At 36.4% G+C, this 72,089-nt stretch overlaps 1 protein-coding gene and 1 non-coding gene across 2 annotated transcripts; one reads left to right on the top strand and one right to left on the bottom strand.

Moving 5' to 3' along the window:
* Positions 1–2,337: 2,337 nt before the first annotated feature.
* Positions 2,338–2,445, bottom strand: LOC145580481 (small nucleolar RNA R71). The gene has a single exon (XR_014099512.1). It is a non-coding gene; the product is annotated as a small nucleolar RNA R71 (small nucleolar RNA).
* Positions 2,446–21,854: 19,409 nt separating this feature from the next.
* On the top strand, positions 21,855–41,641 carry LOC145580181 (lecithin-cholesterol acyltransferase-like 4). The gene is made up of 11 exons (XM_081637574.1): positions 21,855–22,236; positions 25,106–25,197; positions 27,775–27,893; positions 29,625–29,760; positions 29,846–29,897; positions 36,151–36,251; positions 39,133–39,315; positions 39,414–39,571; positions 39,711–39,765; positions 40,672–40,725; positions 40,993–41,641. Exons 1-11 carry the CDS (start codon positions 21,993–21,995, stop codon positions 41,320–41,322), a joined length of 1,524 nt encoding a protein of 507 aa, XP_081493700.1. The 5' UTR covers positions 21,855–21,992; the 3' UTR covers positions 41,323–41,641.
* The last annotated feature ends 30,448 nt before the right edge of the window (positions 41,642–72,089 follow it).

Here is a 72,089-nt window from a genome sequence, read left to right as displayed (position 1 = left end):
TCGACCCGAACTTACCCCTATACTAGGGTTGGGTTTAATTATAAATTTGGTTTGATTGGGGGAGTCTTAGAACACAACGACCTAGGTTTTCCTCCCGTCAAAATGGCGCCGTTGCCGGGGAATGTCATGGTTATTTGCTATTGTTGATTGAGTCTATTACATTTTATTTGAAAAATACAAAAATATTTTCTTTCTTTTAGGCTACCACTAGTGGAAAAAACGCCATCCGTAACGGGCAAAAAGGGCCCATCCGTAACGGGCAGTGTCCGTTACGTATGCGGCCATTAGGATGGCCATTACTATTCGTAACGAGCGTTGTCCGTTATGAATAACCGGTTATTTGTAACGGACATATAAAGTGTCCGTTACGGATAATGGGTTATTCGTAACGGGCGTTTCAGGTGCCCGTTACAAATAAGTCCTTTTTTGAAATAAAATAAGTCCTTATTCGTAACGGACAAATAAAATGCCCGTTACGAATAACCGGTTATTCGTAACGCACATGTAAAGTGTCCGTTACGGATAATGGGTTATTCGTAACAGGCGTTTTAGGTGCCCGTTACGAATAAGTCATTTTTTTAACTAAAATAAGTCCTTATTCGTAACGGGCAATAAAAACGCCTGTTACGAATAACCCATTATCCGTAACGGACACTTTCTCTGCCCGTTACAAATAAGGTTTTATGGTGTATAATTAAGTACTTATTTGTAACGGGCAATAAAAACGCCCGTTACGGATAAGTGCTTATTTGTAACTGACAAATCTCCTGCCCGTTACAAATAGTCATTAAATTAAATTTTTTTTTATTAAATTTCGGCAACATGTATTTATATATAATTAATATATTTTAATTAAAACCTGTTATAATAAACCTGTTCCTATAGATAAACAATTATACCGACTTTCGTAAAAATTAATACGACATAATATAAAAATTCTAGTATAATATTACAAATAAGAACTTGTATAAATTTATCCAACACATACAATGAACACTAATAATATTACTAATGTTCTACCTAAGCAAATAGTTATGCATTCAATAAATACTTTGTCCTAAAGTAGTGCGCCCATTGTTCTCGAACCACATTCAACTCGTCAACATCATACGAGGCTTTCCTTGGACAATAATCCTAAAAAAAAAAAAAAAAAAAAAAAAAAAAAAAAAAAAAAAAACCATATAAATGAGGTTACATAATAAAAACAATCCATAATAAAAACAATCATTTGAATAAATGTGATGGTCCAAATTATAGAATTAAAACTCAAAATATAGAAATAAAACACACAACATCCATAATTAACTTATATTTTGGTTTCTATGAATAGAAATCAATGAAATAGCACCATTTACTCACTTTTGGGAGCATATAATGCCAAAAAGGCTTCAAAACTGCCTAAGGGGCTTCTATCTTTCCCATCTTTCATGTATTTGATCAAGAAATAAAACACACAACATCCATAATTAACTTATATTTTGGTTTCTATGAATTGAAATCAATGAAATAGCACCATTTACTCACTTTTGGGAGCATATAAAGCCAAAAAGGCTTCAAAACTGCGTAAGGGGCTTCTATCTTTCCCATCTTTCATGTATTTGATCAAAATATAGAAATAAAACACACAACATCCATAATTAACTTATATTTTGGTTTCCTTTGAGATTCGTATGCGTAGGGAACGAGATCGAAATTTAGTGCTATTTGATCCGGAAATTGAGAGGACCATAACAAAGATAAGGGTTGCTAATCGTTCCTTAAGCTCAAGTCCCTCAAGAGAGGAAGACCGTCATGAAGAAGAAGAAGAAGAAGAAGAAGAAGAAGAAGAAGAAGAAGAAGAAGAAGAAGAAGAAGAAGAATAAGAATGAGAAAGCATGGGTTCTAATTCGAGAGTAGCATTTAAGGATTAGGAACTCCGGGAGCCTATAGGTTTGAAAGTGGAATTTGCTAAAAAAAATCATTTGCTTCGTTCTTTTGTATGAGTGACGCAAATAAGGCGACGCAAATGTACGTTTTTCTACTAGTGATTGCTCCCCCCACGACACCGGAAAATGACTTTGAGATAAGACCGGCGATGATTACATTGATTGAGAGGCGTCAATTTAGTAAAGCCAAGCATGAAAGTCTCCTCAACCATCTTAAGAAGTTTGAGAAGTATTGCAATACCATCAAGGTGAATGGGGTTACTCAAGAGTTCATTTGACTTAAACTTTTCCCTTTTTCTCTCATTGGACGTGCTCTAGAGTGGTTGGACAAAGAGGTGAAGCCAAACTCTTTGAGGACATGGGATGAAGTGACTAAGAAGTTACTATCTCGTTTCTATCCACAAAAGAAGACAGTCGAAGCAAGGACGCTTTCAAACTTCAAGAAAAAGGGGAAAAAGAGCTTATATGAGGCATGGGAAAAGTACAAGGAGTATCAAAGAGAGTGCCCACATCATGGGATTCCCATCTATAAAATCATCCAAATATTCTATTGAGTTCTAAGCCCTCAAGGGAAATCTTGCTTAGATGCCGGTGCCGGAGGTCTTATCATGAACAAGACGGAAGAGGAGGTGGTGGACATAATTGAGGATGTAGTGAGACACTGCATGGATTGGCAAGAGGGTGAGAGAGAGTCGACAAGCAAGAGTGGTTCTACGGTGTATTCAATCGACCATCTCAATGCCATCAACAATTTATCCTCACAAATTTCAACCTTGGGAAAGGAGATGACCTCGGTCAAAGCAAAGCTTGAGAGCGCTTCATCACAAGCATCAATTCTTCCCTCCCACAATAAGGGGAGAGGTACATCTTCTAACTCAACTCCTCCTTCTACTTCAAACAATATGCCAAATGGTTGTTTGTTTTGTGGTGTATGTGGATCATATGACCATGATGCTTCTAATTGTCCACATGCTTTTGATAATTGTGATGATGTTGATAACAATGAATGTGAACAAGTGAACTTTGTTTCAAACAGTAACAATGGGCAAAGATTTGATGGACAAAGGAACTTTGGGAATAGAAATTCTCACTAACAAGGGAACTTATATGATTATAACCAAAATGGCATTATAGAAACCAAGGAAATCAAAATTTCTGAGGCAACTATAACAATCAAGGCTATAATAATCAAAGTAAAGGTCAAGGGTATTGAAACCAAAGCCAAAACCAAGGCTATGGTAACCATCACAAAAACAATGGCCAAATCAAAACCGGGGTAATTGGAGCAATTAAAATCGGGGTAATTTTCAAAACAACAATCAAAGGGGATCCTTACCCGGATTTTCTCCAAGAACTCAAGGCAATGATGACAATTCCTATGCCCAACCTTCATCTTCTAGGACTACTTTGGAAGAGATCATTGAGAACCAAACCAAGATTTTTAACACTTACATGTCGGTGAGTGACAAGAAGTTCAATAAGATGATTACACACAACAAAATGCTTGAAACACAAATCACCCAATTAGAAAACACCTTGAAGGAGAGTGCTAGCCCTACCTCTTTACTATCTCAAGGAGTTAATCCAAGAAACCCGGTGTATTCTATCACCACTAGGAGTGGCAAAGTGCTTGAAGAGAGTGTTTCTAGGAAAATTAAGGAGGGTGAGAAGGTGAGTGATTCATGTGAGAAGAAAAAGCTTAATGTGTCAAGGAATAGGAGAGTCAAGATGCCAAAGAGGAAGAGAAAATTGAAGAAAAATTGCATGAGGATGTGATCAAACCCAAACTTCCATATCCCTATAAGTTTTTGAGAAACAAATTTGATGAGCAATTCGGAAGATTTCTTGATATGCTTAAGGAAGTTCATCTTTCTATCCCTTTTACCAAAGCTTTGACACAAATGCCAAGATATTCTAAGTTACTTAAGGAAATTTTGAGTGGCAAGAGAGAGTGTAATGAGGTTGATTCGGTGAAAGTTGGGGAGTGTTGTAGTTCTTTTATTCATAATGATTTACCCGAAAAAATGAAAGATCCGGGTAATTTTTCAATCCCTTGCAAGATCAATGGAAAAATGTTTCAAAATGCTCTTTGTGATCTTGGTGCTAGTGTCAGCATAATGCCTTACTCCATTTTTAAGAAGCTTAAGCTAGGTGAGCTTCTCCCAACCAACATGACCTTACAATTGGCCGACCGTTCTATTAAATTTCCTAAGGGAAGAGTTGAGGATGTCCCCCTCAAGATAGGTGAGTTTACAATTCCCATTAACTTCTTGAAATTGCGGAAGATGACAATATACCTATTATATTAAGGAGACCATTCTTAGCTACTTCGGGTGCTTTGATTGATGTGAAAGGTGGCCTTATTGCATTGCGTGTTGGTAATAACAAGGCGAGTTTTGAGCTAAAGTCAATGCATGAGTCTTTGTCTTTTGTGAAAGGAATTATGTGTATCAATTCACCTCGTTCTATTGACAATGTATGCATGTTTGTGTCTTCTACTAACGATGTTCTTGAAACTTGTGATGATGTTCTTTTAAGTGTTGAAAGCAAGATGGTTAGTGAAGATAACATGGAGCCCTCAAAACTTGTCGATGAGGATGTGATTGATATACCTTAATGGTTTAAGCTCTACCCAAGAGAGGTTGAAAATGACTCCAAAAGTATTGATGGTGCGAAGCCGTCCACTACAAGGAGCAAGAAGACAAAGAAGAAAAAGAGAGCTTTCATGAAGAAGAAAATGAAGTTGAAACAAAGCAAGCTTGAGTCGGAATTTTCAAAACAAGAGAATGCATCTAACAAGGAAATGGAGTTTCCAAAGAATGGCATGAAGTTTTATCCCTCTACCGCTTTGGACAAAGTGGTTTTCCTTGAACCTCCATGATTTGAAGGAAGGGTCGAGCCTAGGACCTTAAGCAAGCCCTTCCCAGGAGGCAACCCGATTTTCTAAACTTTTTCTTTTGATTTAATCTTTCTTATTTTTCTTTTATTTTCTTTCCTTTATTTCACTTGTTTTGTGTTTGGATGTATAGGTTGTTTTCATGGGAATCAGATCCCTTGAGCGAGCATGAGCATAATGGGAAGGAGTTTCATGATTAATGATGAGAGTATGCTCAATTTTCTTGAATTTCGAATTATAAGGGTAAGGTAATCAAGGAGGTAAGTTAGGAAAAATTTTGCTTCAATGTGAAGGAAGTTTGTGCTTGGTGGGTTCATTATGATGCTCTCATTAATTTAGGATTTCAAACCCACTGTCAAGGCATTTTGAAACTAATATGTTTAGTGGGTTCAACAATCCCAGGATGATAAAGATGCATAAAGCCCATAGTCGAACGCACCAAGACAAAGAAGCAAGAGAAGCAGCAGGGTCGCGGGAGCGCAGCTAAGCAGCGCGGGCACGCACCTATGCTGCGCGGCCGCGCAGGTGCCCAGCCGAGGCTTTAGTTCCTTCTTTCTTATTTCTTTCCCTCATTTCCCTCATACCCTCACTATTGTCTGCACCCCTTATCTCTCTACCCATGAAACCCTAACCTTTATACTTCCAATTCTTCACTCAAATCTTCATTTTTCCTCATAAAATCACCAAATTTCTACTCAAATTTCATTATTTTCATAAAATCAAATACTACTTTCCTCCATTTTATTTTCTCCATTCTGTTTTCTCCATTGAAGAGCAAATTGGGTTTTTCCGTTTTGGTGGAATTTAGGGCTCGAAAGTTTATCAAACTTGCTTCTAGTATGGTATAATCATCTTCTCTACCTTTATTTTTCATTATTACATAATTTTGTAGTGAGAATTTGATTATTCATACTTGTGAATAGTAGTAGTATTGATTTTGTTGAATATGGTGATTGTTTAGATAATTTAGATGCTCATATTTGTTGTTTGTTGATTGAAATTGCCTCACATTGTGTTGTTGTTGATTGTATAGCATAATTGATAAATTTTGGTGGCTCTTTGAAGAAGTTGAAATTTGGAATTCTTGGTAGTAAGCTTGGTGATTGTGTGGTAGTTTGCTTGAAAGTGGTGTGGTAGTGTTGTGGTTGATTTTGTGATTGTGGTGGATACAGGAGTTTTTAATTAAATTTTGGTTGTCATCTTCGTGGAGCAAATATGTCAAAAATCATGAAAGTCCTCACCTCCAAAAAGAGAAAAACACAAGTAACAATTGAGGAACCCTCATCCACAAATTCACCCTCATCTCAAACACAACCGAACAATGATCCTTTACCATTACCAAAAACACGATTTGTTAATCCAAACTATAAACTACTTTTTGCCGACTTTAAAAAATAAACCCTAAATCCCTCTCGGCATTATCATCAAGAGAGCATGATCAAATTGGGGATCGATGAGGACCTTTGGGTTTTGTTTGATAACCTTCGGATAGGTAACTTTGTTAATACATATTACCGAACTTTCCTTGAGCCTACGAGGGAGTTTCTTGCTTCATTATCTTCTACTCCGGTAGTTGACAAGGATTTCCAAATTTCTTTTCAACTCTTCAACGTCATGAAGACTCTTTCTTTAGCTGAATTCAATACGACTCTTGATTTCAATCCAGGTGCGGATGTTCTCTTTCCCGAGCATGAGTTCTTTAATGGGTTTGCTCAAAATGCATGGTGGCATGACATCTCGGGCTTAAATGAGTTCACCGCTCGCTACTCTCTAGCAAGTGATATATTCCAACCGTGCCTTCGTGTTCTTCATCGGCTCTTGGGATACTCGGTCTTCCTATAGCAACACTTAGGTAAAATGTCGATGGCCAAGTTGGTGGTTCTTTGGATGGATACTAGAGAGAAGTTGCGAGAAAGGGTTAACTTTGGGCACATATTCTTGAAGAATTGCATGGACATGCATGGGAGGAATTCAGGGGATATTTAATGTGGTAGCATGTTAACTAGATTAACTACCAAGCTCGGTTTTGGTCGGTACCTCGCTTCTTGTACTCCGGTGGGGGAAGCTAACTCTCTTTACCTCGACATCGCTAAGCTCAAGCAAGTTCAATTCTTAGCAAAGAACAATGATGACGAGGTAATTGATTGGTTGAAGAGGGGTGAGCATTAATGTTATCTCCCTAACCCCTCCTTAACCTCCTTTCACCAACATGTTCCAAATGTATGGTTTGTGCCCCAAAGTAATCGCCTCCCCGGTGATGATGATGATGATATGGAAGACGTCCTCAATGAAGAGCAACAATACCAACAAAATCAACAACAACGTTAATAACAACAACAACCACAACCACAACCTCAACAACAACATCAATTCTCTGACCCTGACATGGAAGCTTTGAGTGCCTAAATGAAGGGCATGCAAATTAGCATAGAGGGGATTTATGATCAAGACTTCGAGGAAATCTACAACCAAATAAGAGGCATCTCCGAAATGCAACAAGGTATGTTCATTCAACAACAACAACTCTATGATGCTAGTGTTAACCGTGGGGAGATCACCCCTGCAGTTAACTACCCCTACTTCCCTCATCAACTCGGTACCGTGTCGTCTAGAAAGGATGATGGGAGGCCTACCTACCCATATTGGCAAGGTTCTCAAGGGTCCAACATAGAGATTCGCACCTTCTCGGATGAGCACAGTAAATATGATTACCATGTGCCTAGTGGGAGCGACTATAGGGGTGATCCTAACTACCCCTATGTCGATCCCACCCATCCTTTGCCACTAGAATTGCCTGAGTAATTCACTCCCTTGGCCCCTTGGCAACAAGATAATTTTAGGGGCCACTATGGTTGGCCACCCGATTACACCAGGGGATGGGATCCTTATGGTCTCCCATCCGGGTTCTCCTATGATAGGGATGATAACAATGATGATGTTGAGCCTGGTGGTAACTAGTTTCCCCTCTTTGTGCTTTTTCCTCCATCCCTTTTATTATGTGATTTTTTGTTTTATATTGGTGGGATGTTTAGATGAATTTTTTTTTTAGCTTGGGGGAACATTACTCTTGTGGAAGGGAATCAGTGGCAAATTTTGTTGTTGTTGAATATCCTTGATCTTTAGTGCCTTGATGCTTTGTGATTGTTTGTCTTGATTTATGATTGATGTTGTTAAGTGTTGTTGTTTTCTATGAGTATCTCATGCATATCTTGTTGAGTATGATCTTTTAGTGACGATGTTGAGATGATTGCTCTATGATGATGAGTTGATGATGATTTTGCTCCTTAATCCAAATCCCTAAATCCAAATCCCTTGAATCCAAATCCCTTTAATCCAAATGCTTGTAGTTTAATGTATAGTTGATTTTGCTATTTTGTTATTTTGTTTTGATTTTGCTATTCTGTAGATTAGTTTGATTTTGTTTTTTCTTTTTATTTTGCTTTCTTTAATTTTGTTTGGAAGTCACTAACCTTTTTCTTTGTATATAGTTCCATTTTCGCTTTTATTCTCACTTAAGTTTGACGATTCATGCTAATGCTTTTTTGGAGCTTCATGGAGATGGTATTTTCTGTTACCCTGCTTTTATTAGCTTAGCTTGGATAACTCAGTGAGATCTTTCTTATTTTCCTCTTTTCTTTCTTTTCTTTCATTGTTTGCATTGATTAGGATTAGTTTAGGAAGAGTTGAAAAGCTCGAGGATGTTTTCTAAGTAACACCATAGGTGTTTGGGGTCATTGGCGATGTTGTCGAATGACCGCTTGTATGACGATTGGGATTTATATGACATGCATGCATCTTTGAACTTCTCTTTATCTTTTCCTTTTCTTTTCTTTTTCTTCTCTTTTCTTTTTTCCTTTTTCTTTTCATCTTTTCAAAATGCAAAAATACAAAAATATGATTTTGAGGCTTTCTTTTTGTTTTCTTTTAATGTTTTGCTTACGTTTTAGACATAATACCATCCAACCTTTTACTTTTGAATGAATAGTTTCCTATGTGGTATCGGTGTGCACAGTTTGAGAGTATGTTTGGTTGATTCTAGGATAGATCAGAGTATGCATGTTAAGGTAGTGTCTTTAGAACTTTTGGGACCTTGAAGCCAGATTCTAATTGTTTATTGTAATAAGGAGTTGCTCCCTTTGGTAAATTTGAAACTAATAGTGAGTTATTGCTACAACCATGTGAGGTTTCATTCTTTTCTAGCCTTCTACATATTTTTCATGAGCGGCACATGGATCCTTGACTATTGTATCCTTTATCTAGAACCTTTTTCTAGGATAGTTTCTATTTCTTTATTTTGGGTTTCCATTTTCCTACTTGCTAACCATTTGAGCCATAAACCATCTTTTCAATCCATATCTTTAGTTTTTGAGCCTTTTGTTTCATTCTTATTTCCATTCTTGGTTTTTGTGAAGCAATTGATCATTATTATTGGAGATTATGGTGTATGAGTTTGATTATTGGTTCTTATAATGTAACCAAGTCTGTTTTGTGTGTATTTTGTGAATGAAGGCAAATGCCAAGTTGAAAAATCTGTCCATAGTTAAAAGAGGCGAGTACAATGCAATAAAGTGAAAAATAGAAAAATGAAAATATTGAGAAAAAGCAAAGCAAATTCAAATGCTTTGGCAAAAGTGAAAAATGTGAAAAATGAAAAGTTCAAAAATATTTTGATGTAAGTGTATTCCTCCCTATTTTGAGCATTGAGGACAATGCTTCATTTTAGCTTGGGGGGGAGCGTTTTTACGCTTTTTGTATATATGTTTGTGATTTTGGCTATTGAATAAGCTTGGGGGTGTTGGTGTTTTTGTTTGGAGATTTCTTGATTATGGTGTTGAGGATTAATCACCCTTTGCTTCACAATTTAGGTATTCCACCAAATTTCAAATTTTAGCCTACCTTCACCCTTTTAGCCCTTACATTACAACCCCTTTAAAGACCCTTTTGACCTTTTTGGTTGAGTCACAAGTCGGTGGAAGGAGATGTGAGTCAAGCCTTTGGAGCGGTGTGCATAGTCAAGATGTCGAGTAGCCCAAAAATCTCTTCTTTTTCTGCGTCCTTCGAGGAAACATTGAGATGCTCACTTGAGGTGGATTTGAAACTAGTTAGGAGAACGTGGTAAGATTGTTTGAGATGAAGGTGAATTGTGTTTCATTAGTTCTCTATGCTTAGCATATTTTATGTTTCAATCAACCTTGGATATCTTAGAATGTGCATACCCTTATTGTATAGAAAGTTGTTTATTCATTTGTATTTGATCACTTGTAAAAGTCCATTTCAAAGGCTATTTGTTTTACTTTTTTCTTTTTGATTTTACTTTATTTCTTTTTAATGATTTGCCTCATTTTTACCTTTAAGAGTCATGGGTCAAACTCTTTGGATACCCTTACGAGACCTCACTCGTCCTCATTGGCGACTTGTAGCTAAAAACAAACGTGATTCATACGAAAGTGAGTTTTAGTGTGCATTCTTATCTTTTTCTTTCCTTTTTCTTGTTTGAATAAGTTTTTCATCCTATTTCTTCTTGCTTTTGTTTTGCTCGAGGACGAGCAAAAGTCTAGCTTGGGGGAATTTGATGAGTATCATTTATGGCACTCATTTAGTTTCTTTTAAGATGAATTTTAATCGCTTTTATAGCTCTTTTATCTATTTTTCTTTAGTTTTACTTGTTATTTCTCTAGTTTGTGTTTTTCCTTAGTTGGTTTCCCGTTTTCTTGCATTTCTTAGATTATTTTGCCTTTTCTCTTTTATTTGTTTGCTTTTCTTTGATTTCAAGAGATTTGTGATGTCTAATGAGCTTAATGGAATTTTCTAAGGATTTGTAACGCTCAAGATGCAAGCTGGTCTCACCCTTTGAAGCTCAAAGTGTTAAGGGATGCAAAGTCTGAGTCTTCTAGGCCGCACTCTCAAGCTGCGTGGGCATCAAAAATGGTGTTGAACCCACCGTGAAGGCCTTTGGAAAATGCCACCCCCAATGTTCATCAAGTGGAGCGCACAGAAGCATCGACGGACGCACGAGAGGAGATGCCCAGCTCCCATACGTGGGCGCGTACAAAGGCGACCCGGGAGCGCAAGGCAGGGGTGCGGCCGCGCAGGTGCGAGGTGCGGCTGCGTAATTTTGAATATTAGTGAACTTGATGTTGTACCCTCCATCGAGGGTCCAGTAGATCTCTATTATGACAACAATGGAGCTATTGCTCAGGCCAGGGAGCCAAGGAAACATCAGAAGGTCAAACATGTCAAGAGGCGAATTCACATGATAAGGGAATGGAAGTCCGAGGGTGAAATTTGAATTTGCAAGATTGGAACGGACGACAATGTAGCCGATCCACTCACTAAACCTTTTCCTCAATTGAAACACAACAAGCATGTTGAGGCAATGGGAATCAGGCACGTTGGAGATTGGCTTTGATTTCCCTATTTGTGTTTTAATTAATTTTGAATATTTTAATGTAAAACACTATGTTGAACCATTTAGTTTTTAGAGTAATTTAATTTTCTACAAATTATTATTACTCTATTTTTATTTAATTGTGGTTTAGAATTAAATAATGAGTCCATTCTATTTTGAGAATATTCAAAATAGGGTATCAAGACAATGTCTTGGATAAAGAAACACCAATTAAGTGAACATTGAATATTATAATAAAAAATTATCCCTAATTAAAGTCATTTAAATATTGGACAACTAATGACCACTTGAGATTAGTGTGTATTATGATTTATAGCACCGTTTCTTGTGCTACAAGGACATGATTGTCATAAATCATTTGCACAGGTATTGGTTTAGAACCATACCAGATCGACCTATGAGAATACTTTAAGAGATTTAAAATCGTCATAAGTATACTTCTCATTATGGCTATCGAAACCTCTTTCCTCGACCATGAGTATTGTAAGTTCTCTTGTTTGAGTACTAGTCCACTTTGATGTTTGTCAAACGTCTGCAGTACAAGGGGATTATAAAGGTGACACTCATGCAGCTAGGTCCTCTTAGTAAGAGAAGCTAACAGTGCAAGACTGGGAATGTCCCCTATTAACAATAGGGAACATGTCTTTGTTGTTTACAAGGCCTTTCGAAGAGAGAGACTCTGAAAATGCATGGCCGTGCTCAGATGGATTTTAGAAATCATTTATTTACTGACTGTCGAACTCGGAAATTGAGAAACACTTATGGAAATAATAAGGATGATGAAGAATCTCACCTTATTGTTCATGAAGAAACATTAAGTGACATAGGAAATATGCTATACACTAAAAGCAAACTTTTCCGGAAGGACAAGTGGGAGATTAAAAGGAATGGTGTCCTTTATACAAGTGTATTATTACGGTAGAGAGTTTGGAATTATTAGAATGCTAATTATTCAATGAGGTCAAGTGATCGGAATGCCTAGCTAAAAGTCGCTTCCGATTAGTAATATTAATGTATAATTAATATCACAGCTTAATCTTGACTGAACCCTTCGGGTCACACCCAATAGAGTAAACGATTTGAGACGATGAATTATTCCGAAGGATTAAATTAGTCATTAGAGTATTACGAACAAAGACATCGAATATCGAGCTAAGAGCGTCGAAACCGACATCGCAAGTTGAGTCTAATTCAGGAATCGACGAGATGAGAAATCAAGAAAACAACAAGTAATAAATATATCCCATGCTCGGAATGCCCCAAGAAATTTGAGGGCTAGGGTAATATAACTATCCAAGACCGATGTCGTAAGGCAATGCTCGGCCGCAAGCTCAACATGGCCAAGTGTGCTGGCCGAGTGTGCCTCGCGCAAGCATCGCTGCTTGCGCCAGGTGCGGCAAGTCACGCTGGGCCTTGCTAGCAAGAGCAGCACCAGCACCAGCCCGCATGCTTGCGCCGCATGGCCGCTGGGCTGCTTGCACATGCTGCCGAGTTGGTAGGCCCAACCGAAGCACCAGGCCGCCAGCTGGCGCATTGTGTGAGTGCCATATGTGAAGCTGGTTGGTTTGTGAGGGATGCCTTGGGGGGCAAGGGGGATATGGTCCCCCCCTGTGGTCCTCACCTACCCCTTGCTCACCATGTGACACTTGTTGTTTGTTGATTTACTTGCATTTTAATTTGATTTTTGAATTAAAATTAAATGGTAAAATGTCTTTTTACCAACTTGTTAGGTTTTGTGATGTCGGACACCACACAGAACAAAACCCTCCCAAAATCCGCACACAAATTATAGTAACTAAATAAGCATATTAATTAATAATCACACAATTAATTAACTATGCAAGAAAGAGAAAGACGAATATACCTTTGAAGCATTCTTCGCTCTTTCCAAGCTCTTACTTGAAAGCGTTTAAAGCTCTGCACACGCGTAAGCCTCCAACGGCTCTCACCCTCGAGACCTGACCCAAACGGCCCTTACCCCGGAGCTTACCCAGGGCTAGACCAAAAGATACTTAGAGTATTAGAACGAAAGTGTTCTCACTTGTGGAGATCCTTTCAAGTTCACAACTCAAGTGATACTACTACAAAATTGGCCAAAGAGACCATATCAAAATGGCCAAAGAGACTACCTTAGGGGTGGTCTTTAGCTCAAAGGTCTCTTTGGCCTAAGAGACCACTTCGTCAAAAGTGGTCTCTTGTTCTAAAAACTAAGACCACTTATTTGAGATAGGTGGTCTCAAATTTTAAAAATCTGAGATTACTTATTTAAAATAGATGGTCTTAGTTTTCCAAAAACTAAGACCACCTATTTCAAATAAATGGTCTCAGTTTTTCAAATACTAAGACCACCTATTTCAAATATTCTATCCAAATTTATACAAAACTCATATTAATAAAAAAATAAATAAATAAAATCATTAACGCTATATCACCAAAGCCTTCTAATATCTTGTGCAGCAACCTCATGCTAACCAAATAATTCAACAAGCAAAATTATTAATCTTCACTTTTTACCCCGAAAAATTTTCAAAGAGATTGAAAATTAGCACACAATTATTAAAAAAAATATACAAACTTATAACTAAAATTACACTAAACGAGAAAATTAAAATCAAAATTGAATGCCTCGTTGTATATGATGCTCGGTTCGATTTTAAGAATAGTAGAACATAGAAATAACATTTCCTGTTCAAAGTGTAAAATTAAGTTATTCTTATGTAAAAAAAAAAAAAAAAACCACACTCCCATAAATTAAAATAGATGCAAAATCAAACAACAATAAATTGAACTTACCAAAAATTAGCACCAAATTGACAACGAATCTCAACCATTCCATTTCTCTTCAACAAAAACTATCTAAAGCAGTAAACTTTTCAAGTCGAAAATTCTAGCAAAATTGTCCACCACTTTCTCTCTCTCTCCTCCATTTCCTACAACATCAATCAAACCCCATAAAAATTAACAACAACCCAGATTCAAAAATCAAAGAAATTGAAAAAATACACTCACCAAAACATCAAGATCGTTTCTTAGAGGTGTCGAGGTCGTCGGAGAGAAGGTTGAGGTTTCCGGCGGACCACCTTAGAGTGACGGTGCCGGTGAACATCGACAATAAAACAAGAAATTAAATGGTAACTAGTGCCCAAAATTTGTACCGCCCTTGCTTTGCCGAAAACACTCACATCGGAGCTGAGGTTTGTTTTTTAGTTGATGAAGCTGTTAAGAGAATAGAGATGAGAGAGATAAGGGGCGGATTTGAGAGGAGACGGGGGGAGAGGAGAGAGGAAGCAGAATAATAATGTCTGTGTATTTTAGGGTTTGAGGGAGGGTTTATCTACGGTCGATCTGTTTACACGTAGGCAATCTGTAATACAAAATATGTTTTTTTTATCAAAAAACTGAGAGACCATATATACAAGAGAAGTGGTCTATCCTTTTACTTTAATTAAATAAATAAATAAAAAGAGGGACCATTTATATTAGAGAAATGGTCTCTAATTTTTTTTTAATTAAATAAACAAATAAAAAGAGAGATCATTTATTTAAGATAAGTGGTCTCTCCTTTATTTTATTTTTTTTTTTAAAAAAAAAAGAAAAGAAAAAAAAAAAAAAACAAGAGACTACTTATTTCTAATAAATGGTCTTTAATAGAATTCTATCTCCCTAAGATAATACTTAGGAGACCATTTATTTGAAATATTTGGTCTCTTGAAACCAAGAGACCACATATTTAATTAATAGGACTCTTATTTAAGGTCTCTTTGAGCATTTTTGTAGTAGTCAATTTCTCAATTCCCCATGAAGGGTATTTATAGGGAAATCCCCTTAAGAATTCCAATCTCCCATTAATGTAGGAGAGTTGGTAAAATGCATTTTTACAATTTAATATTAAATCAAAAATCAAATTAAAAAGCAAATCAATCAACAAACAACAAGTGTCAAATAGTGAGCAAGAGGTAGGTGAGGACAACAAGGGAGGACCATCCACCCCCTTGCTCCCCAAGCAAACCCTTCACAAGAAATCGGCTCCTACACGGCCTATCGTAGCCCGCCACCTAGCCCCTATCCTTGGGCACCAAGGCGCTCCATGCTGGCGGCCTAGTGCTCGGCTGGGCCTGCTAGCGTGGCGTTGTTCTTGCACTCAGTCTATCTTGCAAGATATGCTTTGCATGCGGGCTGCTGCTGGGTGCTGTGATACGCCAGTACTTCCCAGCAAGCTGCGCTTGCTTGGGCGCTACTATGCACGAGGAGCTAGCATGCTAGTACGCGTAACGCGCCAACCAAGCTGGTCATGTTGCACCAGCCATCATTGCTAGCATGCATGCTGCTAGCAAGCTCGGCATGGTGCGACTGCCTTACCCTGCTGTGTTCCCCCTAGCTCTAGGGTTGCTCGAGGCATTCCGAGGTTAGGGGTATATTTGTAACTTGTTGTTTGCTTGATTTTTTGTCTTGTCGATTCCTAAATTCGACTCAACTTACATCGCTCGGTTTTGACGCTCCTAGCTCGATATCCGACGTCTTTGTTCGTAATACTCTAATGACTCATTATATCCTTCGGATTAATTCAGCGTTTCGGTTCGATTACTCGATTGGGTGTGACCCGAAGGGTTCATTCAAGATTAAGCTGTAATATTAATTATGCAATAATATTACTGATCGAAAGCGGCCTCCAGCTAGGCATTCAGATCACTTGACCTCACTGAATAATTAGCTTTCTAATAATTCTGAACCCTCTATCAGAATAATACACTTGTTCGAAGGACACCATTCCTTTCACAACTCTCCCACATTTATGGGAGATTGGAATTCTTGAGGGGATTTCCCTATAAATACCCATCATGGGGAATTGGGAAATTCACTTGAGTTGTGAACTTGAAAGGATCTCCACAATCGAGAACACTTTCGTTCTAATACTCTAAGTATTTTTTGGTCTAGCCCCGCCTAAGCTCTGGGGTAGGGGCTATTCGGGTCGAGTCTGAGGGTGAGAGTCGTTGGAGGCTTACGCGTATGCGGAGCTTTAACGCTTTCAAGTAAGAGCTTGCGAAGAGCGAAGCACGCGTCAAAGGTATATTCGTCCCTCTCTCTTAGTTACTTAATCATGTGGTTATTAATTAATATGCATGTTTAGTTACTTTAATTTGTGTGCGGATTTTGGGATGGGTTTTGTTCCGTGTGATGTAAGACATCACGAAACCCAACAATTTCCACTACAAATCAATTATTTCTGTAATAAAAGGAAAATTTAATTTTAATATTCCAACCTTTGCGTAGTCTTGTTTTATGAATCCGACCTTTCTATTATTCCACAATAATCAAAGCTTTGGGGGTGTCTTATATTATCAAGCCAAGCAGGTCACTTAACCTAAAAGTGCAGGTCACTGCCACGTGTCGGATTGTCATTTGAATAAATATTTTTTATTTTTTTAAAATTTTTAAAAAAGATAAAAAAAAAAAAAACTTTCCCCTTTTTTCCCCTCCTTCTTCTTCCCTTCAAACCTCCATGAGTGCACCACCACCACTGCTTCCCCTATAAAAATCGACCACCACCACTCCCTCCATCCCCTCCAAAATCCAATCACCAAATCACCACCACTCCTTCCCCTCCAAAATCTGACCACCACCATGACACCACCCTTCCCCTCCAAAATCCGACCACCCACAGCCAGTCCCTCCAATTTTCGAGCAGCCCACCTCCTTCCTCCTCTTCTATAATTTTCGGCAGCCCATTCCTTCCTCCTTCCTTTTCACTTCCATTCTCGATCTTTTCTTCCTCCCTCCTTCCTTTTTCTTTCCCTTCACACTCCATTAATTTCGATCCCCTCCACCTAGCCACCCACGACTAACCACGCACCCATGCCAACCTCCCTTTATTGTCCTCAATTTCTCTCTCTTCGTTCTCAATTTTCGGTCGTCGCGTACCTTCTCTCGACATCAAAATCTCAGCTCGCCCCCCGAATAACATATTCCCTTTTTCGATTTTTAGGTTTTTGGTGTTTAGGTTCTGGGTTTTAGGAAATTAGGTTGGATTTCAAGGGTAGTCAAAAACTAGACAAAGGGAGAGGGAGGGTGACAAGGGAATATACAGGTTGTCAAATTTCTATCCCTAGATCAAATACAATTTATACAACTTAAACAAACCTAATACGAGTATAAGGCAAGCATAGGGTCGAACCATAGGGAACGATTAAACACCACCAAATGTTATCAATTACTAAGCTAGTATGGAATAGGGGATAAATAAACTAAAGACTAAAGATGCTAAAACAAGAAATAAAACACTAAGGGAAATGGTTTAGGTATAGTATCCACTCAAGCATAGAAAAGGCATACAAGTTGAATTAATCATGAACTAAACATGCTTGAATATCGAAGTAAGGTCCAATCTAGCCACCTGTCGAGGGTTCAATTGGTTTCTCCTAACATAGCCTCTATGTTGTTACATTAGAACCATATACTAGGAGGTGCGATCAAATAACAATCGATATAAATGAATTTTGCTAATTCCGCTATCGCATCATCAAGCAATAATTCACCCCCAATCAACTAACAACATGCATTTTGCAAGTAGATTGAATATAAAGACTTTAGTCACAAACAAATCAACTCCAAACCCTAAAACATGCTCAAGATCCAACTACACCACAATCATCCCCTTAACAGAGAAATTGCTCACTAATCATGCCAACAACAATACTAATTAACAAATAACCAAGCATCAACATGATTAATAAGCAATACTAACAACTAAAACCAATAAGCAAAAGAAAGCAAATAAAATAAAGGAGATAAAGTTAGAAATTCTCATTGATTGAAGGTGAAAGTCTACAAGCAAGATGATCAATCTTCCTCTTCAAGATCCAACCTCAACAATGGTGAAAACCTCACTTTCTCTCTCTAAACTACTCTAATCCTAAGCTAAACCTAGAGAGAGAAGCTCTCCTAAAACTAGGGAAAGAGATCTAAAGAAGTCTAATTGATGCCTGTACAAAAAAAGCCTCGTAAATTTATAATGTCGCAAAATAGGCTGAACAAGGGCTCGCTGTGCGCCCGCGCAGTGGCCTGTGCGGCCGTGCACTGTAGCTGGGTGCCCGCATCTTTGTGGGTTGCGCGGCTTGTGCTTGGGTTGTGCGCCCGTGTTGCTGGGTTGCGCGCTCGCGTAAGGTGGGTGCGTGCCTGCGCATGGGGGTGTGCGCCTGTGCACAGGTCGCGCACAACCCGTGCAAAACACTCTGCCTTGATTCTGCAATTTGCCTTTCTGTGCGCGGGTTCTCACAGTGCCGTGCGCCCGCACACATGGTGCGTGCCCTCGCACCTTGCTTTCTTCGAGTCTTTTCTCGTGCTTCCTTGGCTTCTTCTTTGCAATCCTTGGATTCAAATACCTAAGCACAAGCACCAAGGAAAGCAATAAGGTGGAGGCAACGGTGCAAACACGCAATAAAAGAAAACATTCAAGCACATACGCGATTCAATTAAAATACATCGAGACATGTATGCACGCATTATTTGAACAAAACAACTACAAAACACCCTAAGAAAAGCTAAAACAAAGCATAAACACTACCCTAAGAGTGACATAAATGTCACTCATATGAGGGGAGGGGGAGGGTTAGTAGTGGGGTGGGGGTGGGGGTGGTCGGAAACTAGGAGTGAGAGGGGCCGTAGAGGGGTGGGGGTTGTCGGGGAAGGTGGGTGGCTGGGTCTTACCTCTTTTTTTTAAGTTTTTTTTTTTTTTTTTTTTTTTTTGCTTTTTTTTTGTCAAATTTTAAATGAAAAAAAAAAAAATTACTTAAGAAACCGGTAGCAGGTCACCTTGGCCTGATAATCTAAGACACCCCTTAAAGCTTGGATTATTGTGGAATAATCAAAAGGTTGGATTAATAAAACAAGATCATCACGTAAAGGTTGGATTATTAGAATCAAATTTTCCATAATAAAAAGGTGCAACTAAACACAAACACACATTTCAATTCAGAGTATATATAATAATAGCATGTTAGTTTGCTATAACCTAAGATTTACTTTGGACCCACTAAATATATTAAACTACTAAATATAAACCAGTTGGGTTCATCTTCAATTCAATGTAAGCTAAGTAACATGCATGAAAGCAAGATTAGTTTAATGAGTTAAACTATAAAGAAAAAAGTTAATATGTAAAGTAAGTGGAATAACACAATTACTAGGAAGTACAATTGATTCGTCACTGACACAATTGAAATGCAACTTCATCAATCTGATGGGTTATATTGGTTTTAACAAGAAACACTGTTTTTAAACCAAATTAACCTAGTTAAATTATATAAATTGAATTAAAAATCCAAGATTATCTCATCTGACACCTCAAATTAGGAATCTTTCACGATAACATATTTTCACAGAAATAACAACACCTAAAAAGAGAAAAAAAAATTAAGCAAAAAACCCTAAATCAACGCCCAAAATCATTTTTGCCAAATTCCAAAATAAAATTGGAACTTGAAACCAAAGCTTGACGAGATGTTACTTGTAGGCCGTAATTTTATGGACTTGAGCTTTAATTTTGGTCGGAAAACAATCGTCTAACAGGAAAGTCGCCGAAAATATTCAGCCAATTTATAGACAGAGAGAGCGACATTTAGAGAAAGGGCGTTTTAGAGAGAGAAACTGATAGTGAAATTTTTTGCCTTAATGTGTTGTCGTTTTCCCCTTTTTTGTTTTTCTTAATTTTAATGAGCAGTCTTAATCCACTGTATTGTCCTTTTCTCGAGCCTTGGTTTTGGTTTTCCTTTCAATTTGTTTTTTTTTTTTTTTTTTTTTTTTTTTGCAAGTGGGTACACAGTTAAAGGACATTTATGCCCTTCTTAGAGTCATGGATGACTCTAACCATGACTCTAATAGCTAGAATCCTATAATTCCTTACCAAACAACACTTTAAGTTAAGGTATATTTTTCTAACTTTTACATCTTTCCTTGAGCCCTTTCCCAAAATAATGCTAGCAAAAGACTCAATTCCACATATACCGTCTCTTTTTATTTAATTCCAACATTAATTACCGTCCACATAAGCATGTAAGAGAAAACCGTTTTTTTTCCCGGTTCATTTGAAAACCGCTACTTCAAGTAGCGATTTCTATAACAAGAAGTAGAGTACTTCTGTTACAGAAATTAGTTCCTCAATCAACCATATAAATACATTGAACATCAACGAATCAATGCAAGCTTCAATTCGAAAAATCAGACACTTTCTTCAATCCACTCTACAAATCAATGGCCATTTTTTTTTATATAAAATTAGTGTAATTTGGCTCAACAAATACATAGTTAAAAAGGCTGAACACAAATTTGCAGTACTTGCATGTGTTCAAATACATATGCTTCGATTGGTAAATTGAATAAAAAATCATTTAGGAATTGATATTACTATAAAATTTAGGTGAATTGATATCAATACATGTCAATTTAATTAAGTAAACTAATAATAACATTATAATTAACAACTTAACAAGTGATTTGGGAAAAAAGAAATTAGGGCAACAAAGAGCACCGAGGGAGTTTCAAGTGATGGATCCGATGGAGTAGCCTTGACAGAGTTATTTCTGGTGACTCCGAGCAGCTACGAGGGAGGCTTGGTGCTCCGGAAAGGTTGCACACTAAGCAAAGGAGAAGACCATATTTGGGTAGCGTGCTCTGTTTTTTTGTGTTCTAGTTTGAAAGAATGGTTTTTGGGTATTTTTGAAAAGGAAGCGGCCACTTCAAGTAGCGGAGTAAGTGAGAGATTACTGCAACTTCAAATAATAGTTTACGGAAGAAACCCGCTGTAAAAATCGTAAAAATAAAAATTTAGCTCGAATCGGTGATGTGGACGGTAATGTGGGAATCATATAACTAATATATGCTAAACTTTTAGCCAGATCACGAGGCAGCGACACTTAGCGTTCCAACTTTTCGCCAAGTGTCGCGCCATGTTGGATAGATTTAAAAAGACTTCATAAGATAAAAAAAAAATTAGTTTAGAACTCTATTTGGATAGAATTTTAGGATAAAATTGTTAGTTTAGAGTTTTATTTTCGTTATAATACCAATATTCAGATGTACAAATTGAATTATAATTTTATTCAAAAAAATTATTAGATTATAATTCTAAAAAAATATCATATAAATTTATTTTTTATATCATAATATTTTTTGGAGCGAAGGAAGTAGTTCAAAGCGTAAAACATCCATTTATAATATATATTAATGGGTTAAAATAATATATTTCACAATCTAATAGAATTTTATTACTATCTAAATCTGTAAATTAGGCTCAGGTCACGAGTCATCTCACATTAGGTCACTTCAAGTTACGAGTCAAAAAATATTTAACCCTTGCCCAAAATTTTGGGTTCGAGTTAACCCATCGGGCTTTGAACATTTATTTTATTTAATTTATTTTTTGCTAATTTTTTATTTTTTTAATGTATTAAATCGAACATTTCCACCAACATTATTATTAATCATTATATGCCTACTATATGACTGTCAAAAGAGAAATTGTTTTGGAATAAATTAAAGGTGGGATTGTTATTGTCATACCGGGCAAAAGTGGAGTTATTTATTTCCATTTTTCTTTTTTTTTTTTTTTTTTTTTCCTTTTATCCTAAATTGTCTTTCCACGGTTGCTTCCGTCTCTAATGTCCCAAAAACCTTTATTTCCTCCTAATTCGAGATTCTGGAAGCATACTCAACCTGAAAAATTAAAAAAAGTCTTCCTCTCTCTTCAACCTTGATCGATCATACGACAATGGCGGTTTCTCTTGAAGAACTAGTCAAAGTGTTGGAGATTTGGCTAAAGCTTATCAAGAAGCCTCAAGAACAACAGTACGTAGACCCTAATCTCGATCCTGTTCTTTTGGTTCCTGGAATTGCTGGCTCTATTCTCGAAGCTGTTGATCAGAATGGCCACTCTGACCGCGTTTGGGTTCGAATTTTTGCTGCTGATTACATGTTTCGCACCAAGTTATGGTCTCGATTTGACCCTTCTACTGGTAATTGTATCTGGAATTTCACTCCTTTTTCTTTTTTTAATTTTAATTTTGTTGGTTTGGTGGGTTGGATTTAATCAGGTATTAGTAAATTAGAGAAATTAAATTTTGGGGGAGTTTAATTGAAAAGAATTAAGGGATTGAAATAGAAATTGTGGTTTTTAATCATCGAAAATGGCTAAGTTAAGCAAGCAATCGTGCAATTGTTAGATTATACACACGAGAGCATGATGTTCAAGAAAGTGAATGTGAACCTGATAGTTTAGGATGGAGAAGCACATAAAGCAGCCTATTTTATTGAAAGAGAAATTGTGGATTTTAATCATCGAAAGTAGATAAGTTAAGCTAGCAATTAGCAATTGTTTGATTATACACATAAGAACATGATGTTAAAAAAAAGTGAATGTGAACCTGTGCAATTTAGGATTGAGAAGCACATAAAGTAGTCTATTTACACGCTTGGTGATCTTGTAGAGGTCGATTTTGTGTTCTTTAGAACATCCGAGTCCTAGGGAAAGTGCATACAAGTTCGTTATTATATGGAAGTGCAACCTTTACACTTTGTTTGGATATAAAGAAATGGAAGGAAAAGAAGAGAAGAGAAAGGAAAGGGGACAAATTCTCTTGTTTGGGTAAAGGATTGGGGGAAGGAAGGGGAAGGAGAGGGAAGGATCCATTTTCCCTCTCTTTTTAATAAGCATAATCTTTCCAAAATTGGAGAGATTTGGAGGGAAAATGGAGCTCACATCCCCCTCCCTTTCTTTTCCCTTCTCTTCCTCCTTTTCCCCTCCCCTTCCTTTACTTCTTTCTTTGCTATCCAAACAAAGCGTTAGTGTATCATTTGCCACTATATATTGGTGATGATATCCTTTCATGGTCGTGACTGATGCAGTAGTTTGTACAAAACCGTGGTAGTTATTTGCCATCCAAAAAGCTTTAGTGATCTCACGACTTAAGTAGCAAAGGGCTAACAATGATATTGCAATTTTCTTTTAGCTACCAAATTCTTCGTATAATATATGGAGTTGAAGGCTGTAAAAAACCATATATTATATCTATGCAGGTTTTACTCATTGGTAACAATTTTTTTAACAAATCACCTAAATAACATCAGTTTAATGATTGTTCTCTTATCTCGCTTTATTCAACATATTTTGACTTAACTAACCTATTAATCCTTGATTAACCCTAATTAACCCATATTTATTCCATGGTACGCTAATCAAGGGGTTTCTTGGCATGCAAAAATGTTTATCTCAAATTGGATTTTTAAGGGCTAAAATAATCTCTGAAACCTTGCCGAACAATTTTTCCCGCATGCAAGTGGAGATGATTTTCGAGCATGCATATCAAGAAATTTGACTTCAAATTTGAGCCTGAAAGGCCAAAATAACCCCCAAAACCCTAACATGCCAATTTACCTTGGCATGCAACCTAAGGCGCTTGCTTCTTGGCATGCAATCCGAGCTATTCTTGTAAGTTTTTGCTAATTATGATTTCGATTTGGATTCTGAAGGGCCAAATGATTCCCAAAACTTAAACCGAGCAATTTCATTTGCACGCACGTCAAGAAGATTTCCGGACACACAAACTAGGACATTAATTATAAGAGTAAGTGGAATTAATCAAGCAGAATTAGCCGTATATTGCAAGAATAGAAGAAAGTTATAAAACTAATGCTATCTAGGAGATTTTAGAAAAAATTGCACCAATGGGATGTGCAATACTCCCTTTGTATTTAAATAAGTGAAAGGTTTTGACTATTTGTACTTTTCATTTAATTCACTTTGACTAATGTTTGTGATTTATACATAAGAATAAATATAGTCTTGTGGGTACTTAAAGGAATTGTCTCAATGAATAGTTTATTAATTTTCAATTGTTATAATTTTTACTTATTGATAACTAAAGATATTCTCAGTCAAATTTTGCATTGGCATACATTCACAAGTGATACGTTTCATTTCTTTAAATACGGAGGGAGTAATACATTGCTACCAATAAGGAAAAACTTTATTATTTTTTTTAAAAAACTTAAGTAATCCTTTTTCAATAATTTTGAGTTTATATGAAACTTAGAACCCTTAGGTCCAGGAAGCTTCACTTGTTTTTTATCTCCTAAGGGCATCCACCAAATACTAAAGATTTATGAAGGGTTGAGGAAAAACAAATTTGCTTCACTCACTATTCAATTTATCCTCACTTAGAATCAGGTTCCAGACTCCTAAATCTAAAGTTTGCAGGTTAAACTTTACTATCCGAACAATTCTGTATAAGAATGTTCAAATTTACAAAGCTTAAAGTTAAGAATAAACTCAAAAACAACATTGGTGCCCAAAGAAAATTGAATTTCAGCAAAACGACTATATGCCTAAAAACAAATCTTGAAAACAAAGGCAAATTCCAAGTAGAATTCAAGATTTACCAGTATTCTTATTACTAAATAAAATCTGTAAATTTAAAGAATACTAAGGGGTTTAAATCATGAGAATCCTATCCCAACCTTTTTGAGGAGAGTATATATGGGATAGGGCTGTCTTAGAACCATGCAATTCATTCCAAGGGGTGTGCAATATGAAGGGGATGATATTTTTGATTTCAGAAAAAAAACAATATCCCAAAACACATGGGCATTGGTTCTTTCATCCTACTTTTAGTCGAAACGAGACGGTCCATCGTAACTATTATTGTATTATTATATCCAATCCATTTAATTGAAAATCATCCTCTACCATTGCACTGTAGGTATTAATATTATATTTTCTATTTCTTTTTTGAGTGTAATGCTATACTATGATTCCATTTGTTGCAACTTTCGATTGTCAAATCAGTATTTCCAATTTTTTATTTTTTTTTTTCCCTTTTAATGCAGGTAAAACTCTGTCTTTGGATCCTAATACAACTATTAGAGTCCCTGAAGATCGAAATGGACTGTATGCAATTGATGTCCTTGACCCTGATCTGGTAAATTATGTCTCGTTTTGGAAGTCTACTTTTATATAGAGAGTACATAATCATTATTCTGAAACATAATTTACCGTCATTCTTTAATTGTTTTTACATATAAAAATTTTATGATCAATGCAAGCTACAAGTTTGATCTTCTAAGCTACTGTTTCATCTGAATTAACTCTGTACATATGCAAGTTTGCAAATGATATCACATTAGGATGGTTAACTAGACAAAAGCAAGTCAATGACCCTGCATTTTAAATTATCATAAGTTTTTCTTTGCAATCATTTTGTAGGTTTTAAGATCAGAATCTTCTAAATTTGGCTTGTAAATTACTGGCGCTCTCCATTCTGCAAGATTTTGTAGCCATGATGAATTTTGGCAAGTTGTCTAGATTTTTTCAGCATTAATTTGTTGTTAATCACTGGCAACTTTTGTATTTGTAAAGTAGGCGGCTGCAGTGCCTGGGTGGGTTTTATTTTAGAGTACTGATTTCCAACTAAACAAATGAAGATTGTTTTAAAAGGTAATTATTTACTAAAATCTGGACAAAAGATTATGTCTGTTTATCCAACAGGGCCAAACTTAGCATTATTGAGATGTTTGGTTTTCACTTATCTGGTTGAAGCTGCTACATTTCGTTGTTTTTTTGTTATGTCTGTTTACTTCTATCTAGACTAATCTAGCAGCTGGCCTCAAAGAAGAAAGTAAAAAGTTCGGCAAAGTGTTCCTCTTAGCCAGATTTGGGTAACACAAATTGGTTGATGCTGAAATGCTGAATCTATTTTTTTACTTTTTTTTATTTAACTCTGTGTAACTAAAGTGTATTTCATTAATAAACCAAGGATGGTTCGTACATATACATATTCATGACTAGGGCTAAGAACAAAACAGCTCATTTCACTGAGCTATCATGAAATTAGTTTGTACAAAATCATAAAATGTCAAGCAATTCTCAAATTCCTATTGCTTGACTATAGCTGTACAAAAGCCTCAAATATCTTAATGTGAAGTTTTGTTGAGGGGGAGCAATACCGTAAAAAATTGTGTGTTGCTTTGTTCACATGTCATTGCAATATTTGAGTGGGCATTGTTTTTGTATTTCTGGGGGGGGTGGGTGGAGGAAGAGGGGGAAATGGGGATGTACCCTAAATTCTGAGTTTATCATCAGTCTAGGAGTAGGTTCTTCTGTAAGGATTAGAGTCAGAATTATTTGGCCTTTTTCATATTTGATGTTGATGCTATATGAATCTCCTAAATACAGAAAACACATACTGTTGGGGGAAAGATGGTAGTACTTTTTGAAGTGAATCTGTCGAAATAATAGGGTGGCTAAATCATGAGAGGTTAAAAACAGTAAAAAGATCTGAAGGCAAAGGGGGAAAAAAAGGGGGAGCTGGCTAAAATGGAAAATAGGTAAGTTGTGACAAAGCAGTGAAATGAAGCAAATATACTTGCAACAAAATTCCTGATCAATTTTAACTATAAAACATTAAGAGCCTCTTCTTTTACTTAAAGTAACCTTGTAGATTTCAACCTTAATTATTGATCATTGTTTGTAGGATTGGGTCTTTCAACTTTCTATAGACCTTAGGTGCTATTTTTTACATATATATAAGAGAAAGGGAAAAGCGAAAGGGAAACAACAAAAGGGAATAAGAAGAATGGAAACAAGGAAATAACTTGAATATTACTGTTTGGTTAAAGTGGGAGATGGAATTTTGATTTTCATTCTAGTGTTTGGTTTATGTAGCAAAAGAGAGGTCATTTTTTCTTATCGCTGCATAGAGTGAAAATGCCATCAGACATATCTCATCTTCTCTGCCTTCTTCCCTTCATCAGATATTCTCCCTCTTCAGCAACCTCCACCATCTAGAGTTGTACTTATCCTTTGTTTTTGCTGTTTCTCCGTGTTATAATCAATCATCTCTCTTAATTCTTCTCATTTCATCTTTAAATTCATTCCAAAGCTGTGTTAGCTCAGAATTATCCTTCTATATATTTTTCTTATATCTTTTCAATGTCATTATGCCTAAGGTAATCAGTTATCTCAAGGGTAATATGGACAACTTGTAAGTTTTTCAAATCGAATGTAGAAAGTGGACAGTTATTTTGGGACAATCTTAAATAGGAATGTTAATTATTTAGGGACAGAGGGAGTTATAACTGTATCTATTTTTAAAAATGTTCTATTTAAGTTGCTGAGGAGCGTTATGAACCATCGACTCTAGTCTAGGTCGGAAATCAAGTTTATGCTCAGGTGGTCTACTCTGGATTTGAATTACTTAGTCTTGATCACAGTTAAATGTCATATTTGATTTTCTATTATTTTAATTTGTTTAAAGCAGCCATATTGGCTCTTTATTGACTGTATGATCTGTAATGCTGATATGTTACAGACCTGTACAACTCAGGAATCAATGGTTTGGTGTTTAAATTAGATACGTATCAGTTGATACCTTACCTTGGCTGTGATTAAAAACCATGATATAATAGCATTTGTGCATTATTTTCTTTCAAATTATTTTATCCATCATCAAGAATACAGTTACACAATGGCAATTTTACTACCTACTTTTGGCATTCAGATTCTTGGAAGAGAATGTGTTTACTACTTTCATGAGATGATAACACAAATGATCAAGTGGGGGTTTCAAGAGGGAAAAACGCTGTTTGGTTTTGGATATGATTTTCGGCAAAGTAATAGGTATGTTCTATGCTCTAATACTAATGAGCTGATAATAATGTGCGCCTGAGTGAGTTTCTTGTAGCTGTTGAAGTCCTATTTCTACAAGTGTGTTTTTGTCACCGTGACTTATTTTTATTTTGGTTTTTATTATAACTCTAAATACACCTTTCTATTATCATGCTTGCCAACACATGTTTTTAACGATTAATATCTTTAGTTATCAACATTATAAAATTATAAAAAGTGGATATTAATAAAATGGGTAATGCTATATGCAACCCTTAGGGCTGCATATAAGCATTTAATATACTTTTTTAGTATTAAGTTGGGAATTTATCAACAATTCACGAGTAAATCGGTGTAATAAATGTTTATTTATTTTCAATTCTTTCCATTTTTAGCTTCTTATATGCAGCCCTAAGGGCTACATATATCTTTTTTCTAATAAAATATACATTGAAATGATTCAAACAAGATTCCACATGAATATGTTTTATCGTATCTATAAACCACAAAAGCGAGTCAAAGCGTAATGTGTGAATAGTGTAAAAGTCAAACGATGTCAACTAAAAAAAACGGAGGAAGTATATATTTTTTATTATTACCCCTGGAGTGAATTGGATGATTAGTTAAGCTTTTCACAATTTGCATTTAATTCTTCTTATAACTGTTTTGTCTAATGTGACTAGACATCATGACATGTCATTTGCACTCTTGCAAGTCTTTTATCTTTTAATGTAATCTTTGCTCATGCTTTCTCCTAAAAAAATTCACTGCTGTACAAGTATAATCCTAAAAGGCATGCATGTTTGTAGGACTCGCAATTTTAAGATGTACAATAATGTAGTAATTTAACCCTTTGCTAATATTTGAGACTGTAGACATATGAAATGGACTAAGGTGTCAAGAGGAGAGGATAATAGGGAAAAGGTTCTCTCAGGGGGTGCTTTGTTTTAAATATGTTTTGTCCTTGGTTGGACATAAATCTGCTAATTTTTGCTTATGTGCAATATCAACGTTTTTAGTTATCCGGGTAAGATTGTAATTTTTTACTAATTGGACATATGTGTTACCTGATAGGGCTTCTAGAAGCTAATCAATACATCTTTTATTTTTTCCTTAGCCTCCTTTTAATTAGGGTGACACCCCCTTGGTGTCGTCTTTATAAAATCTTGTATTTCTTATCTGGAAAAGAGGGTTTTTTTTTTTTTCCTCTGATGTCCTAAAGTGAAATTCAAATTATTTCCTCCAAAAAAAAGAAGTTAAATTCAAATTACTACTTCAATTTAACTGTTTAACTTAATAGTCATTTACTTATTTTCTGTCTGTATTGCACTAATCCTTTTCCTCTCGTTATCCCGCACCATCTCTTGCTTTTTATTCCTTTATCTATCTATCATTTAATTTCTGTGCAAAATCTAAATGTACAGCTTTATGAGGGACGTAAGTGTAGCAGGAGCTTCCATGCTTATTCGACCAAAGAGTTCATTTTAGGGTTCTACTCTTGTATTATGATGTGACTAATTTTTTTTCTTTTTATTATTCTTAATGGGATTGTTTTTATCCAATTGTCGTTTAGTTTGGTCTACTGATAGTGTATATTCTTATGTTGATGACTTGTTTGTTTAATTGCAAGAGTGCAGCTGTTGTATTCAATTCAAGGAAACATCTGTTTGCTGGCCTTAAATAGTTTTAGCCAATATTTGATGGATTTACTTTCCCCTTTTGGTTTTCTTTCCACTGCATCAGGTTACAAGAAGTAATGGAGCGATTTGCTGCAAAATTGGAATCAATTTTCACGGCATCAGGTGGAAAAAGGATAAACATAATTAGTCATTCTATGGGTGGTATTCTTGTTAAATGTTTCATGTCTCTCCATAGCGATGTGAGCACTCTTGCTTTATCTAGCTTTGTTGTAAATATAAATGTCATTTTTTTTAATTGAAGAGATTTTTTGTAAATTCTTGTAGGTGTTTGAGAAGTATGTTAAGAACTGGATTGCAATTGCTGCTCCATTTCAAGGTGAGTGTTCTTTGGCCATGGTTGACTAGCTTATTATTGTTGTCCACGTAAATCTTATTAAAAGAAACTGAAATTGGTCCCTTCCACCTTTCGTTCAATTCTCATTTAAATTGAAAATGTAATACTTGAAATTTCGCCATCACCGCGGATTTCAACGAGCGCAATGCGCTTGTTATGGCTAGCCCTCTTAAGAGTAATTATTGCCAGTGACCTTTACGCCCTATTCATGTTTGCATGATTTTTTATTATAGCTATTTGTATATAGGCAATAAATGTGTTGGATATTGTGTAGCTAGCAATGTTCAAAAATTTTAGTAGAGTTACTTTGATTTAAGCAAGAGAACAGTAAAAAAAATCGAAATCTAGAAATGTAAATATATAATAAATTTTAAATACTTATTGAGACATTGAATAAATTAAACAAGACATTATACAATTATATACTCCGTAATTTTGTGCTCCATGTATATTAAAATTAAGGAAAATTTGTTAATAATAAGCAAACCTTTGCTCGATCTTCCCAAAATAAGCAAACCTTTTGATTAACGTAGAATAAGTTGACCTTTATGAGGTATTTTCTCAAAATAAGTCATGATTGGTTTCTTTTAAGTGTAACCGGTTGTTTGGGTTGCTTATGCCACATATCATTGTATGGTTGGCCAATTTTCAAAAATTTAATTAAAATGTATTATTTTAATTAATTTTAAAATGTTGTAAATTTTTTTTTTTTTTAAAAAAAAAAAACACTTTTTCAAGTAAAAAAAAACCCCTTAATTTTTTAGATACCCTCGGGGGATGTGGTTTGTGCGGTGGCAGGCGGGGATGGGGGTGGAGCGCTGGTATGCGGTGGGTTTTTTTTTTAATACAATTTAATTAATCATCAAATATAAAATAAGAAAAAAATTAATTAGAATTAGGAAAAAAGTGACCTATTTGGTAGGTTGTAGGTCATCTCATCTGACTTATTTAAAGAAAATACCCAATAAAGGTCAACTTACTCTGGGTTAATCAAAATGTTTGCTTATTTTGGAAAGATCGAGCAAAGGTTTGCTTATTTTTGACAAATTTTCCTAAAATTAATGTATAATACTTAGTATTAGATTGTGTTTAAATTCCAAATAGGGAAAAAAAATAAAAAAAATATGGAGAGAGTAAATAATGGCTTTAAATATTGAAATAAACATTACTTTTTATTTACAAATAATTAATCAATTCATGGGATTCAAGAGACAATTTTAGGGGCCATTTGGTTTGGGGTATTCAAGAAAGGAAATGGTAATCAACTACCTTAAATCCCTTTGATAATGTTTGTTTGACAAATTCAAACATTTCCTTTACCCCTCCTATTATCCCACTTTCCTCTACTTTGATTTCTCCCCACATAGGGAATCACTCTTATCCCAAAACTCCTCTCTACCCAACTATCTTGACCAACCCTATAACTACCTTTATAACTACCTTTGACCAACCTTTAAAACACCACCCACCACCTAACACTACTGACAACCACCAAGTCAGCCATCACGAACACCGCCCAGCGGCTACACCTCTACCTAACTGCCACCAAAACCACCCAAATCACCCTAAACCCACCCACACCCAAAATCGCCCACTCCCACCCGAAAAAATCCACACCCAAAACCACCTGACCCACCATGAAAACCCCCCAAAAAACCCTAACTTTCTCTATGTGCACTCCAAACCACCCCATAAATAACCCCCTAACATCCATAAAAATAATTCTTAACCCTAAAAACAACCAAGCAACTAAATCTAAGAAATTTTACAAAAAAAAAAAAAAAAAAAAAAAAAAAAAAGAAAGAAAAATTTGACATTTGTTACTAGCGAAAGGACCTTGCTTCACATTTACTACCGCTTTAATTTTTTATTTTACTTTGTTACCACTTAAATCAGAGTTTGTTAAAAATCACTACTACTTAATCAGATTCCGTTAAGTTTATTAAAAAAAAAATTATAAAATTAAAAAAAAAAACCAGCCACCCAAAAAAGCCTAGCCCCTCCCCGTCAGCCACCCTCCCTCTCCCCCGGCCGGCGGCCAGTGCCCAAAGCTGCGATCGGCGCCGGCGATTTGTGTCGGAATCGAACCCCTCCCTTTCCCCACCCAAATCCGACAACCCTAACCCTTCCTAAACGGGTGTTAGGGTTTCACTTATGGTGGTTTAAGTGGCTGGGGAACTTCGACAACTCCTTCACGCGGCATGGGATTGGTCGGAATGGGGCTGGGATCGGGTTTTCGAGGGGAAGGGGCTTGGATCGGGGTTGGGATCGGGTTTTCAAGGGTAGGGGGCTGGGATCGGGGCTTGGATCGGGTTTTTGAGGGGAGGGGGTTGGGATCGGGGCTGCTGGTGGAGTTCGTGGCTGCTAGCCGGACTGCACTTGTTGCTGTTGTTATTGTTTTGTTGATGGGGGAAAGGGAGAGGTGGGGTTGCCGGAGCCGGAGGATCGTTTGGGCGCCGGCGTTGATTGGGAAATGGAGGTTGGATGGTGGCAATGAGGGTGGTTGAAGATGGAGCGGTGGCTGGAAGGTGGTGGTGAGGTGGTTGGACTCCACTAACGGAAATAGTAACGGCATAAGGCAAAAGGTAGTGATATCTAAAATTTTGGGATTTGGGTGGTAGTAAAATAAAAAAAATATTCAATGGGTAGTAAATGTGAAGCAAGGTGCTTTCGCTGGTAGCAAATGTCAAAATTTCCAAAAAGAAACAGAAAAAAAAAGAGAGAGAAGATAGGTGGCAGCAAAGGGGAGGGTCAGAAATTGAATACCCGCAGCAGCGGTGAGAGAAGGCAGAGGAGGGGGAGAAAACGGTGGCCAAATTGGTGGTGGTGGTGGTGCTGGTAGGGTGAAGTGTAAGATTGAAGGGGTAGTGGTGGTTGTAGAAGGTGCCCAAGGAGGGGTAGTGGTGATTAAAGTTGATTCTCTTTTATGTAAAACAAATAACTATGCAAAAATAGGGATTGGCTATCCTTTCTCTTTCTTTCCCTTTGTTGTTCCCATTTCGTTTACCATGTGTAAACCAAACGACCCCTTAAGGCTTTTGAAATCAAATGGGGGCAAATATGTAGAAGAATATTTTAAGGGATATAAATGTCCATGCACTATTCATAAGAGTTATGTTGAACTTTTTATGAGGTAGGGATTTTATTTTGCTCTTTTGCAATATGGTGCTTTTTATTATTTTTTATCTTTTATTCACGCTTTGTGTTTCTGAAGAATTTGAAAATTATCAGTTTTGTAAAATCATTTACATTCTCTGGGTGGATTTGAGGAATTGTATGTAAGGAGCACCTTTTCATCTCGCAAGAGATGTGACCTGTAACTTTGTTTATACCATGGTGCAAAAATACATCTGTGTCGCTTCGATAGGACTTTATACCTCATAAAAGATTTCAATTGACTGAACCAAAACCGTCTGAATTAGTTCAATGTAATATAAAAATCTGCGATATTCTTGAAGCTCTGAAACCAACATCGTTAGCCTAATTCACCCTGTGAATCATCTCCTCATTTAATTATCATTGTTACTTCCTCCGTTTATTATTAGATGCATCACTTTTAAATTCACGGCCTCGTAGGCAATTTTTGGAGGGAAAAGAGAGAGAGAAAAAACTAGATTTATGTGATATGAGAGATGGAATAAATTTGTTAACAAAGAAGGAAAGTGATACATCTAAATTGAAACTTCCAAATATAGAAAGTGATGCATCTAGAAAAACGGAGGAATCATTACTAATTTTTTTTTTTTGATTGGGGGGGTGGGGGGGGGGGGGTGTTCAAGAATTCATGAACTTGCACGAGCTGTAAGGAAGAAACATTGTCTCTCATGCTAAGGTCATACTTCGTCAGGACTACTTTAGCTACAAAAATTACTTTCAATAACAGTATATATTGAAGAGTGAAAAAGCCTGAAGTGAATATTGCTTGAATTTAGGCTGTTTTGGTGATGCAAGCAAATCCTAATTTTGGTATGGGATCATGGGCTGTAGGCTCTTTGATTAGCTGGTAGCCACTTTCTACGCATAAAGTTCTATACTTGACTTTAGGCTGTCTATGCTACATTTTTTTTTTCAGCCATCTGCCATATTTTGACATGACAAATGTCATCTTGATCTTTTCTGGAAGTGTTCAGTAATTTATCTAGAAAAATTAAGGTATGTTGCAGTGTAAATAAGTATAGTGATGTAGAAGTTGGGCATTTCTATTTTATTTGTTCAGTGATCATTATTTGAATATTTGTATGTATCATGAATTTAAAACTTGGCCATTTTGTTGTATAAAGGCCATATTGTAATGGTTTAGGGCCTGTTTTGAGAAAAGTCGTTATATAACGGCGCATTGGAAATCACACCCAACTCACTGTGACTGCAGTTATGTAACGGTAGAACGGCACTCTATAACTGGTTAATAAATGTAGCGGCCGTTAAAGTTTAGTAAGAAGAAAAAGTAGATTCGATATTAACTTAATTTCCAAATCCAAGGTTCGAAAGTAGAACCCTAGAAAGATGTTGGGGGTTTTAGTTGTTAAGGTCAGGCGAACTAAAATCAGTTTGCGCATCGGCCAACTTCCTTTTCTGGCTACTCCCCTTTTGGCTGCTTCTTGGCTTGTATGCTCTTTATTCTGTTTTGCTTTCTGTCATCACGTGGCTCTCTCTCTCTCTTTTTCATTTTATTTTATTTTAATTTTTTTTATTAGTTTTTTGGCTTGAGGGAGTTGTTTTTTCTTTCCTTTCATATGAATGGGCCGTAGGCATTTTTACTAACTGTAAGCTCTTTGTAATTTGAGCCGAGCAAAATTTATAAGTAATCTTCTAATAATATAACAATACGCACAATATATGTTTTAATAGATAAATAATACTATGTACTAAAACTCTTAAAAATAATATATAAATATCTTGTATCCGATGTGCTTTGTTTAAAAATTGTTTTGGTATTAACATTGTACAAATACACAAAATATGAGTCTAGAAGCTCAAAAAATGACTTAGTGTGAAATGTTTGAAAAAAATATGCCTTGAAGTCCGAAATTCGTTCTATTTAACCGTTACTCGCCACTCCTATAACAGCGCGAACTCCATTGCATGTTTTCCATGGTATATGTGACACCTTTAAGTTATTAAAAAGACATGTTTCTATCATAGTGAGAGGCCCAGTTGCTTAGAGAAAATATAGGACCATCAGAAGAAATTTATAGGACATAGGAAAAAGGGATGGTAATTTAGTAGTATTGATAATTCGTTTTTACAGATAGTGGTTGATCTTCCAACTAGTTATTGGTCTGGGCGATGCCGCAGGTTATTATAATTTTATAACTTTAATCGAGCTATATCTATTTTGGCTTGTTTGTCACTGAGAGCCTAAGTGGTGGTTTTTTTTTGTTATTATTATTTAAAGATGATAGCTCAAATAGTTTATTGTTTGTATGAGCTGGTTTGATTATAAGAATAATTTTTTACATTAATAAATATTGGGTAAATGATAAATCAAATCCGTTGTGAAAAACAAAATTGATAAAAAAAATGGAGTAATGTGTAATTTCTTACAAATTTTATTATAGTGCAATTATTTAGGAGTTATATTCCAAGAGAAATTTAAATAAGGTGTTATGCGTATGAAAAATTTTCAATTAAATTAAACATTAATACATGAAGGTTAATGCATGGAGTTTTTCAATCATTAATGGACTGGTATGATGTGGCATCACATCATATGCCAAATGGCAAAATTGGTGACACATGGCAAAATAGCAAGTCTTGGCATGAGTTTTGATAATATATATTAATTAATATTAATTACACAGAATGATAAAGATGCCAATACACGTAAGAGCAATTTCCAAGACCTTATTTGATTACCATTATTCTAATTATATCTCAAAGTGCTGTGCAGAGAGAGAAAAAAAAAAAAAAAAAAAAAAAAAAAAAAAAACCATTATACTCAAAAGTGAATTTTAAGGCAAACCCGATGCTTACATTCTAAGGCAGCAGCTTTGGACCCTTTGGTTATCAACTTATCATCTTCAGACACTGCTGTATTGTAGCATAATCTGTTTTATCAATTCTGAAGAGGCCTGGTAATTTGACTGCTGTAATAATTCCAACACCAGTTGTCAAGCTGAAACTTTAATATTGTTCCCTGTCATACTCGTCTGCAATGTTGAATATTTTATCATTTATCCTCAGTATGCTATGCGGAAGAGGAACAGAAGATAACATAACTGCTTTGAAATGGCAGGTGCTCCTGGATATGTCACTTCCACGATGTTGAATGGCTGTTCATTTGTTGAGGGATGGGAACAAAACTTCTTCATATCAAAATGGAGCATGCACCAGCTGGTATGTGGCTTACTTTCTTTTTTTAAGCATGCTGAAGATTTTACACTGTATTAAGCATTTTAAGCAGGCAGTTACAGAAGCATTAAGATTTATCTTGAAATAATTTTATTTGGAAAAATCTACACCTTAAATTCCTAGTTTGGGTATTTTTTCATCTAATACGAAGTTTATTCTTAAGAAATCCAAGTGTGGCGTATCCTACCCAAGTATTAGTGACTTGTAACCTGTAAAACAGTTGAAACTTCTCTTCTTCTTGGTCTTTATTTATTTATTTATTTATTTTTTAATTTTTTTAAATAATATAAATTCCCCTTTTCCTCCACTCCCTTCCCTCATCCTAAACAAAACTTCTCTTTTATATTTTAATTATGGATTCGAAATCCCATGCTAATTTGAAACTGGGATGGATTCTGTAACCAATCCTACAGCCTGGTTCACTTTTGGGGTACATGTCAGAATTTTATTTTTTTAATGTAATATACTCTCCTTGACCCCAAGATTCGACTCACTTGAAGAATATTTTATTCAAGTATATTTTGAAAAATAAGTGAGTGGGTGTAGGAAAAAGTAAGATAAAATAAGAAAATGAAGTAAAAGATGTGACTGGATTTATTATAAAGTAATAGAGTGGGTGGAAAGGTGTAAATAAAGTGGGATAAGAGGGTAAGGTAGTAAAGGGGTTTACCAAAATGGAATAAAGTATAAGTGAGCCAAAGTTGCGGAAACTTCCTGAAACGAAGTTGAAATTTTGGAATGAGGGACTATTTCTCGACCTTAATTTAATGTAATTTGTTTTTTTGGTTGCAAGTTTGATCTGTATCCAGCATTTTTATCTCATTAATGTCCAACTAAAATCAAACATACCAAAAATAATAGTTACTGTTATTATATTGTAACCAAGGCTAATTAATTAAACATAAAATCTGTTTCCTAAAACAACTCCAATTAGTAAAATATTAAAATAAAAATTATATATAAAAAGAATGTCATTTCAAAGACCATTAGCATTTCTACCCTAAGAACAAGCAAAAGAAAAAAATTGAAAAAAAAAGGTAGTGGCTACCACCATCAACACTCACGCATTTAATAGAAGCGATTAACATCAGCCCTTGATTTTGTTGCCCAATTTAAACAAAAATACCAATTATATCCATCAATGAAATTGAAAATAAATCCAAGTTAATAGCTAGTCAAAAACCAGAATAGATTCTTAGGACTTTAAGACAGAAAGAAAAAGAGATGAGAGAGGGGGGGGGGGGGGGGGATGTCTGAAATCTCTGAATTTTACGCTGGGCTGGAGAAGTGGAAAGTACTAGCAGTGATTGGATGATGGTCACTGGCAACTGTGATTTCTCAGTATTATGACTGCTAAAAAGTGTGTGTACAGAGTGGATTTAGGTTTCTTTTTCTTTTTTTATTTGTTTTCGTGTGTGTGTGTGTGTTAAGCTGGGGGGGGAGGTAGTTGGGTATGACATTATTGGTGCTTTAGGGTGGTTTTTGATGCTCCCTATTCCCTTGCAAAAATGTCTAATCATACAATACACTACAGTCAAATAGAACGGATGTAGACTCCAAATAAGGTTGTACTTGAGTTGCATACTGTATCTGGATTGTCTTTAACCTAACGCCCATTTGATTGTTGTACTTGATTTGCATATCGTATCTGGATTGTCTTTCTTCACCATCTACTAAATCATTAGTTTGGATGTTCAGGATTTCTGGCAGAAGTTGGGTTTTTATTTTTCTATTTATTTTCGTTAAAAAAAGATATTAGTTACCAAAAAGGTTCAACAGAATCACCAAATCAATGCAGTGTACAGATTTTTTAAAAACCAACCTAAATAAATCCTTCTAGCTCTGCAAATTAAGCCTAACTTCCACCTCTTGAAGAGTAGAAACCTAGCAACAAAGAAGGAAGCTCTTTCACAAGTATAGCTCTCATATTATCTAGAAAGTTTCTAGAAACCGGTTCACTAGAGATATAACTCCCATTTAAAATCTTGCTTTTTCTTTGCAGCCACATATATAGTCTCAATGACATAAATTTCTAAAGCCTGCTTCTGACATCAGACTTCCTGCTTAGTCCAACAGTGACAGCTAGGAGCCCTGATTTTGATCTTGGTATAGCTTTCTATAACAGATATGGATTTTAGCTGAGAATAGGGGACTCTTTTTTTGGCTGTGTGTCTTTATGTCTTAGTTGCTTTATTAAGAGTCTTTTTGGAGCTGAACCCTGGATCCCTCTCTCTCTCTCTCTCTCTCTCTCTCTCTCCCTCTCTCTCCCCCCTTGAATTAAGGACTCTTGCTGGTATACTTTGTAATCAAGTGTGATTGGTAATGTAGTGTGTTTTGCAGCACATAAAAGAAGAAAAGGTGTTTTTATTGCTGCCCCTTGTGCTGACTTTAGTAGTTAGACATTGAACTTGTTAACTATGTTGCATGTGTTTCTAGTCTGATATATTTTGTGTTATTTACTTTTAAAAGCTTGTCTTTCTTTGTACTTCATTGTGTATAGGAATAGAAGTTTGGTAGCATGAGTTGAAGTGGGAACTATACTTTTTTGCTATAATTAATGAGCAAGTGATCAGGATAAAGCAGAAGGCTGCGTGTGTATGCGTGCGCTTGTTGTTAATACTCACATGCTAATTGTTATTGACTAGTATTACTTTTATGTTTCAGTACATGAACTTGATTAAATTAATCTAATTCACGTCTTGTATAATACTGTATTCCTTATTCTATGGTATTAGCATGAATTTTATTTGTGGTTTTGATCCCTATTACTTGACTATGATAGTTGCAAATGTATCCGTGTTGCTAGGTGTTGTATTACTCTGTTCTATCGTTTGATATTTGATGATTGGTGGTTTTTAATTTTCAGCTTATTGAGTGTCCTTCTATTTATGAATTGATGGCTTGTCCCAATTTCCATTGGCAAAATCCTCCATGCCTTGAACTTTGGAGGGAAAAGCATGATGATGATGGGAACTCCCATATAAGGTTGGAGTCATACACTCCGGAGGAAAGTATAACCATCTTTGAGAAGTCCCTTTCAAGCAATACGGTTAGTAGTGATTTTACTTCCATCTTTAATCTTATAACCATTTTAGCTCTACATAATTGTTCGTCCAGTGAAAATTTTCTGATTTAGTGTGCTATCAGGTCGACTATGTAGGTGGCAGTATGCCTCTTCCATTCAACTTGGATATACTAAGTTGGGCTAATGAAACTAGGGAGATACTATCTCGTGCAAGGGTTCCTCCTACGGTTAAATTCTATAACATCTATGGAACCAGTCTTCAAACTCCTCACAGTGTTTGGTATGATATATCAGTTCTATTCTGCTCATACAACATGTGCCACCATATACTAGGGCATATGATGTTTTACATTATTTGATTTGGCATTTCCGTCTTTCAATAATCCAATCGGTCTCATTATTTATTCGTTGTGCTGCAGTTATGGCAGTGAAAATTCACCAGTTACAGATTTAGAAGAGCTGAGATATTATCAGGTAGTCTTAATACTACTACAGTGTTTATTATGTCTTTTTTTGAAGTTATATCCACTAGCATATACATTGCAAGCATGCCTAACACTGTGTTATCTGCATTTTTATACGTTACTTCTATTGGGTTGGCTATGGGATAATTCCTTTGGTCTCTATAGCAACTCTCTGGACAGAGATATAAGTTTTGGAACAGTGGGTTTTATGAGCAAATAATTTTCAGAATGTTTCATGTACGGTAGTGTGTCACATTTGATGTGCCATAGTTAACTATGAAATGTAACATGATACTCCTTTTCATACATAGTAGCATATTCTTGTAAGTACTTAACTTGGCCATGGATAGCGAGACCTGAGACTGTAAACAACGGCTTTGTAAGAATACTAGATGAGCGCATGTACTAATTTTAATGCTTGGTGTGGCTGGTTGTAACAGATATAAATGCTTTCTCTTTGATTTTCGAGATTTTTCTTGTTAATTTTTTTATTGACTCTAGCAGATTATCTAAACGAGTTATGTATCGGCATACCATTGAATAACAAATCAAGTTGTTTGGAGGTTATAGTAATTTGTTTTCCCTTGGTCCTTTCTGTTAACGTTAGGGGCAATAAATGCATCAAGAAAATGATGCAGCTAATATAAAGCCTCTTTGTGCAGTAGAAAACATGCTTTGGTGAATTCATTTTATTGTGTTAATGCACTACATCTCTTTTGGAAAGATATAAAATTGTATTTTTTGCTATGGCATTTGACTTGAGAGATATCTATTTGACTATATCTGTTCATCTTTGTTCTGTCCATCCATTCATTACTCATTTTTGGCTCAAGTTTAGACAACTATGCTCATAAGAGTAATGAATCTTCTAGTTTTACCACATATAATCTATCTGACTTGTTTTTTGTTATTACAGGCCAAATTCACAAGTGTTGAAGGCGATGGGACTGTTCCAACAGAATCTGCAAAGGTATTTTGTTTTCATATTTACTGCTCCAATATTCGCAGTTTTTCCATTAGATGATACTTTTGGCAGCAATCCTATAATTATGATTTATTTCACGTTTGGAGGGTGCTTTACTTGTCCATGCCATGCACATATTTTTATGTTAACATGATATTTAAGTGTGATTTGGTCTTGTACTTTTGCATACCTTTGTTGGTAGGTGATATTTTTAGTAGATATGTCTATGCTTTAGAACTTTAAAAAGTGTATCCTTATGGTGCTGTTTTCCAGGCTGATGGGCTCAATGCTGAAGCTAGGGTTGGAGTACCTGGTGAACACCGTGGTATCCTTTCGGATCATCATGTGTTCAGAATTTTGAAGCATTGGCTGAATGCTGGTGAACCTGATCCCTTCTATGATCCTCTGAATGATTATGTGATTCTGCCTACTGAATTTGAAATCGAAAGGGTTATGGAGACATGCCTCCATGTCACCACATTACAAGAAGAATGGGAAATTATACCAAAAGACTCAGATGTGATTGATGATAGTGTGCCTGCTAATGAGCATCCTATAAGTATTATATCGGTTTCTGAGGTAGCAAGTCTCTCTGTGCGATAAGGCTCATGTTGCTGATCACCCTTACAATTGAAGCCAATTAAGGTGATTGCAGTCAGCATGTTGCCGATCTTATGTGAAATGCCTTGTGCTGGCTTGCCTGTTCAAAATTGTGAAGATAATGTAGCAATGTGTACATATGTAAATATGATTGGACTTCAGTAGCTAGCTAAATGCTATGCTGAAAAGTTAAAAGTGTATTCATGTGTATAATGTAATTACGTAATAATGGATCGTCTTAAGTGTGAGAAAACAGACAAGCACTGATATGTTCCTGTAACGATAAATTACTCCTTATTTATACAAGTATTATTTTTTTTTACGACCTAAGTTTGTTTTTTTTTTTTTTTTTTTTTTTTTTTTTTTCCTAAAATAAGAAAAGGTACACAGAATTTAGGAAAATCTTATCTGAAGACTAACCCTTAACTATCAGAAGTAATAAAAAAAGAAAATATATTATAGCACAAGGCTTATGCTGAAAACAACAAGTTTCAACCATTCATTATTAGCATAAAAGATTAGACAGTTTAAAAGCTATAAGATCTTTCCCACCTAACATATAATCAATTCATCCATTTTAAAGGTCACTTACATACTAAAATACTAATGTAACTTAAACTAAATTGACGACATTTACATAGAGTCACTATATATAAAAATAACGTAACTACATCAATTTTGATGATATTTACACAAAGGTCATTATATACAAAAATAAGGTAATTATATCAATTTTGACAACATTTACATAAAGGTCACTATGTACAGAAATAAAGTAATTATATCAACTTTGTGTTTTTGACACCATTTACATAAAGATCACTATATACAAACATAAAGGTCACTATATATAAAAATAAGGTAACTACATCAATTTTAACAACAATTACATAAAGATTGTTATATACAAAAATAAGGCGACTAAAATAAGTTTTACAACATTTTCATGATGCTAAAGTCACTCGTTATATACAAAAATAATGTAACTATATCAAATTTGACAACATTTACATAAATAAGTCTCACAAGTCACAAGTCAATCCTTGCTTGTTATCCTGCCCACCGAAACCTTCTCCACACCAATTCTAATCCTACGTTGCACTCTTCGTTAAATTTGACAATATTTACGTGAAGGTAGCTATGTACTTTCGAATAAATTAATGTAACTTTATTAATTTTGATAACATATACATAAAGGTCACTATATACAAAAATAAATTGACTATATCAATTTTGATAACATTTACATTGAGGTCACTATGTACAAAAGTAGGGTAAGTATATCAAATTTGCCACATTTACATAAAGTTAACTATATAAAAAAAAGGATAACTATATCAATTTTGATGGTACCATATCAGTGGTAAACTGGTAATTATATATGAAGAAAGCATTGACATGGTGGGATCTTACTTGGTTTGGTATCGGCGCCAAGATTGTGTAAAACAACCCATATGATAAAGTAATTATATAGATTTTGATAACATTATATATAGGTCACTATATACAAAAATAATGTAAATATATCAATATGACAACACTGAAATAAAGGTCACTATATATAAAAATTACGACTATTTCACCAAATGCCACTGAGAACTTTAAAAATTCACTAGATGCCATCGGACATTTCAGAATTCACCAAATGCTACTAACAAACAGTATAATGTCATGTCATGCCATTAATGAGGTCTACACGTTAACTATCCGATACTGGGATTCTTAATTCACCAAATGCCACTGACTAATTTTAAATTTTCATGAAATGCCATTACTTATGTAAATTATTACACACGTATATCTCTAAACTAATGAGTACTAACGACTAATTTGTTTCAAAATTTTTGAATTTTTTTGGGGGTAAACTAGCCGTTGCACCCACTTCTGTATAAATGTGAGACTTAGAACACACATAGCAGCCCTCTACTTGCATAATCATGAGTTTGATCTCAAACACATCCTCCTTAATACATGAGTATGCATATGTAAGAGTTCCAAACAAATTTTGCCTTTGTGGTAGAAAATATGCAATTAGAAGCTCGGAGTCAACATCTAATCCACAAAGGCTTTATTACAATTGTGACTCATGAAATAGCTTCAAATGGTGCAAAGTTCTGAAGCCGAAAGAAGGTCAAAGTAGGGGAACCTATTATGATAGGGACGGGCCGGGACATAGCAATTTGCATGATGAATTGAAGCAATTAAAGAAGAAAGTGAAGCAGCAGTAAAAAGTTCTCAATCTGTTATGAAATTAGGTTTAGTGATGTGTGTAATAGTTGTGATTGTAATGATGAAGTGAACTATAATGTAATTGCAATGAAATTGAATAAAGTGTTAAATTGAACATTCATTTAAGCATAATTCTTCTTGTTTCAATCATGTTCACCAAAAAATTTGGTTTCCTGTTCACATAACATCCCAAAAAAATTACAGAGAATATTTCCAAAAAAAAAAAAAAAAAAACCGCAACAACACAACACAAAGTTGAATATTAATGTTCAAAAACTAGATAATATTTCTAATTTTGTTGTGCATTCGAAAGGAAAGGGGTTTGGAGTTCAAGCAGCTTTCTTTGCTCTCTTCTTTGTCTTTGAAGTGCTTGCTTCAGCTGCTGTAGTCTTGTTCTTTGCTGCACATGTCAACATGTTGTGGCCCAACTCATTGCATAGGCTGCACTTAACTGTGTTATGCCTCTTCCTTTTTCTTGCTTCATTTGGCCCTCTTTTTCTCTGCTTCTTTGGTCTACATGTAGATCTTTTCACTGAAGGTGGGAGTATGTCAGGGAGGTTGAATGAGGGCCATTGAGTTTGGTCAGGCATTGAGTGCATATGCTTTGTATAAGTGCTTTTGTATGCCCTCTCTTTGAAATAAGGTGATACAAAATCTACAGGTTGTAGCCTTTGGTGGTAAATCACCTTAAGCACATGCTTGCATGGGATCCCTGAATGTTGCCACTTCCCACAACCACAAGTTCCAGCCCCTAGCTTGATAGGAGAGTACACATGTTGATCCCTCACCTCAAACTCATCACCACCACATGGTGTTGCATAGGAGAACTTGGACTACTCTGATCTTGTTTGCAGGATCTTGGTTGCATACTCAATGAGCTCCCTATCCCCCATGGCTGTTGCTTTATCAAACCTTGGAGCCATCCTCTTCACGCACCATTGCCTTATAGCTGAATAATGGAAACCATTTAAAGTAAAGAAAGAGAGAAAATGCATTGTCAAACTGATGCATTAGCAGACAACAAACCATTTTATTACCTTCAAGAAGTTTTAGAACTGGTAGATCTCTGTATGGCTTGGTGCAGGAGTTGAATGATTCAACAAAATTTGTTGTGTTATGATCACAACAAAGTGCTATGTCAAACTGATGCCTTGACCAAACCTCAGTGGTATTGTTCAAGTAGTCAACAACCTTTGGATTGTAGGCATGAATCTTCCCCATAGCTTTATTAAAGATATATGGATCGTAAGCATCAATAGAAACTCAAAAGATCTTGTGAAAAGTTGTTCCATTAAATCCATCTGTTTTGCAGTACAAGTGCTAACAGCAGATTCTTCTACTTGCTCTAGGGAATGTTTCCATAACTGTTACATCAACCCCCTGCATATGCATATGACAAGTATATAAGTTGGAATGTGCAAGAAAAAGAAAATTAAACTCATTTGTAGTAATTTCTGAGTTACCTTCATCCTGTCAGAAATAAAGGTCCAATCATCTCTGCTACATCCTTCCTTCTCAAAAAGACATTTCAAATTCTTCATAAAATAACCCCAAGTATCAGCACTCTCTGTACCAACTATGGCATAAGCAATCACAAATATCTCATTATTCCCATCAATACCAACTGTTGTTAATAGTATGCCTTTATAATATCCATTGAGATGGGCCCCATCAATGCATTGGCCTATAGCCTGCCAAAAAGCCTTATTTGGACAGCAAAAGAAAAAAAGCAAGCCTTGAATCTAGGTTGGACATTTTTAGATACTTGTGTTCATGTCACTAGAGCATAACTTCCTTGATTGGTTTGTTTCACCATCTCAGCATATCTTTGAAGGAGACTGTAGGCCTCTCCAAAACTACCATGTATCATCTCCTTGGCAATTGCTTTCACCTTGTAAAACAACCTTTTCTTAACTTGAATCCTGTACCTTTCCATACAGATTCTTTATAGAGACTCAACTAGAATGTCAGGGTTGGCTTGAATATCTGATTGTAGATGTCTATAGAGCCTATCAAAACTTACAACAGGGTTAATCTCAAGCCTGCCACAAGTTGTATGCTCCCTTGTCAATGTCTTGATTGCCTAGCTCACTTTATCAGTCATGGTAGAAGCATGAATTCTTCAGTTGCATGAATCTATATCACATCTTGCTATATACCTTTGTGTATCACTCTTTTCAACAAAGACACCAAACCCTTCTTGTATAAGGTAATCCTTAAAAACTTCAATGAATGATTCTCTGTCTGCAAAGATCAACCAGGGCTCTAGTTTAATGGCTCTAAATTCTTGATGAATCCAGACTTTGCCATTCTTGTATGTCTTGTCCATAGCTGAACTCCCATCAAGGTAATCCTCAAATTGCTTTTCAGGAAATGTCATCTTATAAGAATTGAACTTCTTCTTCATCCTCTATGAAGTCAGCAAGATCAAACATCATTATCATCTTGTTCACTGCCAAATTGTATGTAATCTGAATCCTCACTGTCATCCTCCTCAGATCTATCATCCTCACTTGTCTCAACCGTAGATAGTGACCTCCTATTCCTTCCAGATCTCCTTACACTCACACTTTGCTCATTACTTCCCTCAGCAACCTTTTTGCCACAACTTTTTTTTGTTCTAAATCCTGGAGATCTAGATTTACCCCCATTTTTGGATTTCTCAAGGAAAGGCATTTGTAGGTTCTGCAATTGATGGGATTGTAGTATGAGGTGGAACTGTTTCTGGTTAAGGTGAAACTGGTGGTTGAGGGGAAACTTGTGGTTGAGGAGGTGGGGTTATTTGTGGATAAGGGGAGGGTTGGGTTCTTTCAGTTCTGTAGGGAATATTTCAAGGATCCCACACTTGAGACCCACTGTGATCATACACTTAAGCACGGTGGCGTCAAAAAGGAAGGAAACTAGAGCAAAAGAGTCGCCAACAAGTTTTTAGGAACTTGTAAACTGTTCACAGGGTGAAGTTTACACCCCTTCACGATCCATGGGATCGCTTACTCCATAGTGAACCTGAACCATGACTGGATATTCGGGGATGAAGGTACAAATCCAACCTAAAAGAGATTGAACCTGCCCTAAAAATAGGCCTCTACTTTATTCTTCTCATATTTATGTGTGCTTTCTGACTAACATACAATCAATATATTAATCCTAATCCTGTTTAATCTATGTTGGTTGAATATTAATGCACAAATAAATCTATTATTGGCGATCACTTGAATTAAAATCACATTAGCCTAAATAAAATTATCAATTATCTTATTAAGCGTGATTTCAAGTAAAAATTCCCTTTAAACTTGCAAGAGAGGGCGTGATTAAGCAATAACAATAATACTATCAAGTAACATAATAACAACAGTCATCATAATAATATCAATCTCATTAAAGCATAATAATATTAGCAAGATCCTAGGCATGATACTAACAAGATTAATAACAAATCCAAGCATGTCACTAATAATTAAAGATCAAATCCTTATCCCTAACTAACATGATACTAACATGATAGAAGAAATAGGAAGCAACCTAAGCATGATACTAGAAAGCAATAAATAACATCCTAACATGATACTAGGAATTTAAATAATCTAAGAATGCTTTCTAAAGATATATAGAAATAAAACTACTTACTTTGTTGCCTCGTATCTCTTTCTATCAAAAAAATACACACGTTAGTTACTTCAATGAAAATATTAAATCAAACAATTAATTTAAATAATTGAAATAGGGATTTGGGACCAAACCCTCAGAAATTATCAACCTTTCACGTCTAGGGCGAAGGCAACTTCTAGCTTGGTTAGGTGCATCTAAGTCTCGTGAATGCGGTATTGTATTTTTGAAAAGGGAAGGCTTAGAAAGAGGGAGAAAGAATAAGCTTCTTGCTTTGAGAGAGAAGAGAATTAGAATTAGATGATTGTTGATGATTGAAAACGGGGAAATAACGCCCTTATTTATAGAGAAAACATCCGGAACGTTTAGAAAAGAGTCAGAATTTGACTCGGAGTAAAACAGCCCCTATCGCGATGCGATAAGGCTTTGGAAGGATATGTGTTTGAAGGAAAGTTGCCAAAAATAGAATTGGATAAGGCTTTGAAAGGATCAAAAACCATAAAGTCAAAGTACAAATCTGAGTAAAAGTTGGAAAAACGTGGCCAGCATAACGCGTGACGCTGTCGCAGGCAAGAGCAGGCTATCGCGGCGCAATAATTTTAATTTCTCGAATTCGTTCAGGATTCGGTTTGCGTCAATCCCTGTTTATAAATAGCCCCTAAATCTGCCAATTTCATCATAATTCGAGCAGATTAAAATACTCATCTTTTTAATTTTCAATCAAGTAGTCATGGCTAAGACTTTTAGTGATTTTACTCGTGAGTGGTGCCAGTATTTGACTGCTAAGGAGAGGAAAGAGCATGACATTTTTCACTTGGGGGGTTTATATGGTATTAAGGGGGTAGATCTTGATATAGAATTTATTCATACCGCCTTAGAATATTAAGATTCAAATACCCATTGCTTTAGACTAGGTTATGATGGAATTTGCCCTTTATCGGAAGAATTTGGTGCCATTATTAACTTTCCTTCTTTAAATCTTGCGGTAATTCCTAAGGTGAGCGAATATTATTGTAAAGATTTTGAGCGTTTCCTTAACCTTAGGGATAGGGACTTGAAGGATATAGTACATTGTAATGTGATCAATTTGAAAGAATTTGCACGTTTTTATTTTGATAGACCACGATTGGAGTCTTTTCATGTTTATAAGAGGAGGGCTTTCCTCTTTTGCATGGTTAACCAATATCTCCTCACTAGTAGAAATATTCATGAGGGTCAAGCAATTTTGGTATCTGTCATGGAGCAAGTTGACACAGGGAGAAACCCAATGCCATTAATTGTTGGAGAAACTATGCTTAGTTTAGATGAATTAAAGAAGGACCCAAAAGCACCTCTTCGAGGTTCTCCAATTTTATTATAGGTAGAAAATCAATACTTTTAATTACAGAAATCAAAAAAATATTTGATTTTGTATAGTAATACTAATTATTTGCATTGAATTTTTTGCAGATTTGGCTAATGGAAAGGCTTGAATTAATTATCCCTCCTGACAACATCGAAAAGTATACACCAAATTGTCTCGTAAGAAGGAAGAAACGTTTTTCCATAAAGATGGGTTGTCGGGAGTGGAGCAGAATCTTTGAAACTCGCGACTTCTCCATTAAATGGGTTGTTCCTTGTTGGAAAATCGAGAAGATTCTTGGTGTCAATACTCAACCCTTTTACCGTCTTCCAAGCTTGTCCAAGTTAACTTTTTACTATCCTTGTAGAGTAAGGAGACAATATGGCCTTGCTCAAACCATTAATTTCGGGGATCTTCATCATCCTTATGAATTTCTTGTTTCACAAGATGTAGAAAGATTTGAAGACTATTGGTGTTGTAGACTTTTGTGGGAAGTTGTTACCCATAAAGTTCCTCCTCCTTTGTCTAGAGATGTGAAGCAGTGGCTACTTGGTAGATCTCAAAAGGACAAGAACAAGGTCCAAAACATGTACAAAACTAGTGTTAAAGATCGCCCAGGGGATAAGAAAATTCCTCCTAAAGATCGCCTTGGTGCAAGAGTTGAATTCAAGAGTCCTGTTATGCCTAAGAAAAAGAGTGTTGCAAAAGGCAAAGAGAAAAGGAAAGATGACTCTACAGAAAAGAAAGCATGGGTTGAAAAGAAGATTGGTGTAATGGCTAAAGGAGAAACTATCTCTACAAAAATTGTATGTAGATTATCTAAGGGATCCTTATTTGTGAAAGAGATGGATGATGAAGAGGAGGCAGACAAAAATTAGAAGAGGGCTAGAAAAGAGAAGACCGATTAGAGAATTGCTTTACTTCCAATTTATTTGACATTTATTTTATTTTCAAGTCAATTTTATTTTCAAGCTTTTATTTTAATTCCATCAATAATGTAATTATATTTTATTAATCATTAATGCAATTTTTCAGCTTTTAAATTAAATTAAGGAAAAATTGTCAAAAATAATACAAACTTTGAGCGGTCCGCTAAAAACAATTCAATCTTTTAATTATTCTTGAATAATACAAACTTTGAGGGGTATCCACTTTAAACAAGTTAAAACCGATTAGTTACCTCATGAACAGGTTATATGGAACGCGTAACATTGTATATTTTTTTTTAAAACTATTAAACAACTTTATAAAATAAATAAAAAAAATTAACCGGCTAAATAAGTTGTTGGTAAAATAACTTGTTTAAAGCGGATACCCCTAAAATTTTGTATTATTTAGAAATAATTAAAAGATTGACTTATTTTTAGCGGACTGTTCAAACTTTGTATTATTTTTGACAATTTTTCCTTAAATTAACTCTTTATATTGAAAATAAAAATTTATTTTATTAAAGCAATGAAAACGACTTGAATAAACTTCGAAATTTTTCAAGTACGAAAGTCGAAAATTCTCGAAATACACCGAAATTTGCCCAAATCGACGAAAACGTATTGGTGTTGGAATTTTGAACCTATCGCGGCGCGACAACATTGTCGCGACACGATGATTCTTTCACGTCGTGACAGACTTTTTCGTGGCGTGCTGGTCTTGAATTTTGCGCATCGTTCATTCTGCTCTGGCTGATTGATGCAGGATTGCGAGATTTGTAAAAATTAAAGTGGCCGCGCCCCATAAAGGGTTGCCTACGTATCCTTTCCTTAGGAATCAAGCCAAATGTGCTCTTTTGAGTATATTACTTAAGTTTTCATGGGTAGAACTTCTTAAGTTGGTCAAGATTCGTCATGTTTGAGAACTCAGTACCATCCATATCAGTAAGTTTTGTGGCACCTCCTGATAGGATAGTTTTGACTATGTATGGTCCAAACCAATTAAGCTTAAATTTATCTCTTGGGTCTAGAACATTTTTCCTTAATGCTTTTAACACCAAGTTTCCTACTTTGATGTTTCTTGTCTTGACCTTTTTTGTTAAAGTGTCTAGCCATGCGAGTTTGATAGCATTGAGTATGATGTAGAGCTTCTAGTCGTTTTTCATCAAGTAGAATTAGCTCCTCATATCTCGCTCTAGTCCATTCAAGTTCATCGAGTTTACTTTCTAACGCGATGCGTAAGGAAGGTATTTCCAGTTCTACAAGTTGTACGACATCCATTCCATAGACTAAGGAAAATGGCGTATTTCGCGTGGATGAACAAATTGACGTGCGATAACCCCAAAGAGCGAAATGGATTTTGTCAGGCCAATCCTTGTAGTTTTCTGTCTAGTTTTCAAGTTTTTATTGGCTGCTTTTACTGCGCCATTTGCTTGAGGTCTATATGGGGAAGAATGATGATGTTGAATGCCATATTTTTGAAGCAATTCTTCACATTCCGCTTGAAAGTGAGTTCCATTATCACTTATCATTTCATGTGGGACTTCATATCGACATATAATGTTTCTTTCGATAAAGAGTGCTACATGTTTTGCAGTGAGTTTTGCATATGATGCTGCTTCAACCCATTTTGTGAAGTAATCAATTGCTACAAGAATGTATTCATGGCCTCCTGTTCCGAGAGGGGTAATTTTTCCAATAATGTCTATTCCCCATGTTGAGAAAGGCCATGGTAATGTATAAGTATAGAGGAGAGAAGAAGGAACATGTTTCAAATTGGCGTATATTTGGCATTTAGGGCATCTTTTTACATATTGATGGCAATCCCTATTCATGGTAGTCCAATAATATCCTTGGTGCATTATCTTTTGGACTAGCATTTTGCCATTCATGTGAGTTCCACATGTTCCTTGGTGGATTATCCTCATTGCCCTTTGAGCTTCCTTTCTGCCTACACATAGGAGAGCCCTACCTTTAGGTACCCTTTTATGTAGCTCGTCATTTATTAGCACATATTGGGAAGCCAAAAGTCTTAGAGCTTGTTTTGCTCTTTTGTAAGCGTGAAATGGATATTCTCCTTTGGTGACATATTTGAGGATGTCAGTGTACCAAGGTTCTTCCTCCTCTTCTTCTTCTTGAATTACCTCATCATTTTCTATGGCTTGGATGTAAGCCGGATTATGCCTTTTTTTTATTGTTAGAGGCATTTGCTCAATCTCCTTAGGAATTTTAACCATCGAGGCTAGTCTTGCCAAGGCATCAGCAAATTGATTTTCTTCTCTTGGTAGATATGTGTATTCTACCTTTTTGAGTTGATCGGTAAGAGTTTCCAGATATGTTTGATAAGGAGCTAAGCTTTCACTCCTTACTTTCCATCTTTTGGAAATTTGGTTGATGATTAAGGAAGAATCCCCGAATATTCGAAGTTTCTTTACTCCCAATGCCAAAGCTATTTCGAGGCCTACCACGCATGCTTCATATTCAGCAGCGTTGTTGGTAACGTCAAAATCTAACTTTATTGAGATTGAAATGTGTTCTTCGATCTTTAGGTGATACTAATAATACTCCTACACCACATCCTTTTTGGTTGGATGCTTTGTCGAAGTATAATGTCCAAGTATCATCTTCTGTAACCATCAAATCTTCATTTGGAAAATCATTCTTATGTATTGGTGTCGAATCTTTTATTAGAAAATCCGCTAAGAAGTCTGAGACCACTGATCCTTTAATGGCCTTTTGAGGCATAAACCTTACGTCAAATTGGGCTAAGTGAACTATCCATCTAGATATTCGCCTGTTAAGTGTAGATTTCTCGAATAAATACTTAAGTGGATCCATTCGAGATACTACGTAGACTGTATGGACGAGCACGTGGAAGCCCCACTTGGGCACCAAGGCTCCCCAAGTGGGCTGCCATGGCTTGCTGCCACTTCCGGCTCAGCAGGCTTATGCGTGCGGGTTGCTGTTGGCCGAAGGCCGTTGCTAGGTGGCCTCGCACCATGTGCGGGCTGCTAGCTGCAGCGTGCAGCACGCCACACACTAGGTGCGGGCTGTTAGCCGCAGCTTGCTAGCAAGCCTCGCACTTGGTGTGGGGCTGCTAGCTTCGGCTTGATGCTTGATGCTTGTGCTGGGCGTAGCGCACCATGCCACATGCATTGCAGCCCTTGCACGCCAGCACGCACGCACTGCTAGCAGTGCTAGCACGCTGTGGCGCTGCTAGCTAGCTAGCATTGCTAGCTTGATGCTGCTGCTAGCGATGGTGCGCTAGCACGCACTAACCAGCCTAGGCTCGGCTTGGTGCGCTTGCTAGCCACCTTGCTAGACCATATGCCCTTTGCACTCGGGCATTCCGACGCTAGGGGTATTTTATTCATTTAGTTGATTTATTAGTAATTTTCTCGTCTCGTCTTTTATCATTTTCGACTCGACTTTCGACGCTCGGTTTCGACGCTCCAAACTCGAATTTCCGACGTCTAAATATTAATTACTCGGGCAACTCATTAATTCCTTTTGAATTAATTCGTCGCTTCGGTTCGCTAGTTTCTTGGGTGTGACCCGAAGGGTTCAGTAAAGATTAAGCTGTTATATTAATTATACATTAATATTACTGATCGGAAGCGGCCTCCACCCAGGCATTCCGATCACTTGACCTCACTGAATAATTAGCTTTCTAATAATTGCGAACCCTCTATCGGAATAATACATTTGTTTGAAGGACACCATTCCTTTCAATCTCCCACTTGTCCTTCCGAACAAGTGCGCATTTAGTGTATAGCCTTTTTCCAATGTCACTTGATGTCTCTTCATGAACTATAAGGTAAGATTTATCCGTCATCCTTATTATGTCTAGAAGTGTTTCTCGATCCCGAATCCGACTGTCAATAAACAGATGGTTTCTAAAATCCATCCGAGCTTGGCCATGCATTTTACAGTCTCGCTCTTCGAGAGGCCTTGTAAACAACAAAAACATCTTCCCTATTTTATTAGGGGGACATTCCCAGTCTTGTAATGTAGCTTCTTTTACTGAGAGGACCTAGCTGCCCGAGTGTTGCCGTTATAATCCTCTTTTGCGACAGACGTTTGACAACATCAAAGTAGAGTAGTACTCAAACAAGAGAATTCACAATACTCATGGTCGAGGAAATACGTTCCGATAGCCATAATGGGAAGTATACTTATGACGATTTTTAATCTCTTAAAGTACTCTCATAGGTCGATCCAGTGTGGTTCTAAACCAATACCTGTGCAAATGATTTATGAAGATCATGTCCTTGTAGCACAAGAAACGGTGCTATAAATCAAACTACACACTAATCTCAAATGGTTATTAATCGTCCATCGTTTAAATGACCTCCATTAGGGATAAATTTTGATTATAATATTCAATGTTCACTTAATAGGTGTTTCCTTACCAAGACTGGTCTTGATACCCTATTTTGAATATTCTCAGAATTGAATGGACTCATTATTTAATCCTAAACCACAATTAAATAGCAAATGGAGTGATAAAATATTGCATGAAATTTGTATTACTCCAAAACTTGAATGGTTTTTCTTAGTGTCTTACATTAAATGTTCAAAATTAACTAAACCACTAAACAAGGAAATCAAAGCCAGTCTCCAACGTGCCTGATTCCCCTTGCCTCAACGTGCTTGTTGTGCTTCACTTGAGGCAAAGGTTTAGTAAGTGGATCGGCTACATTGTCATCTGTTCCAACTTTGCAAATTCTGATTTCTCCTTCTGATTTCCATTCTCGAATCATGTGAAACCGCCACTTGACATATTTGACCTTCTGATGTTCCCTTGGCTCTCTGGCCTGAGCAATAGCTCCATTGTTGTCACAATAGAGGGCTATTGGACCCTTGATTGAGGGTACAACATCAAGTTCACCAACAAACTTACGAATCTAATAGCCTCCTTAGCTGCTTCTGCAACTGCTAAGTATTCGGCTTCAGTTATAGAATCTGTAGTTGTGCTCTGCTTGGCACTCTTCCAACTAAACGCTCCTCTATTTAGACAGAACACATATCTAGATTGTGATTTGAAATCGTCTCTGTCAGTCTGGAAGCTCATGTAGGTATAACCTTCAACAACTTATTCCTCTGAACCACTATACACCAGGAATTTATCCTTGTTCCTTTTCAGGTACTTTAGGATATTCTTGGCCGTAGTCCAATGGGCCTCCCCTAGGTCTGATTAGTAACGGCTCGTAGCACTCAAGACATACGATACATCTGGCCTAGTACATATCATGACATACATGATCGATCCAATAAGCGAAGCATATGGAATCTGATTCATCCTTACCCGCTCATTAGGTGTCTGTGGACACTACTTCTTGCTTAGGGTTATGCCATGTGACATAGGCAGGTGACCTCTCTTGGCCTCCTCCATGCCAAATCGAGCAAGTACCTTATCAATGTAAGTACTTTGACTCAATCCAATAATCCTTTTTGATCTATCCCTATAGATCTTGATGCCTAGTATGTACTGAGCCTCTCCCAAGTCTTTCATTGAGAAGCATTTTCCGAGCTAGGGCTTTACAGAATCTAACAACGGAATGTTGTTTCCAATGAGCAATATGTCATCGACATATAAGACTAGGAAGGCAATGTCACTCCCACTGACCTTCTTGTAAACACAAGATTCATCTGGATTCTTGATAAAGCCAAATTTACTTATGGCTTCATCGAATCGCAGATTCCAACTCCTGCTTGCTTGCTTTAGCCCATAAATGGACTTCTTAAGCTTATAAACTTTCCCAGCATTGTTTTGGTCGACAAAACCTTCAGGCTGTGTCATATTCATAGTTTCTTCCAAAATACCATTTAGGAAGGCGGTTTTGACGTTCATCTGCCATATTTCATAATTGTAATATGCAGCAACTGCAAGGAGGATCCGAACGGATTTAAGCATTGCGACTGGAGAAAAGGTTTCATCGTAACCAATACCATGAACTTGTTTGTAACCTTTTGCTACCAATCTAGCTTTGTAAATGAATACATTTCCATCTTTGTCGGTTTTCAACTTAAAAATCCACTTACATCCGATAGGTCTGTAACCTTTGGGTAAGTCAACCAAGTCCCAGACTTGATTTTCAAACATGGAATCCATTTTAGATCTCATGGCCTCTTGCCATTTAGCAGATTCGATGCTTGCCATCGCTTGCTTGTAGGTTACCGGTTCATCTCCATCCATGATCAGGATGTCCCGATTCTCGGTTAATACTAAACCAAGATATTTATCAGGTTGAGATCTCGGTCTTTGAGACCTACGTAGGGTAATGGACTGAGCTTTTGCATTATCGGTTTGACTTTGCACATTTTGATCATTTTGACCTGTGTCAACAGATGCTGTTTGAGCACTTTGACTGTCATTTTGATTTTGTTGCTCATCCTCACGAACTTCGTCAAGTTCGATTTTCCTCTCACTTATCATTTTGGAAAGGTGCTCCTTCTCCAAAAAGACACCATCGCGAGCAACAAAAACTTTGTTCTCCGATTTGTTGTAGAAGTAATACCCTTTGGTTTCTTTTGGGTAGCCCACAAAGTAAACCTTGTCAGAAATCAATTTCTTGACATATGCTTTGCATCCCCATATCTTTAGAAAAGACAACCTAGGAGGTTTCTTCGTCCATGACTCGTTTGGAGTCTTTTCTACAGCTTTTGATGGAGCACGGTTCAGTGTTAGTGCCGCAGTTAGAAGTGCGTGTCCCTAGAAAGAGATAGGAAGATCACTAAGACCCATCGTAGATCGTACCGTGTCTAACAAGGTTTGATTTCTCCTTTCGTATACTACGTTCCATTGTGGAGTTCCTGGAGGTGTCAATTCTGAAAGTATACCCTTTTCTTTCAAATGGTCATCGAATTCTTGGCTCAAGTATTCACCACCTCGATCCGATCGAAGGGCTTTGATTTTCTTGCCAAGCTGATTCTGAACTTCATTCTGAAATTCTTTGAACTTTTCAAATGATTCAGATTTGTGCGACATGAGGTAGACATAGCCATATCTACTACAGTCGTCTGTGAAGGTGATAAAATATCGATGTTCGTTTCTTATGGCGGAGCTCATTAGTCCACATACATCGGTATGTATTAGAGTATTAGACCCAATAAGTCTCATGCCCTTTCTCCCAGCTTGGAGAATGGCTGCTTAATCATCTTGCCTATTAAACATCCTTCGCAATTCTCAAACGATTATAAATCGAAAGAGTCAAGAACACCTTCTTGTAGAAGTTTCTTGATACATTTGATGTTAATGTGGTCAAGAGGACAATGCCACAAGTACGTTTGATTCGACCTCATGGTCTTAGCCCTTTTGGGGGTATTATTCACATTATAAACTTGTTTGTCTAAAGAAATCACATAAAGACCATTTTCTAAATGTGCAATACCATATAAAACATTATCGAGGTAAACGAACATTCATTGTTCTTTACTCGAAATTCAAAACCCTTGGCGTCCAATGTCGAAATTGAAATAAAGTTTTTGGTAATGTTGGGAACATAGTAATAACTATCAAGTTCTAAAACAAGCCCAGAGGGCAAAGACAAACTGAGAGTTCCTACGGATATGGCTGTAATTCTGGCTCCATTGCCTACCCGGAGTTCAACCTCTCCCTTCGCTAGCTTCCTAATGTTCCTTAGACCCTGAGAATTGGAACAAAGGTGTAAGCCACATCTGGTATCTAATACCCATGATGTTGAGCTAGTGAAGTTTAAGTCTATAACGAATATACCTGATTCAGAAGCAACGGTTCTGTTCTTCTTATCTTCCTTGAACTTGAGGCAATCTCTCTTCCAATGTCCCTTCTTCTTACAGTAGAAGCATTCGGAATCAGATTTAGAAGACGCTACCTTTTTCTCCTTGTTGTCCTTGGTAGCTTTAGACTTAGGCGAAAAGGTCTTTTTCTTACCCTTCCCCTTAAAGCCTTTCTTCTTCTTGCCTGAGAATTTGAACGGCTTGTCCCTTTTAATCATGAGCATGTCATGCTTCCCCTGATCCTTGAGCGTTTACTCGGCTTGCTTCAACATACCATGAAGCTCGGTGAGTGTTTTCTCCATGCTGTGCATGTTATAGTTCATCTTGAACTGATCATAACCTTTGTGCAGCGAGTGGAGAATGATGTCAATTGTCATCTCGGTTGAATACCCCGCATCAAGCCTTTCCATGTTCTCACACAATCCTATCAATTTGAGTACATGTGGGCTGATTGGCTGTCCTTTCTTGAGGTTGCTCTCAAGGATCTGCCTGTGGGTTTCAAACCTTTCAGTTCGGGCCTACTCTTGGAACATGTTCTGTAGCTCAGAAATGATCTCAAAAGCTGTCTCCTTTTCAAAGAAAGTCTTTTGACGCTCGGGAGACATTGCCATCGGTTTAGGGCAGCCTGAGTCACCTCCTCATTGGGAGTCTCGGGCATTTTCTCATCAAGGACATATTCGTTTTGCTCTTGCATGAGAACTAAACGCAAGTTTATTTGTCAATCAAGAAAATTTGGCCCACTCAACTTCTCCTTGTCGAGAATTGAGCGTAACGAGAATTGGTTGTTTGAGTTATTTGAAGACATGATTCTACAATTGAAAGAATTTTAAATGAAAAAACCATTCATAATATTTTAAATAAGATTGAAATCATGCATTTTAATCAAACTTATTTAAACGTCTTATTCACACATCAAAATTGTCCCATTTTGGTGAGAATAAGTCGATTCCAAGATCCAAAGAAACAAAGAGTGGTTAAGCATGCTTTGGCTTGTCTTAACACTTAATCTCCTAAGGTAAGCAACGCTTTGCTAATGGCTCCAAGCCACTCTTGGTTGAATAAATCGTCGCCTCTAATGTTCCCTCAACAATTTATTCACTTTGCCACGACATGTTAGGACTCCATCACTCATATCGTTGAGTATAACCAAAACCAACTTGCATACCCGGTATGCCTTACATATCCTAGGGAGTAATAGTGATGCCTCGCTTTGGTGTAGCCCATCACTACTCTCAATATGTCGATAAGTGTTGTTTTGGAATGGCAATTTCACTCAATATTTTAGGGACCTAGGGTTTCTATGTTAGTTGATTTAAGTGAACTTAATTAATCATCACAACATTCGAAATCCTAAACATGCATCTAACATATAATTCGTATATAAATGAACATAAATATATATCGAAAACATAAATAAAGATGCATTTGGCAACTAGCATGACCCCTTGAGTCTTCAAGTCTTCAAGTCTTCAAGGGATGACTTTTGCAACTTCATGATTTCGTCTTCCAAGAATCTCCATCTTCAAGACATGACCATAACTATGCAAATACTGGTATCTACAATTAGGAATAGTCTAAATATTAAGGTACAAAAATACTCAACGGTTCGCAGACCGTATGTAGATTTACAAAAATACATCACGGATCGTAGTCCGTATTTTCTATCCTAATCGGGCCCCACTAGTTGCCATTTTATAAAACCTGTGAGAGAATATACATTCCATTCATCCATTCACTATTTTTGAATGGCCCATGCATTTTACAATGATAAAACAAGTAACAATGCATAAAACACGCGTAAACTAGTAACTAATTTAGGTCGTTAATCCAATTAACATGCCTAATTAAAACTAGTCAAAGTTGTTCAATTGATTGTATAATTTAACGCAATTAATTATTGAAGCTCCCACTAAATTCCGGATCCATCTTAATTAATCCAATTAATTAAGCCGGTAAACCCAATTATTTGCCAAAATTAAATTTTGCAAATGTCACTCAAAAACCGAGGCCTAGCCTCCAACATTTATTAAAATAATTAAAACCAAATTAAATTAATAAAATAATTGAAACGACAAAATAAGAAAACACGAAGCCACCGCACTCAAGTGGCTCACGCACTACTTGCGTGCCATATGCAAGCCAAGATCGTCAAGCAATCTCGGACTATGCGGTTTGGTGCATGTACCTCCACCACCCCACGTAGCACTAGTTAGACCGAGCCTAGTAGCGTTTGCTACGGGTTACCTGGTTCTAGGCACACGCCCCATGGCTGCTTGCCCCTTCGCACCAAGCACCAAGCTTGCACATGCTGCCCACGACCCACGCAACAAAGCAGCTAGCAAGCACGCACGCATAGCCGCAACGTGCTGCTGCTTGGCCTATGCTGCTGTGCAGCTGCTGTGGCTAGGCACACAGCTATGCTGCCTTTGTGTGTGGCGCGCACCAGGCAGCCCCACCTTGGCAGCCACATGTGAGTTGCATAGCAGCCCGGCTAGCCGAAGGGTGTTGCTAGGTTTGCGTGCCACACTTTCCGGATTTAAAATCGAGTTTTTGCGTGACTAATTAATTAATTCTAAATTAATTTTAGAACCCCTAAAATCAAGCAACAATCGATAAATGTAACCTCTAAATCAATGTGTTGTGTCATTGGAGAATCACAATGCACTCGATCATGAAAAACAAGGTTGATCACTCCTTATAAATCAAGCACATGCACAATTCTATCAACCAAATTTAATCACAACATCAAATCAATCAAAATCCAACAATTAGCTATTATCCATCATTTGTGCATGCTTCAATAAATCCCTAGCAATGAAAGTACTCACTACACATTGAAGAAAAGAAGAACAAAACACAAGAAATCACAATGATTATCATCTTCAATCTAAATCAAATAGAAATTCCAATCAATTACACAATCAAACTTAATTTCAAGCAAATCAAATTATGTAGCATGAATCTAAAGCAAACAAGTAATAGAAATGAATTAATGGAAGAAATTCTCACTAATTGTCATTGATTGAAGGAAAATCCACACCAAATTATAGCAATTGTTGAGGAACAAATCAAATCCAAGACTTTCTCTTTGTAGAATTGATGAGTGCCATTTATGGCACTCATTTGATGAGTATTTAGGTTTTTTTTTTACCTTCTTTTCATAGCTTTCTTTCTTACTTAATAAATGCTTAAATTTATGCATTTTCTCTTTATTTCCCTTTTCTCTCTTGTTTTGTGTTTTTATGGTTTTTCTTGTGTTTTCTCCTTTATTTCTTCTCTTTTCGTGGTTGTAGGTATTGAACGAGGTTCAGGTCTTGATATTGGTGGTTTTCTAAGTTGAAAGATGCTTTTGGAGTAAGCTCGTAGCATTAGGAAAGCTCAAGATGCAAGGAGGTGGATGCTCCAAGTTCTAGCTCTTGTACTCTCAAGCCGTGCTCTCATGAAGAAGTGGTGTTGAACCCACCATGGAGTCCATTTGAATCTACCATGCTTAGTGTATATCATAATCATACCACGTGCACTCGAAGACCCTTTTGCAAACGCATTGAGCATCGAATAAGTCGGAAGAAACCAAGAAAGGCGCGGGCGCGTAGCCCACTAACGCGGAAGCGCACCTCCCTTGCGCGGGTGCGCAAGCCTCGTGCGAGGGAGCACAAACAAGGGTTTTTCGATTTCGCTCAGTTTTATTTTGCGCCTCTTATAAATATCTATTTTAAACCCAATTTTTGTACGAAGTTTTGAGACATAATTTTGATCATAATTTTAGTTTAGTTGAAAGTTTCTCTCTCTAGTTTTAGGGTTAGTTAAGGAGTAGATTTAGAGAGAGAAAGTGAGAGATTTCAATGGTGATTTGAGAGATTGATGATACAAGGGTGACAATTGTGTTGAATATCTTCTCTATTATCAATGAGCATTTCTAACTCTATCTCATCTGATTGTTTTGTTTAGATTCATGTTTGTTTAATTTGATTTGGATATTTGATCTTGATTACTGTAATTATTCTTCAAATTTTGTTGATTCTTGAATTCTTTAGTTGCTTGTTGATAAGATGATGATCTTTGAGTAGTTGTTTGGCTAAGGATTGGGTGAAACTTGTATGATTGATTGATTGTGTTTAATTTGGGAATTGTGTTGATTAACTGTTGAGATTAAAGTGATTAATGAAAGTTTGCATGTGTGTAATTTGATTAGGCCTTAAGAATTATGCTATGTTGCATTGTAATTGCTAATGACACGACCAATTGATTTAGGAATTGCAATTATCAATTGGTTTGGATTGTGATTCTCTTAGTTTGTTATTCGTAGAGACATCTAACTTAAAGATTAGGAGATAGCTCTTTGATTCCAGTTGATAGCTCTTATCATTAGTCTTTTCAACCTTTGATTGGCATGTTCTTCCCAAGTTTTTGTAATTTTCATGATTACTTGTTGATCCCCATTCCCTAGTGCTTTATTTGTTTGGTTGTTTGTTTTGTTAAGTTGTTAAAGTTACCTCTTCACCCTCGACTTCGACCTAACTTAGGCGCACAATTGATAACGCTTGAATATAACTGCTCCTTTGGGTTCGACCCTTGACTTACCTCTATACTTGTATTTAGGTTTGTTAAGTGTTTATAAATTTTTTTTGGCTTAGGGAGGATTAGTCAATGACCTAGTTTTCCCCACGTCAAGAATCTAAGGGATAAAGTTTCCCTTAATTAAACTTCTCTCTCTAAAAATCTAACTCTCTATTCAATTCTAATACAATTCTCCCTCTAAAATAGGAAGAAAATCTATATATAGTAAAAACTAACTAAGGAGAAGTTAGTTAGACGTCCAAGAAGAACCCGTACAGGCGTCCTCACTCCAAAATGCGCGGCTACGAAGAAGAGGCTACGGAACGGGAGACAGGGGCCACGCACCTGCGCAAAGGTGGTGTGACCATTGATGCAACCCGTGCTCTCCACTTGATGAACATTGGGGGTGGCAGTCTCTAAACTTCCCCACGGTGGGTTCAACACCGCTTCTTGATGCTAGCGCAACATGAGAGCGCGGCCTTGAAGACTTAGAGCTTGCAGACCTTGACTTTTAAGCTACGAAGGGAGTGATAAGCTTGCATTTTAAGCTTCATAGAACCCAAGGAAGAGCTATGGAGAGCCTTGGACACCACCATTCTCCTCTAAATAAAGAAAAGCAAACAAATAAAACAGAAAAGGCAAAATAAACTTAGAAAATGCAAGAAAACGAAAAAACAACTAAGAATGCACAAACTAGGGAAATAAAGGTTAAAACTAGAGAAAAAGAGATAAAATGAGCTATAAAAGAGATTAAAATGCATCCCAAATGAAACCAAATAAGTGCCATAAATGATACTCATCATGCATGTTGAATGAGCTTAATCAAGTGTATGCATTGGTGTTGTACCTCATGGTGCAAGGATTGTAGCATCTTAGACTATCTTAGTTGATGACTCAATAATGATAGTATTTGGGTAACTTAGGCACGGAGGCTAAGTACGTTATACTGTGTGATGCAATGTTAATTATGAGTAATGAATGAATCTAAGAGGACAAAGCATGCTTCAAAGTTGAATTAAGATTTCATGACAAAAGGTTCCTATGTATCCGTGACGTGTGTGAAAGTGACACTACGAGTAGGCCACAATGGCTAAAGTTGTGGAAAATATTTTGAGAGGAGTTAAATGATGGTGAGTCTTAGGCTAGGTAGGCTAATAATGTAGGGACCAACCCCCAAGTCTAGCTCTAAATGGATAGGGATGAGGATTGGAGATCCATTAATACGATCATTTATAAATGTAAATATAAACGTGAATTAGTACGGCCGCACCCCAATGTGAGGTTGCCTACGTATCCGTTAGGAATCAGGCCAACCGTAGCTCTAGCCAAACCTCGCACAAGTGTGTGTATACCTCAATGAGGTCTTTTAAGAGGTTTAATGAGGTTAGGCTAAAGGTTGAAGAAGAAAGGATAATGGCTCAAGCACCAAAATAATCCCCCAAGGTGTGCAACCTTGTTTTTGAATCTTGGTATTTATATGCTTGAGGTTTCTCACCTTTTCACTTTCTCTCTCTTTTTATTTTTCTTACTCTTTTTTTTCTTTATCATTTTCTTCAAATCCTTTTTTTTATAAATGTGGGCAATCCCTATCATGCGATCCATCACTCACTTGGCATACATGTATCCCAGGCACGATACCGAGCACACTCGATAAGAGACGTGTTCATATCAAAGATATGTTCATATCAACGACATTGGAACACTTGCATTTTTGCACACTTTTATTGTATTTGCTTTTTTGAACTTTTGAAACTTTTTGGTAAAAATCACTCAAGATTTTGTATTCAGAAATTGTATAAGTTGCACACCATCCCTTCCCAAGGTTGAGTAGATGTGGGTTGAAAAAAGAAAGGTCAATCGTCAGACGAAGCTCAAAGTGGCTCATCGAGAAAAGAATTATATATTTGAAAAGATGAAGGTGATATGATGTGGTTATAAGGGGTGCCTCAAATCATTGGTTTACCTTATGCTTAGTTCGGCTTGGATTTTTTTTTCTTTTTTTTTATTTTTTAATGCAATGCAATGATCATATGTAAAGAAATAAATGCTCATTTTATTAAAAAGGGGGGGGGGGGGTTTAAAAATCAAACTCATGAAATAAATCTAAGTAAAAGATATAGGGTGCCTATGCTAGACTTATCGAGGAAGGGAAATTCCCCAATAAGTACAAATTCCCTTTAAACCTGCAAGAGAGGGCGTGATAAAGCAATAACAATAATATCAAGCAACATGATAATACTAATAATATTAACTCCACAAATCATCATCAAAAAAACAATCTCATCAAAGCATAATAATGTTATTAAGATCCTAGGCATGATACTAACATGATTAATAACAAATCCTAGCATGTCACTAAACAATACAAATTAAAGCTTTATCATAAACATGATACTAGAATGCGACAAAGACATCCTAACATGATACTAGGAATTAATAAAATAATCTAAGCATGATTTCTATATCAAAAGAATAGTTAAGTAATCAAAATACTTACTTTGAAGCCTCGTACCTCTTTTTATCAAAACAAGACACACGTTAATAATTTCATGGAAAATATTAAACTGTAAATCTAATCAAAGAATTAAAATAGAAATTTGGGACAAAACCCTCTGAACTATCAACCTTTCACGTCGAGGTCTAAGGCAATTTCGAGCTTGGCTAGGTGTGTCTAAGTCTCGTGAATGAATGAATGAAGGTGTGTCTAAGTCTCGTGAATGAGGTCTAAGGCAATTTCGAGCTTGGCTAGGTGTGTGTAAGGCAATTATAAGCCTATCGCGGCGCGATAGACACTGTATGATTAAATTCGTACAGAATCCGAATTCCAATCAAATTGGGTTAGCCGGAGTCTGTACTTATCTTAAATTAAATTAGATTTAATCCTTTAAAAACACTTGTTTCATCCGATTTAGAATTCTTTATCTTTTCAAAATAAACAATAGTTAAAATTATCAATCCTAATCCCTTTAGAACTCAAAATAACCTTCTATATAATTCTAGAAGAATGAGATAAATCCTATTGACTTTAGGAATACAATTATAATTAACGAACCCTCCACATGATCATTGGATCCGTACATAAAACCTGATTTAGGCCCAGTTTAGTATTTTGGCCATAACTTCCTTGTTATAACTCGGAATTAGACTTATAATATATCGTTGGAGAGCTCTTTTCAGGACCCATCCAACTACACAATTATTGGACCCCTATCATGGACCAAAATAAATTATATTGAACGTTTTTCATAAACAGGATACAAAATGAATGATTTTCGAAATAAGAAATGAATTATTTTTATTAAAACATTTTAGAAAATAAGAGAATTCACGAGACTCTTCAACATTTCACCTTGCTCGATAATCAATGACGTGAAAAGTACTCATCACTGGGTTTGGTTTTTGAGGAGACATAATCAGGTGTCTACAGCCACCTAGCTCCCACTGAGGCTAAGAGCCTTAGACATATACTTGAAAAGACATTTAGAATTTATTTCTATCCATAACTGAATATGGTGTCCTTTCTTAGCTTCAAAATTTTATTTAGTGTAACATTAGTCATTTGTGCAAATCTTTAAGAACATTATAGGAAGGGATGTGATCATCATCATTCGAGTCATTTTCAAATGGCATCGAGGTCTCCATGGAGACATACTATGTTCTTTGTGGAGTTATTTATGAAAATTTAAATTTCATAATTTTGAGATGACCACTGTTGGCTTAAGAAAACATCGCTCGATCTAATCTGGACGTTTTGATATCTTACCAAGTCGATTCTATACTTCACTAAACTTTTGAGCTACTCAAGGTCCCGTTTGTTCACATTTGATGAATATAACCATGTTTTTTCAAATTCTTATGAAACGTTGAAGTAATTGAATCCTCTTTTGCTCTTTGAGTTAATTTTCTATACCAAGCACAATAGCTCCTTTCTTTGTCGATTTCAAAAAGTAAGACTTGCTTACCTTAGAACGATTCCGAATCGATCAACTATCAAGAGCCTATCTAATAGAGCCTTGAGTACGTTCTTGTTAATGTGACATTGCTAAAGATGTTCAGAACACAAATCATGCTCATGAATTAAACTTTGTGAGTTTTATGTTAGGGAAATGTTTGTTTATAATCAAGCATTCTTGACTCATGGCTTGACAACCATGCCATTCAAATAAATTCATAACTAGTGCTCTTTACTTTGAATGTGAGTCTTTCCATGTGTAAACGGATCGTTTGCTGATTATAGAACATAATAATAACCATTATTTGTTCCAGCCTTAGCTTAAAAGGTCTTTAAACAAAGCATACGACGTTACAACTGATGTAGCACTTCTTGCTTCATTCTAAGCTTGTAAGTCAATAACTTAGCTTAACTTCAACGGTTTTAGGTCACTATCAAAGTGAAACACTCAAGCAGTATCCGATACTTGTGAAGATAATAAGTTGATAAGTTAACTACAATAACATGAACTCTTTGGTAGAAATGGAATTCATTCCTTTTCTTTGTTCCTCGTTTCCTATATTTCTTATTATACATCATTTCATAACCTTTAAGAACCATTTCTTTAAGTATTTTGTCTTTTATACTTTGTTAGGCATAATTAAGCATCTAATGCGCCGTAAAACAAAGTTCCATCTTTTCCTTAAATTTGTACTTGAATTACTACATATATGAGTTGTACTTATTAGTGTATGAAGCGAAAATATATGTTGGTTGTCAAGTATTGACAATTTGAGTTTACAACTCAATACTTCATGTTCATCAAAACTACCTAGTATTTTGAATACATGATGTCCAACCGTTCTTTCGGACTTAGATTATAAAAGTCATTTATGAGAGTTCGTTGTATTTTAGAAATGCAATTCCTTTCTTTGAGAAACATTCTCAAAAATATTTCCTTTTACCAATCATTGAAAACAATACAATTTAATTTAGAATTCTACAAATATAAGTGCAAAGTATAACCACTTATCAAGATAATGACATAATAAGTTTGAAATTTAAAAGCATACATGCAAACTTTCAATCTTATTAAGCGTCTTATCCACGCATTAAAATTGTCCCTTTTTAGGCGAGCATAAAACGATTCCAAGATCCCAAAAATCAGAAAGTGATTAACCATGCTTTGGGTTGTCTTAACACTTAATATTTTAAGGTAAGCAATTCCCTTGCTAATAGCTCTAAGATATTCTTTGTTCGATAAGACGTCGCATCTAATGCTTTCGTGACGTTTATCTCCATTGCCACGACATCTATGGACTCCTTACTGATATCGTTGAGTTTAACCAAAATCAACGTGTATATGATGTCTTGGTTTGGCAAACCCATCAACATACCTTACGTCACTAGTAAAGTAGTGATGCCTTGCTTTGGTGTAGCCCATCACTATTCGCATTACTTCGGCAAGTGTTATTTTAGAACGGAAAATTTTAGTCAATATTTTAGGGACCTAGGGTTTCTATGTTGGTTGATTTAACTGAACTTAATTAATCATCACAACATTCGAAATCCTAAACATGCATCTAACATATCATTCATATATAAAAACAATTATATAGATAACATAAGTAAAAGATGCATTTGGAAACTAGCATGACCCCTTGAGTCTTCAAGGGTCTTCATTGTAAATTTATGGCTTTGTCTTCTTAGAAACGTCATCTTCAAGACATCACCATCAATTATGCAACTAATAGTAATTAATACTAGGACTTATCTAAATATTAAGGTACAAAGATAAGCAACGATTAGCATACCGTATTTAGATTTACAAAAATACATAACGGATCGTAGTCCGTATTTACTATCCTAATCGGGCCCCACTAGTTGCCTTTTCATAAAACTTGTGATAGAATATTCATTCCATTCATCCATTCACTACATATGAATGGCCCATGCATTTTGCAATGAAAACAAGTAATAATGCAATAATACGCGTAAACTAGTAGCTAACTTAGGTAGTTTATCCGATTAACGTGCCAAATTAAAACTAGTCAAAGTTGTTACCCAATTATGTGATTAAACGCGTTAAAATAGCTCAAGTAAATAATGAAGCTCCCACTAAATTCCGCATCCAACTTAATTAATCCAATTAATAAGCCCGGTTTACCCAAATTTTTTTCCAAATAAATTTGCAAGTGCCGGTTAAACCCGAGGTCTAGCCTCATTTTAATCAAAATAATTAAACATTTTAAATAAATAATTAAAAAAGGCAAAATCGCAAAATTACATAGCCTTTTCATGTTCGTGTGCCTCTTACTAAGCAACAAGGCTTGGTTTGCTAGGCACCAAGCCTCAGGAAGATGCGAGGTTGCCCGCACAGCCCTTGTTGCTGTGCTAAGCTTGTCCTGCCTGGAAGCCACAACCCGCACAACCCTCGCATACGCCCGCCTACGCGCACCAAGCAGCGCAGCAGCTCGCTCGTACACACCGCACACATGCACGCACGAGGCAGCACCCAACAGCCACATGCGGGCTGCGCAAGTAGCCCAGCTGACCGAGAGCAGGCTCGGGGTTATTGTGCCTCGATTTATGCGCTTGTGCTTTCGGGTGTATTTCCCGATTTTTGTGTGACATAAATAATTAATTCTAAATTGATTTTAGAATCAATATTGAGCGAAAATGAAAATAAAACAAGTCCAATTTTAAATAAATTCAATTTTAAGTTCATAGACCACAAAATAACTCAAGAACCATTCTTTAATTAATTTTGGTTCAACTTGATGCTACAAAATTGAAGGGGCTAATCTCATAATTAATTTATCCAAACATAAATTAATAATGAGGTTTTGACAAAATTAAAAGAGGTTGGAAAAAAATAATCATCCAATGAAAATAATTCCAACACTAACCTTGTGTTCATTTGAAAAATTACATCTTCCAATATGAAGATTAAATCAACATATTTCAATAAACAACATGGAATCTAGTAAGATAAAGTTCCAACCAACTAAAATAATTAAAGGTTAGATCTTTAATACTTAAGGGCTTCAAAATCACTAATTTATCACACTTAGAGTAATTGATTGGCAATATTGCGAAAAATGAGCCAACCAATTTAAGCACCTATTATAACTTTATAATCGTGCTCAAAGAGGCTTATTAATCAAGTAGGTTAATGAAATAACTATACACATAATAAACAATTAATATGCCATTAAAAAAATCAAGGTTTAAAGAATTAAAATTTTTCGTCAAAACGAAAAAATGCCTCGAAAATAGCATTGGGTCAAAACTGTTCCAAAACAACGATTCAACCAAAAATTTACTAGTCTTGGGTCAAAATCTGGGTTCTGGAGCCAAACTTTGATTAAAATCGAGATTAAAAATATCAAAACGAGCTTCTAATCTAATTAGCAAGCAAAACCAAAAATTTAAAGTCATTTAAATCACCTTGAAAAATAGTTACGATAATTAAATTAGCGCGGCTCTGATATCGCTATTGGGTTTCGTGATGTCCGACATCACGTGGAACTAAAACCCATTCGAAGACTTGCACACTAATACATGCATATTAATTAACAACATAATTAATTAACAAGAGAGGGAATGACGGATATACCCTTGATGCGTGCTTCGCTCTTTTACGAGCTCTTACTTGAAAGCCTAAAGCTTCACACATGCGCAAGCCTCCAACGGCTCTCACCCTCGAGACCCGGCCATAACGGCCCCTACCCCGAAGCTTAGTCTGGGCTAGACCAGGAAAGATTAGAGTATTACGAACATTAAGGTTTTATCACTTATTGGGAGATGCCTTATTGAGTTCAACTCAAGTGAATAATCCCAACTCCTAAAGTTGGTATTTATTGGCACAGGCTCCCAAAACTTCAATCATCTTTCCATGGGGGAGAAATCATAGAGTGATAAAAGTAAGCAATTAATTTCATTTCAAATTAAATTAAATTAGCTATGTAAAGTCAAATGACAAGTGTCACCATGTGGGAGGGAGTAGGTAAAGACCACAAACCCTCCCCTTGGTGAAGAGTAAGCCCCAACAACCCCATGTGTACGACATGCCCCTAGCCTTGGGCCTCAAGGCATGCCGCGCTGGCAGCCTTGGCCTTTGGCTGGGCCTGCCTCGCAAGCCCACCTCGCTGCTGGTGCTTGTAGCATTGCGGGTTAGCCTTGCTGGCTAGCAGCGCACACAAGCATGCTGGGCTAGCTGCCTTGCCGCACGCAATGGCATGCTGGCCTGGTACTCTTGTTGTGTACTTGAGGGCTAGCCTGCTAGCTAGCTTGCTCGACCAGCTTGCCCAGCCTGCACACACCCGTGGCTGCTGGTCTTACGGCCAAGTCAAGCATACGGCTAGCACCCCTACTAGCTAGCGCGCCTAACCCTTGCTTGGCTAGGCCAATGCGAGGCTAGGTCTTTGCGCGTTGACTAATCATTTGACTTATTTTCTCGTCCTTGTCAATTCCTAAATTCGACTCAACTTCCGACCCTCGGTTTTGACGCTCTTAGCTCGATATCTGACGTCTTTGTTTGTAATACTCTAATGACTCATTTAATCCTTCGGATTAATTCGTCATCTCGGACCGGTTACTCGATTGGGTGTGACCCGAAGGGTTTAGTCAAGATTAAGCTGTAATATTAATTATGCATTAATATTACTGATCGAAAGCGGCCTCATGCTAGGCATTCCGATCACTTGACCTCACTGAATAATTAGCTTCCTAATAATTCCAAACCCTCTATCGGAATAATACACTTGTTCGAAGGACACAATTCCTTTCACTTAATTTACTAAAATCAATTCATTTTTCTCTTTATGCTCAGCAATTTACCCCTAATTTCAACGAGAAATTCTCGCTCTTCTTCTTCTAGGAAGGATATCACCATGGATGACAACATTTCATGGGTGAAGCATACTCGCTGTGATTTTTCTCCCCCGCCCCCCCCCCCCCCCAGATTGCTGTGGTGATGATTTCAAAGACAACCAAAAACCCACGAAGGTTGTTCTTCAAGTGCAGAACTTGCGATTTCTTTGCGTGGTTGAAGGAAGGGGATATAATAAGGGTAGGCGAGGAAATGGAGGTTGAGCAAGGTGGTAGAGTCGTTGTATTGATAGGCTTGATAAGTTGATGAATTTCATCAAAGTAATTGTAACGGTGGCCCTGATTATGTATTTTGTTCTTTTTTTTTAATTGCTAAGTGATGATTAAGGTCGGTCGAATGATGGGTACGGAAACAAATTTCAACTTATGTATTGTATTTTAATGAATAAAGTAATTTGTTTGATATAAGATTGTCTGCATTTTCTGTTATTATCCAAACTTTTGCTTATATCATCCAAAAAAAATCGAAAACTGACAGCAATGTAATATAATACAACTTGACAGCAATGTTGAATGCAATTGAGGACAAATATAGGAACAAAAAAAATTAGCATTTATATGCTTCATATTGTCCTAAACTTCAAACATCTCATACTTGTTCAAAAAACAACCAAATATAAGACCAAGTGTTCTAAGTCGGAATTTGTTGTTGTACAAAAGAGAAATTGTTCAACTTCTTAGAGTTGTCATACAAAAACAAGTTAGATATTAAAATCATTCTTTGAAATGCATAAACTAACAAGGATGTGATGCTAAAACTCGTTTATTTGCCCTGCTTCTTGGTGATTGTCTTAGTGGTTATTATGTAGATGCCATTGTAGCAGGATCTGGTTGGCTCAAACTAATTCCTTTCTTTTGCTTTGGGGCTTGCTTTGGTGTTGTCCCTCTTGTTTGCTTCCCCTTAGCTTGAGATGTTGAAGCTGCTCCAGATTTACCCTTTTCTTTCATAGTTAGTCCACCTTGACATGTTTGTGCATTGTGCTCAAACTATTGACATTTACCACATTTCACAGTCTTAGATCTCTTCCCGATAGCCGGCTCACCTTCTTCTCTCCTTGTGTTCCTAGTAGGCCTCCCTATCCCTCTTTTCATTGGTGGTGGACCAATATCATAATAATGGCGATCAAGCCATTGCACTACATCAGGTATGACTTTGATGGTGTTTGCATAAGTGAGCTTGTACTTTTGGACTGAGTACCACTCACTGATGTACTTTCTAGGGTCATCATGTGAGTGCAATATTGCTCTCATAGCATGTTTACAATGCAATCCAGATAATTTCCATGCATTACACGCACATGTTTTATCCCTAAGGTTCACAGAAAGAACAGACCTGCCATCTAAGACTTCAAACTCTCCATCACCAGATTTTAAGCACTTACATGACCTAGACTCAAGGCTTATAACTTGAATCCTTTTCATGATGTTGGGATAGAAGTCGTCTCTCAAACCTTTACAAGCTTCCCCTCCAGTAGCTATTCTTACCATAGTCAACCTTCTAATATGTACGTTAAAAGTCAAATTA

The sequence above is a fragment of the Chenopodium album genome, chromosome 14, assembly GCF_948465745.1.
Source record: "Chenopodium album chromosome 14, dcCheAlbu1.1, whole genome shotgun sequence".
Lineage (NCBI taxonomy): Eukaryota > Viridiplantae > Streptophyta > Magnoliopsida > Caryophyllales > Amaranthaceae > Chenopodium > Chenopodium album.
This window is presented reverse-complemented; position numbering and strand designations above follow the sequence as displayed.

Bases quoted from the DNA above. Each gene is read 5' to 3' on its own strand.
- LOC145580181 (XM_081637574.1), top strand. From the start codon at position 21,993: ATGGCGGTTTCTCTTGAAGAACTAGTCAAAGTGTTGGAGATTTGGCTA. The intron at 25,198-27,774 runs GTAAATTATGTC...TTTGGCATTCAG, and splicing joins ATGTCCTTGACCCTGATCTG to ATTCTTGGAAGAGAATGTGT. The intron at 29,761-29,845 runs GTGAGCACTCTT...AAATTCTTGTAG, and splicing joins TCATGTCTCTCCATAGCGAT to GTGTTTGAGAAGTATGTTAA.